Source organism: Diceros bicornis, chromosome 6, assembly GCF_020826845.1.
Source record: "Diceros bicornis minor isolate mBicDic1 chromosome 6, mDicBic1.mat.cur, whole genome shotgun sequence".
Taxonomy (NCBI): Eukaryota; Metazoa; Chordata; class Mammalia; order Perissodactyla; family Rhinocerotidae; genus Diceros; species Diceros bicornis.
In genome coordinates, this window is record NC_080745.1 from 24948998 (window position 1) to 25021086 (window position 72089).

A 72089-nucleotide genomic window follows, 5' to 3' on the forward strand; every position below is an offset into this window, starting at 1 on the left:
AAGCGGCATAATATACTGAAGATTCCAGGACCAAAAAGTTAAAGGATAACTTTTCCGGCAAAGATGGGAACCTGCAACTTTGGTTCTCTGAAGGAGTGGTGTCTTGGCAAAGGGCTGACACTGAGGACACGAGATTCCCAAGCACCCCCCTGCCTCCTGCTCTCAGGATGCCAGTCTCAAAGTCTGCCCTCCTTTCACCCCTGAAAAAAGAAAAGCTTGGAAAACAGATGGCAGGAAACAAAACAAACCCCGAATTCTTTCTCACTCCCTTGAGAAAGGTCCTTCTTCATGGGTATTTGTAACATCCCAGTGGAATGAAGGGGAAACACACACCCGTGTTCCCACCGACAGTGGCCTCCATAAGCATGGCCTGCAGACCCATTCTCCATCCCCCACAAAATGTGTCTCTAAGTTACTCAGTGGCTGCTGGGGTGCACCCAAGAAGTGGTTGTCCTGCCCTCGTGGGTTATTTGAACACGAGGGCTGGTGGGGCTTTTCCCAGACACCCATGGAGAACTGGAGCTGGGAGGCTAGTTGCCCGACAGCTTTGGGCGCCCCAGGTTTGTTGGCACCTCCAATCCTGTGTGCAGAGTGACCTGGAAAAGAAGGTAGGATAAGCAAGGGTGGGAGAGGCCGCCCGCGAACCCCAAGTGCTCAGAGAGCAAAGCAGCCACAAGCAACGCCCTCTGCTTGCTTAGGGGTTGCCATAGGCAGCAGCCCGAGCGAGGGCTTCTCTGTATTGCTGGGTCTGCTATTTATTATGTCGCTTAATCTCACTAACGTGAGGTCCACGAGTGTGCCTCGAGGAGCTGGTCTGTACCTCTTTCCTCATAGTAAGAACCACACAGCTGCCTGGGGTTCCCACTTTGCCCCAGCTGCCAGGAGCACAGCCAAGGCTGACACTCTGTTGCAGTAGGTGTCCTGGTTCTCATGGTTGTATATTTGTTTCTGCTTTCTTTCCATGGCGCTCTTTCCTTTCATACATTTGTTCTATTAACCCTATGGAATAACAGCCAATATTTCAGGCTATTTCAAAGCCCTTTTGCAAATGAGTGGAGGTACAACTCATTCAATAATTGATTGGTGTAGAACCATCAATATTCAGAGCCAATGGGCACCACAAAGCAGGACTCTGCCTCCACTCCCCCCCACCATACTCCTCAGGGGGAGGAGGACTCTGCTAGGAACAAAGAATGGAGCCTCCACATTTCTCTCCATCCCTCACTCTCACTGGGCTCCCATTTTGTCTCTGTCCGTTGGGGGCCTCTGGAGCCATCAGTACTCCCCTAGGACTGGGCCCAGCTTCATGTGGGAGCCAGGGAGGGGTGAGAGGGAGCAAGAGAAGTCTCACAGCACCCTAGGACTGGTCTCTCCCCAGCTCTCCTTTGTTATTTCTCCTCTTAGGGAAAGCCACATGAAGGCTTGACATTCCCCCACCTGAAGGCCCCAGCACATACCTGGCCAGCAGGGTCCCAGCTGGGCAGGGGGTACTGACTTTCCCCCTGATTGCTTAACGCCTCTATTGCAGCTTTCCTAGAGAATGGAATCACTGTTTCCTTCCCCACTCCATCCTCTTCCCCTCTCCCTTCCATTGCCTCTCCTCAAGCTGCCACCTTAGAGCCTCTGCTTGCTCCAAGTGAACAAGTAAGAATTTATCATGCCAGAGAGGACTGTCTCCAGGGAACACCCCAGGTGGGCTGGTAGGTAAGTTCTCTGCCTGGGCAGGGACTGCAGTCAGCTTCTTTATAGCCCACTTTGTCCAAGTGCCCTAGGCAGCGGGGGGAGCAGCCAGAGGGGCTCTGGCCCAGACGGGTGCACTGTACCTGCACGTTGCGGTTGAGGCTGAGAGCTGGCATGAAGACCCCGTCCACATGGCTGAAGGCTGTGGGGCCCTGCTGCTGCCCGTTGATGAAGAAGGTCAGAGTGTGCTTATTGAGGTCCAGCAGCACGCCGACAGTGGCCCCCTTGCACACACCGCCTTCCGTCCTGGGAAGAGAAGCCCCAGGAAGCCCCATCACCACACCTTGCCTGGGGTGTAGGTGATGGCTCAAGAGCATCACTTAAAGGATGCTGGGAACAACCTTACCTAAAAAACACAGCTCCCATGGTGGTGCAGGGAGCTATTCTTCTGGGCTTATGAGCCTTCTTTTGAAGTGCACTCACCTATTCAAGGGCCACACAAAAAGACCTTACCTTTCATGTAAGGTCCCTCACCCTACAGGAACCAGGTTATTCAGTCCCTTCTTTCCTGACAATGTCTGAGACCCGGACACCCAGGCAGTTAGGGTTTTGATGAGCGGGTCCCCCTTGAAAACGTGGAGCATGGAGCATGGGTAGGGAAGGCTTCTTTACCTGCCAAGGAAGAGCACTACTTTGGTGCCCTTTATAGTGTTAGCCTGGTGAGGATGTCGAGATGGAGAAAGAGGCAGACATCCAGGCCTCCAGGAGATTTTGAGAGGCCCAACCCTACTTCAAGTCATCTTCCTAGAAACATCCCAGGGACTCTTGAAAGGCAGCATATGGCAGAGAACAGGTACTGAATCTGGAATCACGTCCCCTATCTGAGTCACCATCTGATAGGTGACCAACAGTGGAGCCTTGAGAATGTAAATTGTGAAGCTCTTGATCAGTGTCAGTGAAACTGGTTTTGTGGTGGTGGGAATGCGTATCCACTGGGCGGGGAAGAATCTTTAAGGGAGCAGCTCTCTCTGGGGAGCCCTGGTTGACCTGCCCTCTCCAGGTGGGCTGAGTCCATCAGACTGTCCTTTCCCTTAGCGGAGGGTTGAGGTCTTCACCTTGACCAAGACTGTTCTGCTTTGCTCTGATAAGAAAACCATTTTTGTCCTTTCCTGATTGGGAGTGAGCTGGAGGCTGATGATGGGGCAGAGTGCATGGGAAAGTCGTGGAGAGGACTCAGTGGGCTGATTCGAAGGGTGTTTTTCCCAGAGAGTGTGTTTGGGCCCCAGAGCAGGATACTGCAGGCGGGAATAGGGAACCGGAACAGGGCCCTTGGTGCTATTTGGACACTGACCACAGGGTGGCGGTGGGGACTAGTCTGAGGCACAGGAATGTGATTCCCACCCAAGCGCAGCCTCCACCTGAGGTCAGCGCTGGTGGCACCACCCTGAGGCCTCTGCTCCCCTCTGCACCCCACCACCAGGCTCCCCACCACACACACAAAACCAGAGCTGGGACACTGAGTTAAACCCTGACAGCACCACTAATTAGCACTGGGACTTGGGCCACTGTTTCTACGCTTCAGTCTCAGAATCTGTAAAATGGTGATAACAATAGTACTTTTCTGAGGACTAAGCGAGATCATATAAGCTGGGTGCTTCCTACTGTCCCAGACACAAAGTAAGCGCTTAATAAATGCTCCCTGTTATTACTCCCACCAGCAGACAGTATATCTGGGTGCCAGTTTGGCTTAAGCAAGCAGAGATGGAGCTGGTGGGCCCAGACTCAGTGGCTTTGTAGTCTGTGAGCAGGGAGCAGGGCCTGGGCAACCTGCAGGGCCTGGGCAGCCTACAGCACTCTTGGACAGCCTGCAGCGCCCAGATAGCCTGTAGGGCCCAGGCAGAGGGGGCAGAAGGACAGAGCTGCCCACCCTTCCCCCAGGCCTCTGGAGATAGGGGTCACTGTCAGGGAAAAGGCAGGTGGGAGAGGTCCGGAAGCTTCCAGCTCCCTTGGGGATCCTCAGGCAAGTCCCTGCCCCAGACCAGGACCTCTGGGACCATTTGCAGGAACTGTAGGTGCACCCAGAGTACTGAGAGCCTCCAGAGCTGACTTTGCCCCGAGCTGGGGCCTAGTGAGATTGGCTCCTTGCCGCTCCTGGGGGGAAAGTGCCCTTAGCAGACCAGAAAGGAGACCCCACAGTGAGGAGGTGGCTTCAAGTGGGCACAACTCTCCATTTCTGGGTTCCTTGGCCAGTGCTGGTCTCAAGGATTTTCCGTGCCCGCCACTTCCTACACACAGGCCAGATGTGAGCACAGAATCCCTGGGGGGAGGAGGAAGAGAGCACTGAGCTATGATGGGAGGGTGGGGGGCCCACTGCCTTCTCTGTGTCTGAGGAGAGAGACCAAGGTGCCCACAAGTCCCTAGAGGGGCCCAGGCAGTGGGAGCATCTTCCCAGGACAGCCTTAGAGGGCGCGTCTTTCCCAGGATCTGAGTTTCCTGTGTCCACCCTGTAACACCACCCCCAAGGTGAAGCAGCGCTGGGGGTGCCCTTGACAGAGCCATCAGCAATGAGCACCCCAACAGTGCCTGCCCCTCTCGGGCCAGCCCTGCGGCCCTGCGGAGGGCACCGCCTAGGCTCAAAGCCCACGCGAGGCCGGGCAGCAGGAGGGGTCACTCCAGCTAAATGATGAGCCGTGGCAATGGCACCTGCTCCTTCTGTAGAGACCTGGTCTCAGCTGTGGGGGCACTGGCCCTGCAGTGACTCAAGCTCAGGCTGACGGTGTGTGAAGGAAGCGGAGCAGAGCCCGGAAGAGAGCCCAAGTTGAGAAGCCTGGCGAAACCTGGCCGTGTTGCCGAGAACCTGGAAATTGTTCGCTGGTGCTGTTCCCGTCTCTGTTGCATACTCTCAGTTGGCTGTAGGCAAACAGTCACTTCTACCTGGAAGCTGGACACCAAAGTGGCTGAAAACACCTCCCCCACATTCCTGATGCCCGAACTTGGGAACAGCAGAAGGGACACGGTCCCACAGGACCCTCATTCCCAAACACCCCACGTCCGAGGGGGTGGGGCCCACAGCGCACCTGTTGGTGTGGGAGTTGCAGTGCATGAACCAGCTGCGGTTGTTGTCCACGTACATGGCCCAGGCCTTGTCGTCCTTGCCCAGCATCATGTCCTTGACCACGCTGGCCCTGGCCACGCCGAAGGCGGGGTCTGGGTGGTTGTCGTACCGGTCCACATGCAGCTCCCAGTAGTGCACGCCCTTGGAGAACGCGGCCGTGCCCAGCACCACCCGGTCGTCATAGCTGCTACAGGTGGCCGTCTGGTTGTCATTGGATAAAATGATGTCCCGGTGCCCAGAGTTGGGGTCAAATGTGAACCAGGCCACTGGAAAGGAAGGAGGCAAGAGGAGAAGAGTCAGGGGATAGAATTCGCTAGCAGTCTCTTCCCCGGGCTCAGAGACAGACTCACTTGCATCTCTCAGAAAGTTGGCACCCACATCAGATGCTTTTCCCTGTATGATTCACATGCACACACTCACACACACACATGCACATGTACATTTCCTTATCTGTGTCCATCCAAGTTCCCCATCCCATGAACCCAACCTTGCTGAGGAAAACAGACATTCAGGCCTCAAAGCCCCAAATCTAAATGCACTTCATGGCATCTTGGTTTCTGAACCCTTCCACACACTGTTGTGAGTTAAAGAAGAAGTAGGTCTCCATGCCCCACCTCGTAGGTGGGAGATTTCAGACATAGAGAAGTGAAGTGATGTAACCAGAGTCACAAAGCTCCACTCTCTCGTTTCACAGCCCCCTGGGTGGCACACCCTCTTGCTCTCTGAAGCCCTCAGGTTGTGGGAAATGAGGCCCTTATTCTAAAATGATGACCACAGTGCACGAGGCAAGACCGGCCTGTCTCCAGGCAGCAGGGCTCCTGAGGGCAGAAAGCTAGTGAACTCCTTGCAGTTTATAAAAGGACTGCAGGCTGCACTGTTTTCAGGAAAGCATCCCCAGCTGTGCCATTGACAACAGCGTCTGCTCCTGTCCTCTCTCCTCTCTGTCCCTGGGAGACAATCCAGGCATGTCATGTTTTTCTCAGGGCAGTCAGAGGAGGTGCTGGGATAAAGGATGACAGTAAACACAGGACTGGCACCATCCTGGAACCCCAGCAGCTGGGGCTGGAGTGTGCCCGGTTCAGCAGGGCCGACTGTCTTCGGAATGTGTTCTTTATTTACATCATTGCTTTCCACTGAGGGCTCAGACAATCAAAATCTGATGGACTGTTGGTGTTCTCTTGTTGCCTGAAACCTGACAGGACACAGGCAGGTGTGTAAACCATCAGACCTGAGCTCTTGCACCGGGTATTCGAGGGGTAGGTTCCCGCTGCGAGGAAGTCTCCAACCTAGGGCCCGGCGTGTGCCTGCCTGGCCGCCATGCAGCCTTCTCTTCTCTGGGGCTGTCCTGCCCACTCCCAGTGGGACTTTAGTCTCCCTGAGCCTCTCAACTTCTAGTCTCCTTTCCCAGGTCCAACAAATGGGGCGAAGGAATGTCTCTTTCTTTGGTGGCTTGTGGGGAGGATGGTGTGGGCAAGGAGCCGGGTGCGAGCAGAGCAGGGCAGGGCTGGCGGGAGGTGTATATGCCTCACTGCCTGACTCATTGCCTCCACTCCCTCACTCTTCCATAAGCAGCTGTTAGTTTTTTCCCCGTCCAAGGGATGAAATGTGGGTTAGACTTGGGGCCCTATTTTCCTCCTTTAGCAGCTCATCCACAGCCTGAGCCTGCTCTCCCATGAGAGACCCCGTGCTCACCATCAGATGTCTGCAGGACGACAGTTTTACTATAGGGCCCGACGCCAGAGGAGTTGAACGCCTTGACTCTGGCGTTGTAGGTGCTGTTGAAATGAAGACCGTCAATGGTGCATAGGGTCTCCTTGCCGACATACACTTCCTAAAAGAGAGCCAAGACTGCTCATTAGACGCCTCTGTTATCTGGAAAATTTCTCTGAGCAAATGGTTCCTGGGCAACAAGTTAACATTAAAAGCACTGTCACCCCAATGGAGTTATTGAATAAGGACTATTTGGATGAAGAGCGGCAGGGTCACAGACCACGTCCACGGTGGGCAGGAACCCTCACTATTGGCTGACTGGCCTCTCTGCCTTCGAGGCTGTGAGGTATGACGGGGTCCTGGGGTGGGAGGGAGGGACCGCAGGTCTGCAGCCAGCTCAGATGCTGCCTGAGAGCATCCTGCTGAGGTCAGTCCTGTCAGACAGGACTCTGGAGCCCAGGGACACTGACTCTGCCAGGGGTTTGGAGGTGCAGAAGACCCCACTGCCTTCTTGGAGCAATAGAAGATTGTTGGTTTCCAATGGGAATTTAAGTTAGAAAACATGAGCTAAGTATCTAAATAAACAAAATAACCAATATTTTTAAAAGAAGAGTCATCACACATGATGGGAAAAAGTAGACAGAGGAAAGGCGTGACCAAGCACAGGGGGGTTCAAGTTGATTTAAGCTGAAACCACTTCTGGAGTGAGAAGGGTGCTCCACCCCCTCCCCAGCGTCTCCCCTCCTGAGGCTGGCATCTTCCACTCCTTGGCCCCCCCCGGAGCTGCTTTTTTCCTGGCCTGCTGAGAGGGTGAGACATTTCTGCATGGGACTCCAAAGATCCTCTTCTAGGGGTTTACTTCGTTCCCCATTCACTTCAAACCACCCTTGTCCTATTAACTCCCCTGAATGCATAGCACTACATCTCTCCTGTGTCATTGATTCTGCTGGGTTTGTCTAAAACATCTTTCTTGCTTGGTTGTTGAGGGGGGTTACACTTCACTTGTTATTCGAAGCTACTAATAATAAAGCAATGTGCCAGGCATTGTATGAGGCATCTTAATCCCCACACAACCCTGGGACGTTGTTATAATTTTTCATATTTTGTGCACAAGGAGACTCGGAGATGGTAGAGAACTTGCCCAAGATCTCAGTTAACCCAGTGAGAAGCCAGGATTTGAATCCAGGCCTGTCTGTATTCAAAGCCAATGCTTTTCCCACCATAACACACTGTTCCTCATAAATTCTAGCCATTGGATCTGGCTCTTATTAGTGTCATGTCTAAAAGGGGAGAGGCCATCTTTATTTGAGCTCTGTGGCTGCTTCCTTTAGTATCTCAAAACAGTCTTCTCTTTCTTCCCCTTTCAAAAACATGGGCTCTCTTCCTGGTTTCTGGTAAAGGAGCTCTTTCAGCTCCTAGTGCATTTGCACACCCGGAATGACTGAGGTTCTGGACCCAGTGAATGATCCACCATTCCTGGCTAAATCTACCTCATCTTCTCACTTCCCTAAATTGCCCATATTCACAAGGGACTCAGAAATTCCCAAGACAGCATGAGTTATTTCCCCACTCTTAATATCGTGTAGGGTATTCTTTCAAACAAAAAATGAAACGATATTTGCATAAATCCCTTTGAGATTAAAAAAAGGAATATTGACCCTGGACAAGATCTGTCAAACGGGTAACTCCCCAGGAGAAGAAATACCAGAATTGTGTACTGCAGTGATTTGTTAGAATGAGTCTTTATTCTTCTGGGGGCTAGAAAGGAGGAGCTCGAAGAAGACCCAGAGTTTGTGCTCCCTGGTGCTCTTGTCGACAAAACAACTTGACAGCAGCCCGCACTTCACTGAATCTCAGTGTAGACTCTACTAGGGGGTCTGGGTTGGCGTGGGGAGCTCTCAGGGTTTCTACCAGATGGGGACGTGGAAGAGGCATTTCTGGCTCATTCAGAGCCCTTATTGTCCCCGAGATATTTCATCACTGGGGATGTGAATGTAGAAGGTCACCACATTCCAACAGCCATTTTTCAAGTGTCTTCCACACGTGGAGCACATTGCCAGGTAAAATAATTAGTGAACCAGGCAAGGCAAGGTGTGACAGAACATTCAGGGAGTGGGGAGCTGCGTGAGGGGGAACATGTGGGAGGATGTCGAAGAATAGATATGACTGGATTGGTGGGGTGAACTGGGAAGCAGGTGCGTGCAGCTGACACCTTTTCTGAGCTCTACCTCAGCCTTAGACCTGTGTCAGTCTTCACAGAAAAGTCATCTCAAATTTTCTCTGTGGCCCCCACCTCTGCCTGCTGGGCTTGCCCACACCGAGCCCTCGGTAGGGAAGGCCCATCTCCTGCGAGCCCAGACCCACCAGCTCTCTGTCCTTGGGGCCGATGCCCTCTCTGGTGGCATCAGAGCTACGGGCAGCCCCACGGGCTAGTCCAAAGCCCGGGGCAACTCGAGCCACTCCCAGCCTCCGCATTAGAACACCCCCAAACAAGCAGCAGGGCCTCACCCGGAACTGCCCCCCGTCGCCATCGTCCAGCTCCAGGATGTAGCCGTCCACGGGGCTGTGGGTGAAGGGCGGCATCCTCCAGGCCAGCGTGACACTGTTGTTGCGAGTGCAGCACTTCTCTAGCTGCAGCAGGGGGCCGGGCGGCACTGTGACAGGGACTGGCAGGGTTTAGTGCACCACACCCTCTGCAGGGCCCGGGCACACCCATGCACCCCCTCCCCCATCCCTGGGACCCCTGACCCCGGGAAGGAAAGGGGGCAGAATTTTCTCACTGGCCACCCTGTGGTCACTCTCAGCCTCTCATATGCACACCTCAGCCCTGGGAGTCTCAGTGTCAAGGCAGGCTGGGGTGAGGGCAAGCGAAGTGAGGTGACCGTGTACTTCTCACCTCTAGAGGGTGTCCTGGAATCTGGGGGAGGCAGGAGAGGCATGGCAGATGCCTCCACCCCTCTGAGTCTGTAGCCCTAAGGAAGGGCTGTCCCCCTCCTCACCCACCCACTGAGAATCACTGGTTTTGACTCTCAGACCCGTGAGAAACTCATGAGTAATTCCCACAGAGCCGTATTCCGTGTGCCTCCTAGTCACAGCACAAGCCTATATGGACCCTCTCTGCGGGGCCAGCCTGCAGCTTACCCTGGGACTGGGGAGGTACTGGGGGGTGCAAAATGCAAAGACACATTTAAATCTTTGGCTGGGAGCTTTTTAAAGGCCCAGGGAACTAGATCCGGGAAGGAGAGGCAATCTCAGAGTTTCATATAGTCAACCCATGGAATCAGGGATTTGAATCAAATGTATCATAAGTTCTATTAAGGCCAGATTGGGAGAATGTTTTTATTTTCTAGTTGTGTTCAGGTTCAAGAGATTTTGGAAATAAATAGAGTCCACGTAACATTTATTAAAGGGAAAATTGCAACATTAGTTTTGCAAAAACTACAGATTTCAGTTTAGCTCCAAATATTAAGGCACTGTCTCCCAGATTTCAGCTGATGGTTTAGTTGGGTGCAGCCCCCGGCTTGCTTACGGATCTGGTCTCAGGGCTGACTGGGTGCAGCCTGATTCCCAGGTCTCAGTTTACTGTGTGTAAGAGTCCTCTCTCCTGCTTCCTCCGTGGGTTCCACTACCCCCAGCTTCTGGAACAGCTCCAAGCCTCCTCCTTCCACACAGCACCCTCCAGAGCCACCCCCCTTCCGCCCTCCCCCACCCCCATTCTGCCAGGCTCCTCCTGCTCCTCCGCACCACCTCTCAGTGACACCCAGGGCAGGCGGTGTTTCCAAACCTCATCCGAGGTGCAAATTGAGCGTAGGAGTGAGCATGGAGGTGTGCAAGAGACTTGCTTCTTCTTTAGTTTAAAAATGGCCACATATTGTGCACGTGAGGGTTTCCTGAGTTCACATATTCTGTAGGTTTGGCACTGAGTCCTTTGACATTTTGGTTTAAAAAACCAAACAGCTTTATTCCCTCTCCTGAATGTACCCTTGATGCCTCTGGAGAGGCAGCCTTTAGAACAAGTCTCTGGTTCTGGCCAGCACTTGCTAATTTTGTAACCTGGGACAACTTATGAAAACTTTACTTAACCCTTAGCCTGTGCCCCTCATGGCTCTCAGAACTCACCTCCTACCATCCTCTGCTTTGTTCAGTCTGCTCTCACCTCTGACCTCCTGGGAGCACAGAAAACTTATTCCTGCCTCAGGGCCTCGGCACTTGCCATCCCTCTGCCGCCTGGAATGTTCTTCCCCTATATTGCATCTCTCTCCTCCTCCTCGCCTCAAAATACCCCTCACACGTCCACCACTGTCCCTTTCTGGAAAAGCACCTTCCTATAGCACCAGCCACTGGACATTATGTTATAGCTTTGTTGGTATATTGTCTATTCCCTTCTCTAAAATGTCAACTCAATCTTGTGAGGGAGTTTGTAGCCTTGTTTATGTGTCCTGAGCACCTAGAATGGTGCCTGGCACATGGCTGACACTCAATAAGTGTCTCTAAGGAACAGATGAGCCTCTTTTACAAATGGGAAGACTCGGGCTCTGACTGGGGTGCTACAGGTCACCCAGCTAGTGGGTGGCCGAGCTGGGACTTGAACCCAAGGCTGTGACTTCGGCGTCCCTCCCCTCCCAGTCCATCTCATGCCACATATCACAAGCCTTCTGATGGCGCTAAGCTGCCCCTTCAGAGCGGATGCTTCTTCCAAAAGAAGCACTGACTGAACTGGGCCAACCACGGCTCACCCCTACATTTCATCTGAATGAAGTCCAGCTGGTGGATGGCCTGCAGCAGCGGCTCGCTGTCCAACGTCAGGTCAAACTCCGCTGACACTTTTGGCTCCAGGGCGCCTTTGACCCACTGCTCCTGAGACACCTGGACACGCTTGATCAGGGCGTCCGAGATCTTGAAGGGAGCACAGAGTTTAGGGTTTCGATTCGCAAAGGCAAAATCGTGAGGCAAGTGGTGAGGAGGAGATGAAATGGCCTCTGCCAGTTTGACACTGGGCGAGTAAAAAATGCATTATACTGTTTAAATCGTATTTTAATAGTGCAATCCTGTTAAATGTAAAGAAGCACTTGCTTGTTTAAAGAAATTAGGCTAAACTCTTTTGGGAAGCCAATGATACTTTTTTTTTTTTTTTTTTTTTTGTGAGGAGATCAGCCCTGAGCTAACATCCGCCAATCCTCCTCCTTTTTTGCTGAGGAAGACGGCCCTGGGCTAACATGGGTGCCCATCTTCCTCCACTTTATATGGGACGCCGCCACAGCATGGCTTACCAAGCAGTGCGTCGGTGCGCGCCCGGGATCCGAACCAGCGAACCCCGGGCCGCCGCAGCGGAGCGCGCGCACTTAACCGCTTGCGCCACCGGGCCGGCCCCCAATGATACTTTTTAAAATATACAAAAGCGTTCTTCATTCATTATACCTCTTTTGGAAATCTACTTTGCAAAGTGAAACATATGAGTAGTTGGTCCAGGGGCTGAAAAAAGCACTTCCCATAGCCCCAGAATTCTGAAGCTCACTGCCCCCGGGGTGTGTCCTTCAGGTCATTCTGCAGATTCTGTTCCAAACTCTCACTGCATCACACCCACAGCTCTGCTTTCCTTTGCTGGAAAGTCCTGCTCATTCAGACATTCGCACGTGTCCCTGTAGAGCCGTGATCCTGTGTACCCTTTTTGGTGACTAATCAAGGGAATTCATCATTTTCCCCACAGACAGAGGGCTGAGCTCCTGTCTGAATCACTGCCATGTTCCTGAGAGATGCTTGTGACCTCCAGTCAGCCTGGCTGCTGGAGGGGTGCCTCAGCAATGCTGCACTGGCTCTGCAGGCAGTGGTCATTTGTCCAAGCCTGCAGGACTCTGCACACTGAAGTAACGGACAGTGTAGATTCTGCTAACTCACTTCTTCCAGTGCAATCTTTCCAGCTGGTTTGGCAAAGACTGTCATTTCCCATTTGTGGGGAACATGTTGAATTGGGGTCTCTGGAAGTCAAAGCATAAATGCATGGCATTTTGGCCCTAGAGAGTATGACATTTGACCTCCTCATTTAATGATGACATAGAGCCAGGGTCACAGCTAGTGAGAGGCAAAGTCAAGATGAGAACCTAGGTCTTCCGGAATCACTGAGTAAAGGAGAACCTACTCAACTCCAATCCACTGGAAGGGACCTTCCTAAAACTTTGGCTAGTTTGAGGAGCGGTGGTGGAGTTAGAGGAAGAAAGCCAAGCTTGCATAGTGTCCTCTGGGAGTGGGCTCACCTGTAGGAACCCGGAGGGGTCGTTCTCCTTGATCACCTCCAGGCAGTATTCCATCAGCCCTGTTGACTGGCGCAGCTTCAATGTGCAGTGATTGATCTGGTCCCAAACCATCTGCGATGAAAAGAATCCCTAGTAACCATCTCATCAGAGAAGAGCAGCCAGGCTGCAGCGAGAGTCAGAGAAACAGCACAGAGAAAGCCCTGGAAGAGGCAGCACTGTCTAGACCAGCTTGCACCCTCTCCTCTCACTGCTCTGCTCCTGAGTTCCATGTGCCCTCCTTATTGGGGAATAAAATGAACCCACTTCCCAACAAGCGGGGCCACAACGAGCAAACTTCCTGACCTCTGGATAGAAAGCAGAGAAAGTACATAATCTGAAACTCTCCACATGACCGGTGACCAACTTCTGTCTCCTTGTTACTTGTTGGCAGTCATGGATAACTCGATGGGCTCAGCTGCTTTGTTTGTAAACCGTGGACCATCTCCCACACTCATTCCTTCTTCCTTTGAAAGTAATAATTCTGATTCAGTGGGAAATGTCTATAAAATAGATTGAGCGCCCCGGACAATGAAGCAGTCCTTCTTCAATGCCAAGTGTTCATGGGGCGCCTGTCTGGACCAGGAACCCAGTGTCATGTGAGGAGAACCACCCTCCCAGCCCATGGTGGATATTGGTTGTACTATTATTGCTGACTACTGAGTTCATGAGACATCAGAGAGACCCTGAAAAGGGGGGCAGAGCTGGAGACCTGAGCAGAGCAAGGCCTTGTCACTGTCACTGGTCACTTTTGCTCTGCAAGATGAGAACAGGAGGAGTCCGTTAGACAGAAAACAGGAACTCAGAGAAGATGGGAGAGGGTGGACTTCTCACTTGAAAACAGCAGAATTCAGGGCATCTGACTCTAGCTTTGGAGGGAGAGCACGGGTGTTGACTGGCTTTAGGGAAAGTCACATGAGTGTAAGTAAGCCCAAGGCAGCTTGCTCATCCCTTCCTTGCCTCATTCATTCATTCACTTAACTAATACTGACCCAGTGCCTACTGTGTGCTCCACTGCATGCTGGCTGCTGAGGCTGTGATGGGGACTGAGGGTGTCAGTCACCTGGGTACCTACCTTCAACTTGTGCTCCCTCTCTTTAGTAACCTTGGTGAGCAGCTTGGCTTTCTGCCGAGTCAAAGCGTCGACCAGCGCATCACACTGAGCAACCAGGCAGGCTTCATAGTCCAGTCCATTTTCCTGGGGGAAGCAGAGAGCTTTAGGGAAAAGACACGCTGAAATCTAGCAAGTGCTGGAGACAAAGAAGTATTTCAGAGAAGCTCGTGTTGGCGTTAGCCGTAAAGTTATTAAATTGGAAACAGCGTAAATATGAATTAGGGGAGGGGTACATGAATCACGGCACATCTATGTGATGGAATATTCCGTAGTCATTCAGACCTTGTTCAAAGAATTTTTAATGTCATGGGAAATGCTTATGAGACTGCTAGAAAGAAAAAAAAAAAGCAGACTACAAGTTGTGTACAGCATAATCTGATACATATTGTGTGTGTGTGTGTGTGTGTCTGAAGTAATGGAACATGTCAAAATGGTGAGGTGGTCACCTCAGGTGGTGAGATATTGGTGAACTTTTTCTTAGTTCTGTCTATTATTCTCTACTTTCCAAATTTTCTGTAACACATACTTTTGCTTTTTATAATCAGAAAACGGTAAAACAAACCAAACAGTGCTCTTGCTGTAGGATCTTTCTCAGTTCTAAAAAAGAATCCTTCTAGGTCTCTAAGATCAGCATGGATTCAGAACCCGTGGTATGGGCTGAATTGTGCCTCCTCCCATCCCCCAAATTCCTATGTTGACGTCCTAACCCCGGTACCTCAGAATGTGACTGTACTTGGATACAAGGTCTTTAAAAAGGTGATTAAGTTAAAATGAGGTCATTAGGGTGGGCCCTGATCTCATATGACTGGTGTCCTTGCAAGAGGAGATTAGGACATAGACACACATGGAGGGAAGACCATGTGAGGACACAGGGAGAAGACGGCCATCTACAAGCCAAGGAGAGAGGCTTCAGAAGGAACCAACCCTGCCGACACCTTGATCTTGAACTTCCAGCCTCCAGAACTGTGAGGAAACAAATTTCTGTGGTTTAAACCACTCAATCTGTGGTACTGTGTTATAACAGCCCCACCAAACTAATACATCTTGTGTCTCTGAAATATCAGAAACATGACTTAAAATGCCTTGTGGCTGAATTCTGCATTTTTTTTTTTAATTTTTATTTATTTTCCCCCAAAGCCCCAGTAGGTAGTTGTACATCATAGTTTCACATTCTTCTAGTTGCTGTATGTGGGACGCGGCCTCAGCATGGCCGGAGAAGCAGTGCGTCGGTGCGCGCCCGGGATCCGAACCCGGGCCGCCAGCAGCGGAGCGCGCGCACTTAACCGCTAAGCCACGGGGCCGGCCCCTGAATTCTGCATTTTAACTTATTAGGAAGGATGGCTTCTATTGGCTGATTCAGAATACATTGTCCTCAGTCCCTTTTCTCCATCCAGACACTGGAATGCCATACAGGTTCATCTTCTGTAGGAACAGTTCCTCTATGCATGCACAGTCATACGGAGCACACGAGTGTACTCTCCATACCCTACAGACAGAGCTCCTGTGGCCAGAGACTGTGCCTTATTGATCTGTCAGGCTCAGTACGTGACACAGCATGGGTGCTCAGTAAATACATTTCTTTAGGAAATAATGCATTTATATTTTGATACATTGATTACACGGGAACAAAAGCACCATGTACAGATACCGCATAGGACTACCTGGCCATGCAGAGTGCTGCAGTACATCTCTCTGGCTCTCTTTCTACAGCTCTCTCTAACTGAGTTCATGTGAAATCCCTTTCCCATATCAGGTGTCACCTGGGTGTCAATGGCTTGAGTGTGTGGTATCTGCAACATCTGAGGCTGTACAGTAGGACAAGCAAATCTTCTCGTGTTCATCATGGACAAGAAGCTTGCCAAGAGACTTTTTCTTTCTTCTTGATACTTCTCATACACTTCCTACACTGACTGGCCTCCCAACGATGGGGCTATGCTCACCTGGATCTGCTGCAGAATGTTCTTCAGCTGAACCAGAAATTCCTTTGCTTCTTTTGCCTTATCGGAAACTCCATTTAAGGCCTGAGACAGTTGGGCCTAAAAAGATATCACAGATTGAAAAGGAAAATTAGATGTCAAAGGCACACAGTTTGCACTTCATCATAAAGGCTTGTGTTTATTTATTTACTCATTTATTTTTTTGGTGAGGAAGATCAGCCCTGAGCTAACATCCGATGCCAATCCTCCTCTTCTTGCTAAGGAAGATTGGCCCTGGGCTAACATCTGTGCCCATCTTCCTCTACTTTATGTGGCATGCTGCCACAGCATGGCTTGACAAGCAGTGCTTTGGTGCGCGCCCGGGACCTGAACCTGCGAACCCCTGGCCACCACAGCGGAGCACGTGCACTTAACTGCTGCGCCACTGGGCCGGCCCCAAGGCTTGTGTTTATAAAAGGGGACAGAATGGATCCCACCCGTAAGCTGTCCTTATTTATGAAGAGACCACTATTGACTCATGGTCCCTACAACATATGCTTAATTTTCCAGCAATAGTTAATAAGTGTCGATTGACCTACACTCTTCTATCTGGACTCCAAAGCTGGATAGAGGTAAGGAGCATTCAGCTAGTTGGTTCAGGCTGACAGCCCTGCCTCTAATCTTTGCAGAACCCAGGACAAGAAGACAAATAGAGCCCTTGGCCCAGTCTGGCCCTCTCTCCTGCAGTTCTAACCCTCATCAGTAGGACCCTCAGACACTTAGGTATGGACATGCCAAGTCCCAGGCCAAGCTCCACCCACCCCACCCCTATGCAGTGGGGCCTAGGGGGGATGGGCAGAGAAGAGGCCTGCAGGCTCTGGAAATAGGCTGGAGCCATATTTAGGAGTGGGAATCCTAAGGTATCCTCTAGAAGGGGGATACAGGCTCCTGGTGGCCTCCTCTGAGCCCTACAGACTCCTCACCTTGTGGAGAGGGGTGTGGACAGAGGAGGCCCAGAGGGAGCCTCAGCTGCTGGGGCCCAAAGGTGGAACTGCAAGTTGGGATCAAATATATGGCCTTTAGCATCATTCTTCTTCTCAATGACATGTATATACACACAATTGAATTTGTCTTCAAAACCTAGCTATTGAGTAGACTGATGACTTTGATTTTTAACATGACTCTCATTTTTCAAATTAAAAAGCTGAGAATGGAGCAAAATGGGGCCAGAAAGGCCAGGGTCATACTCTGCCCCCCTCCCTTTCTTTAGGTCTCTGCTCAAATGTCACCTTGTCAGTGAGGCCTTTCCTGATGACCCTATAAAATAGCCCTCTCCCCTCCCCCTGCTTTATTCTTCTTCACAACATTCATTACCACCCGACATCACTTTTTTTTTTTTTAAACAGTTTCATTTATTTTTTTTTGTGAGGAAGGTCAGCCCTGAGCTAACATCCATGCTAATCCTCCTCTTTTATTGCTGAGGAAGACCAGCTCTGAGCTAACATCTATTGCCAATCCTCCTTTTTGTCCCCCCAAAGCCCCAGTAGATAGTTGTATGTCATAGCTGCACATCCTTTTAGTTGCTGTATGTGGGACGTGGCCTCAGCATGGCCAGAGAAGCGGTGCGACGGTGCGCGCCCGGGATCTAAACCTGGGCCGCCAACAGTGGAGTGCGTGCACTTAACCGCTAAGCCGCAGGCTGGCCCACCGACATCACTTTTTTACTGCCTGTCTCTCCGCCCTAGAATGAAGATCCCTAGAACAGGGACCTTGCCCGGTTTGTTCACATGAAGAGCACCTGGCACATGGTAGCATTAAATAAATATTTATTGAATGAATCAAAGAATGTGATTCTTTAGACCATACCCACGGTTCTCAAAGGTGTTCCCTGGACAAGCAGCATCAGCGTCACCTGGGAATTTGTTAGACATGAAAATTCTCTGGCCCCACCCCAGACCTACTGATCAGAAACTGGGGGTGAGGCCCAGGAGTCTGTCTTTTAACAAGCCCTCCAGGGGGTTCTGATGAGTTTTGAGATCCACTGGACTGTACAAACACAGCCTCAGCTGAAAATCTCTGAAGAAGATGGCAAACGAAGCCATGGAGTGGATGAGAAGACACAGGGAGATACGTGGAAAGAGAAGGAAGAGGCCTCAGACCCAGGGAGCACCAACATTCAAGGTGAAGACAAGTTAGGGTTTGGTTTCTATCCTGCCTAGAGAGAGCTGCGAGCCTCAGACTGTGGCTCAGCTAAGATGCAGCAACTTGGAGAAGCTTTTCCTTTCTCCGCTGGCTTCACCATCCCCCCACCCCAGCTGACATAGGCCCCTCCCCTCCATAGCTCTCCCAGGGTTTGCCACTCACTACTGCAATGATCTATGCGGGGAGACTATCCAATGGAACTTACGGGAATGACAGAAGTGTCCTATGTCTGCTCTGTTCAACATGGCAGCCATTAGCCTTATGTGGCTATTGAGCACTTAAAGGTGGCTAACGTAATGGAAGAGGTGGATTTTTAAATTTTATTTAGTTTAAGTTTTAACCATCACGTGTGGCCAGTGGCTACTGTTCTGGACAACACAGATTTTTGCACCCATCCTTAGAGGGGTATAGGTCCTAGGATCACTCAGCCCACCCCCAGATAACTGCACGTGGAAGGAGACTGAGATGTCAGCATCATTTATAAGCTCTTTAACAACAGGGATTTTCAAATTGAAGTTTATCAGTGTCCAGAAAAGAGTAGCACCTTCCTTCCTACCACAATCCCCCAAAGCATGGGGCCCACCAGGGCTACACCAGCTCCCTCCCCAGGGAGGGACCCGCCTCCCACTAACCTGTACAGTTGATGGTGGAGACTTTGTCTTTTGTCTGCATTTTTAGCCACTGGTGCTGGCACAAAGTAGTGGCTCAAAAACTACTCGCTAGCTGACTAAAAAGCAAACTAATTGCTCAACTAGAGGCATATGCTAAGATAGCACAGATCCTAGTAGATCCATCACCACTGCCACCAGCCTGTGCTGTGAGAAGCCCAGCGATGCCACGTTAGTGAGGGTCCTCTACCCTCCACCCACACTGAGAGCCAGCAAGGCTGCATCCCAAACCACCCCAGGGCCTGTTGACCTCCTTCCTGCTTGGCAAGTAGACCAAGAAGCTTGGCAAGGAGCCCAAGAACAGAGTGATATTGAAGGAGACCAGTGACCTTAGGCAAATACCAGGCTGAAAGGAAAATAATCTCACGGCTCAGTAGACACTGCTTCAAGGCCCACCAGACTTGCTGCCTGATCTTTCCCTCTGCTTCTCTCAATGCCCATCTGGAGAGGCCACCGAAGCGCAAACCATTTCACAGCCCAGCAGTGTGCTCATCTGCATGAGGGCTTCTGAGCCCTGGTCTGCTGGTCTCCATGGAAGAGCCCTGGACGGTGGCGTGAGGCTGGCCACCATGAAGGGATGTCCCCCACAAGCACACATTTGTACTTTTCTCAACTCCAGCAGCCGCCTGTGTGAAACGGCCACAAGTCACCTCTCCTTGCCCAGGTGACAGCATTGTGGAAATTGGGCCTGGTTATTCTGGTGGAAAAGGAGCAAAGGTTTGTGGGTGAAGATGGAAATCATTTCTCAAGCGACAAATGGTTTATTTATTGGCAGTGTATTGGGGGTTTGCAACATATTGTATTTTGCTTCAGTTTTTTGAGACATGGGAGTCTTCTTTTCCACAGGGACTATTTGGAGTGCTAGCAGAAGACACTGAAAATTGTCCCTTTCTCATCTGAGACAAGAACCTGCAATCTGAGAAATGAGAAAGGATAGTTTTGTTTCTGTGGAAGTTCATTATACCAAACTCTTGGAAGAAAAGGAAATATCCAGGCAGAAGGAAAATTTTTTTAAATCATTAAATGGATTTTAATTCGAATCAAAAAGCTGCATTTTATGTCTTCCTATTCCTTTAAAGTTAAAATTACATTCCTGAAGAGTCTCTGAGTTTAGATAGACAGCTTAAAAATATTTCCATGCTGAGTCAAACCAACTGCCTGCCTGGCCCAGAATCATGTCTTCACCAGTAGCCCTGAGGAGCAGCTTCTAGGTGCACAGGGCAGTTTTCTGCCCTACCCTCCCATTCTGGATGGTGTTATAGTGCATTATAATGCATTAAGCGTGAGAACTTTGGGCTAGTATGTTTCAAATCCTGTCACTCATTAGCTGTGTGACTTGGGAAGATACTTCATCTCTTTGTTCTATAGCGTCCTCCCTGAAGGATGGGAATGATAATAATAATCCCTCCCTCATAAGAGTTTCTTACTATTATGCTTAGTCATATAACCCAAGCACTCTTGAAATCCTTTGGGTGTATCATATATAAATTGTTATGGACTGAATGTTTGTGCCCCCCCAAATCCATATGTTGAAGCCCTAACCACCAATGTGATGGTATTTGGAGATGGGGCCTTTGGGAGGTAATTAGGTCATGAGGGTGGAGCTCCCATAGTGACATTAGGCCCGTATAAGAAGAGACATGAGGGAGATCTTGCTCTCGCTCTCCTTGCACACACATTGAGGAAAGGCCATGTGAGGACGCTGCAAGAAGGTGGCTGTCTGCAAGGCAGGAAGAGAGCCCTCACTAAGAACTGAGTTGGCCAGCACCTTGATCTTGGACTTCCAGCCTCCAGAAAGGGGAGAAATAAATCTCTGTTGTTTAAGCCACTCAGTCTTTGGTATTTTGTTACAGCAGCCTGAATGCACTAAGACATGAATTTATCCAAATTACCCAACTAGGACCTATTTATATTTTCAGTTCATACAGCCTCAGAGATAATTTACGTGTTTGCCACAGTCTCTGTGGAGAGGCCTCTAAGTTGCCTCTTTTTAAACTTGATCCTTGTTCTCTAACATCAGGATTATCCCACAGAAGTGCAGAAGGTTAGAGACCAAGGATCTAGACATGGTTCTGTCCAACCTCTCATTTTACACAACCAGAAACTGAGCTTCCAGTAAAATTTAACTGTAAAGGAGCACACAAAGGTATTAGCACATTACTATTCAAAGGTATAATGTACAAAAGTGCAGGTAGCATGCCTGACACACAGCAGATGGTCATTAAGTGTTTCTTTCTGTGAAAGTGCTTAAGATCATATAGCTAATTAGAGACTATTCTTGTTTAAATGTAAAAGGCCTAGAATCTAGGTGCTCCTCTCAAGGAAACTACTGTCCACAGGCTTGAAGTGGGAGGAGGAATAAGATCCATGTTATTATAATATCTAAGTGTTTGAATGTAGCTCACACCATCTACTAGTGTTTGGGGGACATTTTTCACAAGAGCTAGTGAATCCTTCCCTTTGGCACTATGGACCCCACTCCTAAACAAAAAAAGACAAGGCCCCCAGTAGAACTCTTAGCCCCCATCAATTGGAGTATAGGGCAGAGTTTGGGGTTCAATGCTGCCCAAATGCATTGGTGGGGGCAATGTTGAGCTACTCAATGAAGGTCACCACTTAAAGGTCACTCCAGAAAATTGAATCTTGCATATCCAAATAACCTCCTGACATTCTCTCTCAAACAGCTCTGACTGGGTCATTTCCCCACTCACCAGTGTGCTTCACGCCCCACTCACTCAGGGTCCAGCCCCATAGCTCCGTGTCCAAGGCTCTCCATGCTGCCACCTCTCCAGCCTCCCCTCCCAGCGCTGTCCACGTGGTTTCCACTCTTCGGTCAAACTGGACTTGGCCACCTCTGGGCTTTCCTCCTCCTGCCTTGGCTCCTGCAGTCCCCTCTGCCTCGTATGCTCTCCTGCTCCTGCTTTGCCTGCTGTTGCCTGTTAACATCCCATCCGTCAGCAAAGACCCTTCCCAAATGCTACCTCCTCCTGAAGCTTTTGCTACCCTCCCCAAGTGGAATATGCCCTTTGAACTCCTTCTAGCTCACTGTTTTGGGGACAGGTGGCCCAGGGGAGATACATCAGCTTTCCTATCCTGTTGGCCGAACCCAGTCCCCTGGTGCCCTGCAAGCTTGTCCTGTGCATCTCTGTGTGGGCAGCACAGCGCCTCACACCCTAGAATGTGCTCCGTAAATATCCATGTCAGTGAATCAACTTTGTTCTAGATTTTGTTTGACTAACACCCCCCTCCCCCACCAAGCTATTCAAGTCCCAATCCTCTCACACACTGGGCGTAATTAAAATGGCCATGTGGCCACCCTGAACCCACCGTTTCTATGGCACAGAGCCCCATATAGTACTGGGCACTGGCAGTCCGACCCTATCCTGTGGATTGAGACACTTGTCATGACTTCTGGATGTTAACTATTTCTAGTTAACTGCCACCACTGATCTGGCCCAAATGTAGTCATACTAGAGGGGACTTCTGAGGTCCTCCCACTCCCTGACTCTGGAAGACCAGAGGGCTCCTCCACCCAGTCTCACACTCTCCCTTCCTAAGCAGCCTGCCACAGCCAGAAATCCCTGCCCGTAGCAGCCCCTCTCTCCAGCTGGCAGGCAGCGGCTTTGTTTTCCAGTCTGCTCTGAACTCCAGCCACAGGCTCCAAGAGCCCAGTAACCAAAATAAATAACCTGCCCTAGTGGTCAGCCTAAATTGAGGCTCTGAGATGCATGGTCGGCGTTGGTTGCTCTTACTGTGGAAGCAGATGTGGTGACAGAGCTGGAGACTGGAAAGCAGAGCAGCACTCCACTCACCAGGGACAGCTCACAGGGATGGGAGACAGGCGAGACAGGCTCAGAGGTCCTGGGAGCAGGGAGAGGAGAGGACCCATGCCAGGTGCTGAGAGGGTGACTGAGACAGACCCCCATGAGGTAGATTCCCCAACCCCATAGGATTTCCCCTGCCATGTCGGTTCCCAGGATCCAGCCCCAACCCAAGAGGCCAGGTCATGGAGACTTTGCTCCGTGGTATGAAGAATTGATGGTAAGGGGCGAAGTGGACAGGGTGGGCCCTTGGGTAGAAGTCACTTAGGGAAAGATCAGATCAGTATTTGCTGTGAGGGGAGCACTGTTGGGTGGCAGGCCTCTTCCATGTTAGGCTGTGGGTCACAGGCTGAGGGGACCCCTCTCCCCCAAGAGGCAGACAGGGGCTTTGGCGGAAGCACTAGGATCCAAGGTGCCCAGGCAGCCTCTCTCTCTGGTGGATGTGACCCAGATTTGGGGGTCCTCTGAAGCAAAACAGTTCAGAGGATCAGCTCCTGTCCCACTGGCCCCCTGTGCTTCTGGCCACTGGGCCATAAGGAGGAGAAGTGGGCTTTGAATGGGGCTCTCCAGTGCAAATCCAGTGCTCTGTTCTGGGCATGGAAGCTGCCTCCAACCCCAGAACCTCTAGATGGAGGCCGCTGCCACGACTCTCCCAACACTGAAGAATTAGTGATCTGTGAAGACCCACCACCCCTTACTGCCCCCACCCAGGGTGGATGCAAAATAAAAGAATAGGGAGGATCTACCTTTCCTTGATTCCCCAGACTCATTCAATTCCCTTGTTGTGGGTTCTTGTGGTATACGGTTTCCTGCAGCTGCTGTAACAAATTACCATAAACGTAGTGGCCTAAAACAACACTGGTTGATTCTCTTACAGTTCTGGAGGCCAAAAGTCCAAGGTGAGTCTTATGAGGCTAACATCAAGGTGTTGGCAGGAATTTCGCTTAGGAAATTCCTAGAGTTTTAGGAGCTTTGTGCCAAGAACCAGGTTGAAGACCAAGTACATATTTTACCATAAATCACAGTATCCCACTGTTACACTGGGAGGGTGTGTGAGGCAAGAATAGAGAGGTGGGGGAGGAACATGCAGGCAGCTACACTCTGGGAGAGAAAACAAAAAAGAGGACTTGCTTTTATCTATGAAGGGCACTCCCAACGGTTCACTCTGCTGTCCCTAAAACTAGGCTCCCTGTCCCTCAGCCTAACCAGGTGCCCACCTCCACCTATCTCCACCAGGAAGCACCACCAGGAGCCCTCTGCTTATAGTCTGGTCCCTATGCCTCTCCCACACCGCCTCGTGCCGCTTAACGCCCCCTTCAGGAGACAGAAGAGATGGCGCGCACATTGAAAAGGGAGCTGAATATTAACCGAGAATTTGGCATCCTCACTAGGCACAGAGGAGAAGGTTGTGAAATAGGGTTACACGGACCATGTGGATTTCCCCTGCCTTTCCATCCTCCACTCAGTAATAAGGTATTGGTTTTTTAAATTTGCGGCTGATGAGAATCCCTAGAAAGAGTTAAAAATGTCCTAATGGTTTTTTTTTGTGTGTGTGTGTGAGGAAGATCAGCCCTGAGCTAACATCCGTGCTAATCCTCCTCTTTTTGCTGAGGAAGACCTGCTCTGAGCTAACATCTATTGCCAATCCTCCTCCTTTTTTTTCCCCCAAAGCCCCAGTAGGCAGTTGTATGTCATAGTTGCACATCCTTCTAGTTGCTGTATGTGGGACACCATCTCAGTATGGCCGGAGAAGCGGTGTGTCATTGCGCGCCCAGGATCTGAACCCCGGGCCGCCAGTAGCGGAGTGTTCACACTTAACCGCTAAGCCACGGGGCTGGCCCTGTCCTAATCTTTTGACAGAACAGCAATAATAAAAGAGAAATGTGGAGCACTCATTTAAGAAAATTAAAAGGCAAGGACTCCTGGATAAGCAGAGAAACGAATTTCCAGGCATCATCTTGAGAGAGGCGGGAGCACCATGAAGACACACTCACCTTCCACCCACGCGAGTGGCTTCCGCACTGTCCCATGGTAAATCCTACTCCCCACGCAGGGAGTCTGAGCCCAGTGTGGCAGGTCTCTTCTCTACATTGCATCTGCTTAAATGCTCCCTCCTGCCATGTAAGAGATGAGGACCCGGGACATGAACAACTAACACAGTGGTGACCTCCTGGCCTTGTCATTTGCCTGGGCAGCTTTTGAGTTTTCCAGTCTTTGGTTTATTTTCCACTCAAGATTCATATGCTCGTTAAGATTATATCCCCATCCGCTTGCTGATCAGGCAGACACGGATGTCATGAAACTATGTTGGTAGAACAGGCCTCTGTAGGAGGGTAGAAGCAATCCAGACGGCCGGAGCAACACCTTCTTATCATCCAAGCTTTTATCTCAAGCCTCTAGAGCACTGAGGTGGGAAAGGCTGCTTTGTATTTGCATGCAGTCAAGGTACTTTTCCTTCTCAACTCAAGTTTGCACTCTGGATCAGCTTCAAGGGGAGTGTTATGGGTTGAATCATATCTGCCCAAAAACATATGTTAGAGACCAAACTCTAGTACCTCAGAACATGACCTTATTTGGAGACGGGTCTTTACAGAGGTACTCAAGTTAAAATGAGGCCATTAGGGTGGACCCTAATGCAATATGACTGGTATCCTTATAAAAAGGGGAAATTTGGACACAGAGACAGACACTCACAGAGGGCAAATGCTATGTTAAGATTGGACTTATGCTGCTGCAAGCCAAGGAACTACCAGAAGCTAGGAGAGAGGCCTGGAACAGATGCTTCTCTAGAGCCTTCAGAGGGAGTATGGCCTTGTGACACTTTAATCTCAGAATTCTTGCCTCTGGAACTGTGAGAAAATAAATTTCTGTTGTTTTAAGCCATGCAGCCTGTGGTACTTCGTTACAGCAACCCCAACAAACTAATACTACCTGTCAGAGGTTCACAGAAGTCCTGCTTAAGCCAGAAACTGGGGAAAATCCTGATCTGTTCTGTGCTGCCTGGAAATGTGCTCCTCCTTCAGTAAGAAATTTTGTCTTGAGTGACGTCAGCATCATGGCGGAGTGAGCTTCCCCCATTGAACTCCCCCCACTAAGACACAACAAAAAGGACATTCGTATTCCAACAGAAGCTATTCACACAACACAAGGGACATCTGAGGCACTCAGGCAGCCATACACTTGAGGACTGAGGTCCTGGAATCTCCAGAGTAAGTGGAAGGAGGTAAGAGGAGCTCCCTTCCTTCCCCAAGGACCGCAACCCAGAGACTGAGACCACGTGGCTCTCAGAGGAAGGGGAGGGGTGGCTGGCCGCGTGAAAAATGGTGCTCTCCAGGACCCCTCACAGCCCAAGGGGATCCCCAACAGAGGGAGCAGAACTGTTGTGAGGGTAGTTTCAATAAGCTAGCCCATCAGGAGAGCAGAGAGCCACATGGAGTTGAGAAACATCTGAGATCTGGGAGGCGAAAGTAAGCGCCCCTCCCCCACCTGGACCACTGTACTGGCGCTTCAGCTCAGCCCCGTCCCCAGAGGCAGTGGCCCTCAGGTGCCTGGGCCCAACCAGCAGCGAGGTGAGCCTGCACCCCTGCACCAGAGGCAGCAGCAGCTTAGTCCCCACCACACCACAGCCCCAGCTGCTCCAGCTGCACCAAGCCACAGCCCCAGCTTCCCTGGCTCCACCTCTGCCATGGCCCCAGCTCCTTCAGCTGGACCATGCCCCACCCCCAGCTCCTTCAGCTTGACCACCCCCTCTCCACCCCCCCCCCCCCCGACTCCAGCTTCTTCAGCTTGGCCTGTGTGCAGGCTCTAGCTGACTTGGCACCAGCAACTTCGGCCCAGTGCACTCTAGTTCCAGCTTCTTTGGCCCAGCAGCACTTCATCGGCAGCTGCTACACCCCACCCGCACCTGAGCCCCAGCTGCTTTGGCCTATCTGTGCTCCAGTCCCAGCTGTTCCCACGCTCCAGCTCTAGCTGTTCCCATGCTTCCCCCCCAGCAGCCTCTGCTCAGCCACACTTCAGATCAGCAAGGGGCCGACAAGAGTGCCCGCAGATTGAGGTGGGACAGAATACACAGCCCTTGACCCCCACCCAGCGGCAGCAAGAGGAAACTGCGACCATATATTTTCACTATGAGGAAAAGTAAGTCAACACCGACAGGCACCATGCAAAAATATATTAAATCTCCAGACCAAAAGGAAAATGACAAGCACCCAGAAGTCAACACAGAAAGCACAGAATGTATAACCTTAATGAGAGAGAATTCAAAATAGCCATCACAAAAAAGCTTAATGAAATACAAGAAAACACAGACAGACAATTCAATGAAATCAGGAGTTTCTTCACAAAAGAGATTGAAACTATAAAAAAAAAACCAATCAGAAATCTTAGAGATGAAAAACACAATAGAGGAGACAAAGACAAATCTGGAAGCCTTAAGCATCAGAGCTGACAATACGGAGGAAATAATTAGCAATATTGAGGACAGCAATGCAGAAATGCTCCAGATGGAGGAGGAAAGAGAACTAAGACTAAAAAGAAATGAAGAAACTCTCCGAGAAATATCTGACTCAATTAGGAAATCCAACATAAGGATTATAGGTATTCCAGTGGGAGAAGAGAGGGAAAAAGGAGCAGAGAACTTGTTCAAAGAAATAATATCTGAGAACTTCCCAAACCTGGGGAAGGAGCTGGAAATACCAGTGAATAAAATCAATAGATGTCCTAAATATATCAACATGAAAAGACCCACTCCAAGGCATATAGTAGTAAAGCTGGCAAAAGTCAATCACAAAAAAAAAATATTAAGGGCAGCTAGACAAAAAAAAAAAAAAAAAAAAATACAAAGGATTTCCTATCAGGCTCTCAGTCGATTTCTCGACAGAAACTTTACAGGCTAGGAGAGAGTGGAACAATATATTCAAAATTCTGAAGGACAAAAACTTTCAGCCGAGAATATTCTCTCTAGCAAAAATATCATTCAGATATGATGGAGAAATAATAATTATCCTAGATAAACAAAAGCTAAGGGAGTTCATTGCCACAAGACCCCCACTACGAGAAGTGCTCAAGAAGGCCCTCATCCCTGAGGAAAAAAAGAGAAAGTGGATTCAAAGTTTTGAACAAGGAGGAAAACAGGTCGACAAAACCAGAAAAATTGCAGTCCTCTACCAAAATAGATTAGCAAACACTTAAATATAAAACCAAAGATCAAGGGAAGGTAAGCACCAAGCATAAATATAACCTCATCACGTTAAACACAAACTTGCAACACAAGAAGGAATAAGATGTGACAACAATAACTTAGAAGGGGAAGAGGAAAGGGATCGAATCGACTTAGTCTAAGGGAATAAGAGGCCATCAAAAAATGGACTATCACATCCACGAGATTTTTTATACAAACCTCATGGTAACCACTAACCAAATAATCAGAACAGAATCACACACAATAAAGAAAGAGAAAACTAAGAGAACCCCCATACAGAACTACCAAACTAAATTGGTAGTTTGAAACACACAGGATGAGAAACAAAAGAAATGCAAAAGAACCAAAAAAGAACAATAAAATAACAACAACAAGCCCCCATATATCAATAATTACCCTAAATGTAAATGGACTGAACTCTCCAATCAAAAGACACAGAGTGGTAGGATGGATTAAAAAACAAGACCCAACAATATGCTTCCTCCAGGAAACACATCTCAACTCTAAAGACAAACACAGGCTCAGAGTGAAAGGATTGAAGACAATACTCCAAGCTAATGGCAAACAAAAGAAAGCAGGTTTTGCCATACTTATATCAGACAAAGTTGACTTCAAGATAAAACAGGTAATGAGAGACAGAGGGGCAATATATAATGATAAAAGGGACACTCCACTAAGAAGACATATCAATTTTAAATATATATGCACCCAATACAGGAGCACCAAGGTATATAAAGCAACTATTAACAAACCTAAAAGGAGATATTAACAACAACACAATAATAGTAGGGGATCTTAACACTCCACTCTCATCGATGGACAGATCGTCCAGACAGAAAATAAATAGAGAAATAATGGACCTAAATGAAAAACTAGATGAGATGGACTTAATAGACATATACAGAGCACTCCATCCAAACACAGCAGATTACATATCCTTCTCAAGCGCTCATGGAACATTCTCAAGAATAGACCATATGTTGGGAAACAAGGCATGCTTATATAAATTTAAGAAGATTGAAATCATAACAAGCATCTTTTCAGACCATAATGCCATGAAATTAGAAATCAACTGCAAGGAAAAAACAGGGAAAGTGACAAAGCTGTGGAGACTCAACAACATGCTACTAAACCACCAATGGATCATTGATGAAATTAAAGGAGAAATCAAAGCATATCTAGAGACAAATAAAAATGAAAATACACCGTACCAACTCATATGGGATGCAGCAAAAGCAGTCCTGAGAGGGAAATTCATAGCAATACAGGCCCACCTTAACAAACAAGAAAAAGCCCAATAAACAACCTCAAACTATGCCTAAAAGAATTAGAAAAAGAAGAACAAACAAAGCCTAAAGTCAGCAGAAGGAGGGAAATAATAAAAATCAGAGCAGAAATAAATGAAATTGAAATTTAAAAAACAGTAGAAAGGATCGATGAAACAAAGAGCTGCTTCTTTGAGAAGATAAACAAAATTGACAAACCCTTAGCCAGACTCACCAAGAAAAAAAGAGAGAAGGTTCAAATAAATAAAATTAGAAATGAAAAAGGAGAAATTACAACAGATACCACAGAAATGCAAAAGATTATAAGAGAATACTACGAAAAACTGTATGCCAACAAATTGGACAATCTAGAAGAAATGGATAAATTCCTAGACTCATACAACCTCCCAAAAGTGAATCAAGAAGAAATAGAGAACCTGAATAGACCAATCACAAGTAAAGAGATTGAAACAGTAATCAAAAACCTCCCAAAAAAATAAAAGTCCAGGACCAGATGGCTTCTCTGGAGAATTTTACCAAACATTCAAGGAAGACTTAATACCTACCCTTCTCAAACTATTCCAAAAAATAGAGGAAGATGGAACACTTCCCAACACATTCTATGAGGCCAACATCACCCTGATACCAAAGCCAGGAAAAACAATACTAAGAAGGAAAACTACAGACTAATATCCCTGATGAACATAGATGCAAAAATCCTCAACAAAATATTGGCAAACTGAATACAGCAATACATTAAAGAGATCATACACCATGATCAAGTGGGATTTATACCAGGGACACAGGGATGGTTATCATCCACAAATCAATCAATGTGATACACCACATTAACAAAACGAGGAATAAAAACAATATGATCATCTCAATAGATGCAGAGAAGGCTTTTGACAAGATCCAACATCCATTTATGATAAAAACTCGCAACAAGATGGGTATAGAAGGAAAGTACCTTAACATAATAAAGGCCATATATGACAAACCCACAGCCAACATCATACTCAATGGGGAAAAACTGAAAGCCATCCCTCTGAAAACAGGGACAAGATAAGTGTGCCCACTCTCGCCACTCTTATTCAACACAGTACTGGAGGTTCTGGCCAGAGCAATTAGGCAAGAAAAAGGAATAAAAGGAATCCAAATAGGCAACAAAGAAGTGAAACTCTCACTGTTTGCAGATGACATGATCTTATATATAGAAAACCCTAAATAATCCATTAGAAAACTATTAGAAATAATCAACAACTACAGCCAAGTGGCAGGGTACAAAATCAACTTACAGAAATCAGTTGCATTTCCATAAATCAACAATGAACTAACAGAAAGAGAACTCAAGAAGACAATCCCATTTACAATTGTAACAAAAAGAATAAAATATCTAGGAGTAAATTTAACCAAGCAAGTGAAAGACCTATACGATGAAAACTATAAGACATTACTGAGTGAAATCAATGATGACATAAAGAAATGGAAAAAGATTCCATGCACTTGGATTGGAAGAATAAACATAGTTAAAATGTCCATACTACCTAAAGCAATCTACAGATTCAATGCAATCCCAATCAGAATCCCAAGGACATTCTTCACAGAAATAGAACAAAGAATACTAACATTCATATGGGGCAACAAAAGACCCCGTACAGCTAAAGCAATCCTGAAAAAGAAGAACAAGGCTGGAGGCATCACAATCCCTGACTTCAAAACCTACTACCAAGTGATAGTAATTAAAATAGCATGGTACTGGTACAAAAACAGACACACAGATCAATGGAACAGAATTGAAAGTCCAGAAATAAAACCTCATATCTATGAGCAGCTAATCTTTGACAAAGGAGCTAAGTGGAGAAGTGGAGAAAGGAAAGTCTCTTCAATAAATGGTTCTGGGTAAACTGAACAGCCACATACAAAAGAATGAAAGTAGACCACCTTCTTTCGCCATACACAAAAATTAACTCAAAATGGATCAAAGACCTGAAGGTGAGACTTGAAACTATAAAACTCCTGGAGGAAAATATAGGTAGTACACTACTCGCCACCAGCCATAAAGGGATCTTTTTGAACTCCATGTCTACTCAGACAAGGGAAACAAAAGAAAAAATAAACAAGTGGGACTTCATCAGATTAAAGAGCTTCTACAAGGCAAATGAAACCAGGATCAAAATGAATAGGGAACCCACCAGCCGGGAAAAAATATTTGCAAACCATATATCTGACAAGGGATTAATCTCCATAATATATAAAGAACTCACACAACTAAACAACAAAGAAACAAACAACCCAATCAAAAAATGGGCAGAGGAAATGAACAGACACTTCTCCAAAGAAGATATATAGATGGCCAATAGGCACATGAAAAGATGCTCGACATCACTAGTCATCAGGGAAATGCAAATCAAAACCACACTAAGATATCACCTTAACACCCGTCAGAACGGCTATAATCACCAAGACAAAAAGCAACAAATGCTGGAGAGGCTGTGGAGAAATGGGAACCCTAATCCACTGCTGGTGGGAATGAAAACCGGTGCAGCCTCTATGGAAAACAGTATGGAGATTCCTCAAAAAATTAAAAATAGAAATATCTTATGATCCAGCTATGGGGTATCTATGCAATGAACCTGAAATCAACAATCCAAAGAGGCTTATGCACCCCTATGTTCATCACAGAATTATTCACTATACCCAAGACATGGAAGCAACCCAAGTGTCCCTCGACTGATGATTGGATAAAGAAGATGTGGTATATATACACCATGGAATACTACTCAGCCATAAAAAAGACAAAATCGTCCCATTTGCAACAACATGGATGGACCTGGAGGGTATTATGTTAAGTGAAATAAGCCAGAAAGAGAAAGATAAACAGTGCATGATTTCACTCATATGCAGAAGATAAACCAACACACAGACAGATAGAACTGTTTGGTGGTTACCAGGGGCTAGGCGGGTGGGGACTGGGCACAAGGGGTGGAGAGATGCACTCATATGGTGACTGATAAACAATAATGTACAACAAAAATTTCACAATAAAAAAAAAAAAAGAGGAGCCGGCCCCGTGGCTTAGTGGTTAAGTGCGCGCGCTCCGCTGCTGGCGGCCCGGGTTCAGATCCCGGGCGCGCACCGACGCACCGCTTCTCCGGCCATGCTGAGGCCGCGTCCCACATACAGCAACTAGAGGGATGTGCAGCTATGACATGCAACTGTCTACTGGGGCTTTGGGGGGAAAAATAAATAAATAAAATCTTTAAAAAAAAAAAATTTTGTCATTGTCAGAATGTCTCTCCTTCTGGCCCTTGGGGCTCAAGGTCATCTCTCCTGTGGCTCATGCAGAACAAAATTGGAATTCCTCAGCCTGACTATCAAGACCTTCATCCATTCACTGGTTTATTCATTCAACAAACATCTTTTGGCTGCCAACAGACGAGGAAGGCATGTGATGTGCTCAGGAGGATGAGCACCTTCTCCCTCTCTGGGGTAATCTGCACCCCAAGCACCTACCTTCCAGCAGATCCACTCCCTCTCACTTCTCCGCTGCTTTGTGAGCCTTTGTCCCAGCTGTCACTTCCACTTAAATGTCCATCTGGAGTGCTAGCTCAGCTTGCCCAAGTTCAGCTCACATTCCCCCTCTTCCGTGAAGTCTGCCTAGACTCCACGAGTGTGGGGTCCCTGCTCCTCTGTGCTCTCTTGGCCTCTTGCTTACCCCCAATTCTGGCCCTTATTACCGTCTGTCTTGTGGTCTAGCTATTTGTCTACTTGCCTGTGCCCCTCACTGGACCAGGACTTTCAGAGTGAGAAGTTAGTTCATCCTTGTGTCCCCACCACAGTGCCTGCACAGAGCAGGTGCTCAATAGTGTTTCCTGAATTGACTGAATTCAGTGCCTTGTGCTCTGGTGCAGCAGAAAAGCAGAAAAGAGTCTTGGCCCCCTTGGCTGGGGGTCTCAGGGGCGCAGCCGTAGACAGCATCTGGTTCTAAGGGCTCCCACGCCTTGTTCCTGTCATGGCCCCACCTCCGCAGCCTGCCCTGTCACTCATCCCAAAGGGGCCTGCCCTGGTGGGAGCTCCTGAGCTCACCCATTTGGGTGATTTAGATTCTCCTCCACTTCGGATGAGAAAAAATAGAGCCAGACATTCTCCTGACTTTCCTTCCTTTTCTTTCCTCAGACCCCTCCAAAGTAGGTAGCGAATGGAAGGTGGCCCAGGGGATGGGGAAGCTCTTTTCTCACAGAGAGGTTTCAGATAAAGGACGTGTGAATCCTGACAACAGTGGAGAGTGGCCAGGAATGGATGCAGTGTAACTACATGTTGGTGGCTGGACTCAGAATTTCCCGCCGACAGACATTTTCCACCGAGCCAGTCACTCAGGCACTGGTGGACCACAGGTGGTGGCTGAGGTGCTCTGCTCACTAGAAGCCCAGGTCACGGCTCAGCTTCACACTAACTCGGGCCCTGAGAGCAGACCAGCCGACCCACCGTCCCCTGACCTGCTGGCCATGTGATCTGAAGCACTGCCGAGTGGTCACCCGGTGACCCTAGAACTGGACTTTGGAGTCAGGGCCTGAATTCAAACCCTAGTTTTATGTGACCAAGTTTCTTACCTTCTCTGAGCCTTTGTGTCCTCACCTGTGAAATAGGGGTAATGATACATACCCCAAAGGGCTGTCTCAAGGTTTAAATGAGAGAATGCATGGAAAGCCCTGGGTTCAGAGGCCGGCCCTCTCCTGATGGTGGTTCTAAGTGTAACAAGACCCCAGAGAGGGCTTCTCCAGGCGGCTGCAGGGACTGCTGTTTGCCCGCTGCTGACCATCCAGTCATCCTTCATAACGGTATCCCAATTTTGCTTCGAGAAATTTCCTTTTCCCCTCTGGGTATAGTCTACAGGCCCAATACCACTGCCTTCACCCCAACAAGGGGCAGGCATAGGCCCTGACCTAGGCCATTGGGAGGCCAGCTCCTTGGAATTTAAAATTGAGCAAAAGGACAAAGAGACCTAGAAATATGGGCATTAGTTTCATAGTTCCCTGGCCAGACTCCTGCTATGAGATGATTCCTGTAGATCCTCCTTCTTAGCACTGGGGAGAGCCTTTGGAACCAGAATGCCTGGTTTGAATGCCGGCTCACATACTCTGTGACCTTGGGTGAATCATTTAAGCTCTCCCTGCCCCTGTTTTCCTCAACCATGAAAAGAGGGATAATGGCAGTAGGGATCTTGTCGTGTCATTGTGGGATTAAGTGAGTTAGTACAAGTGATGTGCTGAGGACAGAACCTGGCACACACACAGTGCGGTATGTGTGTCACTGTTGTTATAATTTCAAACCTGGCTCTCAAATCTCCCACTGATTCTGCGAGTGCTTAGAAAAAAGAGTTCTCGTGAGCTCCTGCCCCCAGGCATGCAGGGGGAGCAGTGCAGCTTATCAACAGGGGTCTCCAAGCTACCAATATTGATATGTCAGAGCCACCAACCCAACTTCCTTGGCAAGGACTTAATGCTGAGGTCAAAAATAGGAAGAGGCAGGCCTGATGGGCGATCTCACCAGGAACTGGCCTCTGATCCTTAGATATACCCGTGGGCACACAGTTGCTTCTCATTCTGATAAGGGGGTCAGTTAGTGCCAAATGACCCTCAAGAGCACAACATGTGCAGGAACCAGACCCAGAATAATTGGAAAATTCATGCCCCCCGAGACTTGGGTTTGTCAGTTCCTGTCGAAGTTAACAGGCAAGGGCAGCAGCTGGTACCACCTTCAAGACCCAAACTGCCTTAGCACGACCTGTCAGGTTTCTCCACGCCTGGATGCCTTTGCACTTGCTGTTCATCTGCCTGATGTGCCCTTCCCCTTGCTTGGCCAGCGCCCACAGTCATCATTCAAAACCCAGCTCAAGTATCCCTCCCTCATGCTGTCTTGCCTCCTCTTCCCTCCTGAGTCTGGTGAGATGCTCCTTTTCTGGGCCCTGTGCCACCTCACACCTCATTATATTGTACTCTCATCATGCATTTACTTTTTCTTCTGCTAAGTTGCTTGGTCTTAGAAGATGGAGACCCTATTTGCTTTATCTTTGTATGAGCTACTAGTGTATAGTCAGTAAGTATTTGTTGAATAAGTGAATTAGTTAATATTTTGTTGGACAACATGACAGGGAAGTTTACAAAATGAACCAAGGATCAGAAGCAAGGACAAGAGTTCTATTTTATCTTTGCTTTTGACATGCAATATGAGATTAGAATGGTCATGCAATTCCACTTCTTACACTTCAGGGGAACTTACTATAACAAAGGATTATATGGCCCTCATTTGTCACTAACCGTGTAGAGATATTATAAAGAGAACATGTTCGTGAGGTATACTGAATATCTCAAACTATCACTTTTAAGCTTGCTCGGGAAGTGCTAGATTTATATTTCTACAATGGCAGAATAAATGGATTTTAAGCAAAATGAAACTATTCAGAAAAATGTTCAGGATAGAGAAAAGAAGCTCAAAGGACACCCAAGTAATCAAAAAGATAGTCTTTAGTCACCTCTGGACAGCATGCCCTATTCCAGGACTTATATGCGTGGCAGGGAACGCCTCTCTCTCTATAATTCAGGGGATCATGGAAAAAAGTTTAAAAAAATTTTTTAAATCAAGTCTAAAAGGAAATCTAAACGCGGATCTAGTAGAGGACACTGCTAGAATTAAAAAGTGTTTCCTCATTCTTCTGCAACCAAAGGAAAAGATAGAAATATTTTGACCAATAGCCATGGCAAAGCTCAGAAGAGAGAAGCAAAATAGTGAAAGGAAAAGAACATGGTTGTATCAGAGAGCTTAAGCTACTTATGCTGCAGTAACAAACACCCTCCACAACTCAGAAACTTCCAACAATGAAGATTTACTTCTTGTTCACATTGAATGTCCACTGCAGGTCACCTGTAGCTCTATTTCATGTCCCCTTCATTTCAGGATCCAGGGTGAAGGAGCATCCCACATTTGAGACATCCTAGCCTCATAGCAGAGGAAAAGGAGCTACAGCTGAAACACACACTGGCTCTTAAAGCTTCTTCTGGGAGGTGGCACACATCATTTCCACTCTCATTTCACTGGCCCAAGTAAGTTACACTGTCCAGCCTTATATCAATGGGGCAAGAAGTACAACTCTCTCACAAGGAGAGCAGAAAATATTTTGAACAAATAATAAAATCTAGCAGCATGGTCTCTGGAGTCAGGTAAATTTTGTCTTTCCTTTACTAGCCGTGTGCTCTTGGGCAAGTTCTGACTCACCTATGGAATCTATATATTGGGGATTATAGTACCTACTTCCTAGTTGTGACAAAATCAAATAACATATTACAACAGGTGCCTTTTTTTCTTCCTTCCCCTAGCTCATCCAACCCTCCTTCTACGATTGCCTTCTTCCTCCCCCTCCATGCTGCCTACATCCAAGCGACAGATTTTACAGGAGCATGTTTGACAGAGGGGGCAGGAAAGGAAGACGGGCACATCGTTTCTCAGACAAGATCCAGGCTTCACATATTCAGTGAGAGGAAAGAAATAAATCCCTCAAGTGTTTTACTGTTTGTATAGGACTTTATCCTTAAGGGAATAATAGGATAAGCATGCAAAGATGTATATGTACAATAATGGTCATTGCATTTTTAAAAACAGTAAAAATTTGTACAGAATCTAAATGTTCAGGAATAGTGATTAAATAAATGATTCTTTATCCACATAACTGAATACTCAGCATCCATTAAAATGGCAACGTATTTCTATATTTATTGACATAGAACAATCTCCATGATAGATTATTCAGTGGAAAGGAAACCATTATACCAAAAAGCACATCTAAGAAGAGCTCATTAACAACTTTATTAAAAAATTATATATATATATACTTAAATAAGTGGCTCATATATGTATATAACCACCATTAAGGTAATTATATAATCACTATTGAGGTAATTATATATTATAATATATATATATAACCACCCTTACAACTCTTATTATGTGTGTGATCAGGTGATTTTTCATATTTTTATTTGCATCTTCTCTGTATTGTCTGACATTTTTTTTTTAACAATGAGCATTATTCTTTTTTTTTTTTGTGTGAGGAAGATCAGCCCTGAGCTAACATCCATGCCAATCCTCCTGTTTTTGCTGAGGAAGACTGGCCCTAGACTAACATCTGTGCCCATCTTCCTCCACTTTATATGGGACGCTGCCACAGCATGGCCTGACAAGCGGTGCGTCAGTGCACGCTGGGGATCCAAACCCAGGCCGCCACCAGAGGAGCGTGCACACTTAACAGCTACGCCACGGGGCCGGCCCCTGAGCATTATTCTTTTACAGTCAGAAAGAAACAGTAAAACTATTTTCATTAAAAAAACTTATAATGTACTAAGATCTTGAAATCTCCATCCTTGAGCAGCTAAGCTATTTTACAACTGAAAACTAACCGCCACATTGCTCTTTCCTCAAATGCCCTCTGACTCAGGACATTTAAACAGCAGAACAACATCCGGATGCAACAATAATATTTCTTATTGTAACCTTGGGTGGTTAATATTTTCAACACAATTACTTGTGGTGATTATCACGAGGGTTCAGCGGAAAGTCGCAAGGATGAAAGACTCCCTTTGAAACTTCCCATCTCTCCTCCATCTCTTCTCCAACTCTTTGCCCAGAGTCTCCAGGGCCCTGCAGTCATCCAGCACTGCCCACCTAACAGCCCACAGCCCCTCCCCCACCTCAAAACCTTCATTCTCCCCAACTCACAGCTGGAATTGAAACTCCCGCATCCCTTAGTGAGCCTAGTGTCTGCGAGTGTCAGGAAGAAAGCAATTCAATCTGGCTGAGTATTTTCACAGAGTATGAGGAAACAATTGGCTTAACCTGCCTGCGTTAGTAACTCTTCATTGTCTTTCAATTGCCAGCTCTTTTCTTGTTTCATTTCCCCACCCAGATTAACAATTAATGTTATTGTGCGCTATGAGTTGAACCGTGCCCCACAAAAATTCATATGTTGCGGTCCTAATCCTCAGTACCTCAGAATGTGACTTACTTGGAGATAGGGTGTTGCAGACATAATTATTTAGGATGAGGTCATAGTGGAGTATGGTGGCCCCCTATCCAATATGACTGATGTCCTTATAAAAAGGAGAAATTGGGACACAGACACACACACAGGGAGAAGGCCATGTGAAAACTGGAGTTATGCAGCCACAAGCCAAGGACCCACCCGAAACTAGAGAGAGGTCTGGAATGGAAACTTTCCTAGAGCCTTCAGAGGGAATGTGGCCCTGCTGACACCTTGATCTCAGACTTCTGGCCTCCAGAACTGTGAGAGAATAAATTTTGGTTGTTTTAATTCACCCAGTTTGTGATAACTTGTTATGGCAGTCCTAGCAAAACTAATACATCATGTATGGTCGTTTTTTCTATTCTAATACATGTTCTTTCACATATATTCCCTAAATGGAATCATATTAAACATGCTTTTTCTCCACATCATAAATATAGGGGTTGGGTTCTATGGAGAAGAGGGGAAGCGGGCCAAGTTCCTTGTACCTTAAGGAAAGAAGTCAGGGACTACAATGAACTGAGTGCCTCGCAGGTGTGACAGGTACCTTTAACTACTTCACATCTCACTTCACACAGCCTTTCAAGTGTGAGGAAACTGAGGCTGAGAGACACTAAGAAAGTTATCCAATGACGTAGCTCCAAACCGAATCCAGATCTTTTAATGTCAATTCACATCCTTCCCATTATATCAGCCTGTGATAGACCAGAAGCTTGGTCCAGGCAGTCCGGGGATAGATCTCTCTAGCACCCATTCAATACTATGCACGCGGTGAAATGGCTTTACCAAAGGGCCAGTTACAATTAGGGCAAATGCTGCTTCTCAACCCTCCCACAAGAGGGCTCTTGTGCACAACCTCCGACCCCGACACAATCCCTCTTCTTTCACTCTGTGCTCAGCCTTGACATTCCCAGTGATAATCATGATGATGATAATAGCGGCTTTCTTTTATTGAGCACTCGCTATGTGGTGCGCACCGCCTGAAGTTCTTAAAATGCATTATCTCCTTTAATACTAGGTCACTCCATGGCAAGTGGCAGTTTTAGGATTGTTATCTCTAAAACAAATTTTCTTATTCCATCATTCTACTGCCTCTGTAGCACTAAAGATTTCAGTAATGTCAGTCTAGTAAACTTATACTGAATCTATTCTCTGGACAAGACATAGCAGTGCTAACATCTGGGACTAGTCACATCAATATTTCCAGTTAGCTTCTGCTATCCCAAGAGATCAGCTGACTGTTTTTGATACCACTACCACATATAATGAGTGTGGATGGCTCTTTTCAATAAGGGGCCTAGAAAAATGTGTGATTCCTCCTCCTCTTGTTTTCCATACTGTTCCCTAGAATGTCCCCTTCTTCATGAATCACTCTGTTCCATGATTCACCATGAAGTTAATAGGTACTACATTGGAACAGTCATTTATGCCATTGATTTTAGAATACATTTTGGTGTTTAGTTACCATTAATTTATTAAAAGAATGTTTCTTGTGGCCTACTGGGTGTCACCTGCTCTGCTGGCTACTGGGACTACAAAGATAAACAAGACACAGTCCTTGCTGCCAAGACGTTCAAAGTACAGTGTTATAAGCGTGTGATGTATAAAGTTAGTTAAATAAAGAAAGAGACCTTGTAAGTCTCTGTTAGCTACAAGACACCATCGATAGCTGTAAATAAGAAAAGTCTAATTGAGTGGGATTTTGTTTTTAAATCTGTCTGGAGTGTTAGAATGAGTGTCCATGGAGACTCTGAGAAGATCCAGTTGGCAAAAAAGTAAAATTAAAAGAAAAGTAAAAGGCCAGAGACCAGAGACTAATTCAAATCATGCTCCAATGATACCAAACAAGCCTGGGATAAGATGTCAGGTGCGTGAAGCCCCTGGTCAGAATCCTGACTTTGCCAAGGTACAAAGTCCATTCACTGAGAAAAGCCAGGTGAGGTTCTTTATCACCTGGTAACCAAAACTGCTTCTTCATTTAGGATCAGGCTCCAGTCACTGATAACCATAATGGAATAGTTTCTGTGACAATCTCATCATGTCTGATGAGAATGGGTCTTGAGTTTTCTTTCCATTGTCAAATTACAGAAAAGAACATTTGTCTTTTTGTTTGGACACCTCCTTCCTTTTCAACTTTCCAAATCCTTCCAATCCTTTGAAATCTAACTCAACTCTCATCTCCTCTATGCAGCCTTCCCTAATGTCCGCTGCCCTCTGTGCTCATTTACACTTAGGGTTCGTGCCGTACACTTTTAGCACCAATTATTTGTGCTCTGTATTGTTCTGTATTTCTTGTGCATAAGTGGAAGGACAAGCCCTCCTGCCCATGTAATGACCAATCTAAAGTCAACTTCTTAATCAACCTCTTTTCAAGTCTCTTTCACTGCTACCTTCCTCCTGTGAGTCTCTTCTCATGCAGCTTCCTCACTTTCTTTTTTGCCCCTTCCCTCCCCACCTCTATCGCCTTAACTTAGCAAAGCAAATTGAGATGCTCAAAAGGTTTTTGCTGCCAGGTCTTACTGGCGAACAGGGTAAATATAACAACCTGGGAAAATGATGAAAATTTACAAGAATCTTCAAAAGGATTATAGCCAGGCTATTCCTGTTCTTCCTTGAAATTTAAATGAAACTAAAATTTAATCTTTCTTAGCCTCTCAAGCTAGATGTCCCCTTAAATGTGGCTTCTGGAATCCATTTATCCCATCATTCTTTCACGACTCTTTCCAGATCCAATATGTTTTCTGTAAGTCTCAGATGCTAAATGATAGGTAATTCACATTCCCTTGTTTTTATCAGAAATGGCGTCCTATTTCTCAATGTCCCTCTACTTCATGTGAATATATGTTAATCCCTGGCACTTTACTAGCAGACAATAAGCTGCTTGAAAGTAGGAACTAGGTTTTAAACATCTTTCTTAACACCTTATCCCATACTATACATTTAAGTTTCTTTTTTCTTTCCTGACTAATAACACTTGTACTCACCATTCATGCCCTCTGCTCAAACATCATCTTCTCTTCAACTCCCCCTCACTACTCTTCTCCCCCTTCCCTTTCCAAATCTCCAGGCAGAATTAACTGCCTTCTCCTCTCTCTTCCCTCATCATCTTATTCACATTCCACATATGGCACTTACTCCACTTTTTTATATTAGTTGTACAGACATGAGGTTGATTGTAAAATTGTTCTCCTCTGGTCAGCTGTGAGCTCTCTTGGGACCTGTTTTTTATGTATCCACTGCCCCCAGCACAGCCCGTGGATTACAGTAGGTGCCAAATGAATGTATACCCAACGGCGTATTTTGTTTGAATAATACAAAGATCCATGAGATGATGTTCACTCATCATGTGCCAGAGTAGACACAAATGGACTCAGGAATGAAAGCCACCTTAACTATACAGCTTTAACGCATACTTTACTCATACTTTACACCATAGACATTCCATCATCATCATCATCATCATCATCATCATTATGACACCTAGCAAACCCCAAAGGAGCAAGAAACCTGATAGATGACAGCACAAATCCTGCTTGTTTTACCCAGATGGCCCTGAGGCCTGTGTACTCTGAGTGAAGCAAGAAGTTTTGAGAACCAGAGGAGCCTGGAGAAGTTCCCATGATGTACACGAGGCAGAAATCACTTGAGGAACTATTTGAATTTTGATTTAATCCTCTTGTTGGAAGATATTTTTTCATGGGTCTCATGTTTCTGCAAGTCTCGCTAGTGAGGCACTGATTGATTGCTCTTTGTTCTGGACTATCTTTCCAAGGATGTTTGTATAGACAACAACCTTGGAAGCTAGAGATGCTGTCTCTCTCTGGAGCAAATTGCCCCAAGCTACCTGCCCTTTGTAAAAGATTTGTGTTCCCTAAGCTCAGGGTTCCTCTCCTGTAATGCAACCTGCAGTGTGTGCAGGTGTCGTCTGCCCTTCATGTCGCCCTATGGGAATTGGAGCTCAGGGAACTGGCACAAATATGCTGACACTCTGACTACTGCTATTGCTGTGAGTAATGCAGTGTTCTTCATCTCTGACCCGGGAGTCTCAGGTCTTCTGCACACATCCATGAAACTGTGGCAGGTGAATTTTCTATCTTATATATAGGCTAAAATCTCAACCTCTCATGGTTCCTGACACCCCCAGCAGAGTCTTCTGGCCTTTAGTGTGCCCTGACTTCCCCCTCTGTGGATCTTCCTATTCCCGATAAGCTATAGATGTGGAACCCTGCTGGATAGGCAGAGCTATGTAGAGGACAAACATACATCAGTGATAAGCTGCAATTACTTGCCAAGGAAACCAGTTTGAGAGGGAATAATCATGCCCTCCAAACAAGCTGATGGTATGTAGCGATGTTCCCACGAAGGACGTGAAATAGGATGAATGATCCTGCTGTCTAAAGCAGGCATAGTCATTTTGGAGTTTCTTTATTGTCTGAGACTGAAAGGGAGCAGTCACATGTTCCAGTGACTGGGAAGGTCCCTGTTCCTTGATCGGAACATTTTCAAGCAGCATTCAGTTTTTATATCAGTCACTGAGCACCGCTCAGAAGCAGGGGACTATCTTAATGCAATTTTCCAGAGCTTTCTTGTTCTCTATGGTTTTATTCAAGCAGGCCACTTGTTTGCTTATTTATTAATCTACTTATTTCAAAAGGGTTGCAAGGGTCTATAGAATTCAAGAGTGCATAACTTAAAAGAAAGAAAAACAAGGATGGGGACATAAAATGGAGCCAGAAATAAGGCTCAAAACTTATAACAATTACATCTAATACAGATGCACCAAATATTTGGCTCTAAGCATTTTAGCAGCCAAAGAGAAAAGTGAAACCCGACCAGTTACACAATCTAAAGTGTCTATTAGATTAAAAAAGGGAAACCTTTGCAACCCAGAAGTTGGTTTGAAGAAGGGACATGACAGCCACTGCAGGAAAGCACAAAGCCCACTGGGACCCTTCTCCTCTCCAGAACAAAAACCTTAAGCCACTAGGGATAAGCAGTAAATCCTGTCCCTCTCCACCACCACCCCAAGCAACCCCACATGGCTGAAGGAAGGGAAAAAGAAAAAAACCCTATCTTCCTAGGGGAGATGCAGAAAACAGTCATGGGTCCAGACCATTTGAGGCTTCCTACTGCTGGGGAGGGAGCAGGACAACTGAGAAGATGCAGAGGAAAGCTGGAAAGGGACTTGTCAGTTGACCCAACATAGCTTAGGAAAGAATCAATGAACTTGAAGAGAGGTCAATAGAAATTACAGATACTATAACATAAAGAGACAAGAAGAATGATTAAACAAAAAAGAACAGAGCACCCAAGAGCTGTGAGACAATATCAAACAATCTAACATATGTGTAACTGGAATCCCAGAAGGATGAGAGAGAGAGAAAAGAGCAAATGAATTATCTGAAGAAATAATAGATGAAACTTTTCCAAAAATAATAAAAGATATCAAACCCCAAGTCCAAGATGCTCAGAGAACCCCAAGCAGGATATGAATGTATAAACTTCTTTCCATTTCTCCTACCTCTCTTCTAATTCAAGTCCCCATATTTATAACGCAAATGACTCCAGTAGCCTCTAATTGGTCTTCTCGCCTCCACCCTTGACCCCTTACCACATATTTTCCAAACAGCAGTAAGAATGATCTTTCAAAAGATAAACATCGCTCCCCAGTTTAAAGCCCTCTAGCCATCTCCCACTGCATTCACAATAAAATCCAACCTATTCCCTGCCTGCCAAGCCTCGTGTTCTCCAGAACCTGCCTATGTCTCTGCTCCTGCCATTTATTCATCTTTTTCATTACACTCCAAATACGTTGGCCCATTTCTGTTCTTCATACATGTTGGGCGTCTTCCATCTCTGGTTCTTGGTTCTTGCTTTCCTCATGAAACAAGCTGCCTTCAGAACAGTGCAGAGCTGGTTATTTCTCATCCAGTCTTCAAGTCTTGCTTTTCAATCTTCCCCCCAAAGAAGTCTGCCTAAGTACTTTTTATGATATTATTTTACTTCCATCTTAGTACTTATAACTATCAGAAATTATCCAATTAATTATTGTTTTGTGCACTTGTTGATTTTCTTTCTTTTGTGAGTAGATTTATGCTCTCCCAGGAGGGAAGAGAATACGTCCTTCTGTGGCCTCAGTGCCTAGAATGGTGCCTGTATGATATAGACTTTCAAGATTTACTTGTTGATTGAATAAGTAACTAGGTGAATTGAAGAATAAATATTCATTAGAGGCACAAGCTCAGAAAAAGGACTTAATGGTCAAGACGCATCATCAGCTTTTAAGTTATCCATGGTAAGTACTAGAGATTACTTCTAGTTATGTGGGTACACAGCTCATCTGCTAGGTAAGCCAACCATATGGCAACACATATTTTATGGAGTGACGCTAAGCCACAGTTCTCCATTTGAAGAGGCCTGTCATTTCTGATCATTCATATTTTATTAGTTTCCTGGCTTTGTAGATATCACCCAGAATCCAACTATAAACAAGGATCAGGAGATTAGATAAGTACAATTATTGCCTAAACTTCCTAACCCAATCTTGAGCTAATTTTTGTAAACTATGCAATGTCTGGTCAGATTTTTCAAGTGACATGTGATCAAGGCCCAGCCCCTTCTGGAAGGTATCAATATTCCTGTCTGACATATCTGTCATTTAGACCCCTCCAAACTCCTGAGCTCATAGTCCCACCTCACCTATCTCTGTCCCTTGTGGATCCTTCCCTTCTCTCTCTTCCCGCCAAACCTCTTCTCCCCTCTGTAGCCACGTGGAAAATAAAGAAGCAGTGCTATTTGATATCTTAGATTCCCTCCAGCCCTCAAACTCTTTTATCCTATTTGTTCTCAACAGGATGCTTTATCTCCTCCTCACCCTTTTATTTCTATTTTCTGCTGCCCTATTGCAGTTGGATGAAAGTGGGATTGTGCCCCTACTCTGTTCCTACTTTTTAGAGTAGGTGTCAGCTAACCCTTTATTTCTTCCATTCATAATGACTCTTTAGATGATGCCGTATGCATCTCTTTTTGTTCAGATACACCCATAGGATTCTGTTACAATTTTATAGTTAATCAAAATGTACAATGAGGATATTTAAAGGATCATCTTTTTACAAAATAATTTCATAACTTGCAGTGTGCCTGCAGCAAGCTCCTTCACTTCTAGTTCCTCATCTGCAAAATGAGGAGGCTGGAATTTATGATCTCTGTTAGGAAACAGCCTGCCCTGGGAAGGAAAAATAAAAAAATCTCACACAGTTTTTGCTGTTCAAGAGGAAATTCCAAGCAGGCACGAGTGAAGTCCCAAGAGCTCCCTCCTGGTGCCTGTCTATATTCTCTCCTGCTCCTTTAGGTTTCACAGTTTGGATAGTTCCAATCTCCACCACTCCCTGGGCAGGCCCTTCAAAACCGGCTGAAGAGTGAGTAAAGCACTCTCTTTGCTTCTTTACAGAACAACTAAGACACAAACCAAAAGGAAATCCACTGATACAAACAGTAAATACTGCTGTTCAATCCCAGGAAAGCAGCAAAGAGCATTTGTCTGGAATTCCCTTCTCCTGAGACACTTGCTCTAGCCCAGGAGGGCTCAGACAGCTTTGCACATCCCTCCACCCCTCAGCAATTCCTGCCTGTCTCTGGCCCAAACAGTCTTTGAGCACCATATTGTCTTCCAGCACCCAGAATTTGCTGAACTTAAAGATTCTGTTTGGTGCACAGAGTGATTAAGTAAGACTGTCTGGTTCAAACCTCTCAGGCCCCCTAGAGTCCACTTACGATTATCAGCTTTGGGCCAGAGGGGCCACTACTTCTCAGATGACTTCACAGTTAGAATGATGAGCCCAGTGCCCTGGACCCCAAAAAGCATTCCCATCAGAGTTTCTGGAACTTTAATGTACATACAAATCAATGAAGGAATCTTGCTACAATTCAAACCCTGAGACAGTAAAACTGTGGAGGGTCTCAAGATTCTGCATTTCTGACAAGCTCCCAGGAGCTGCTGCTTCTGGTCAGCAGACCACACTTTGAGTCACAAGGTCCTAGTCTAGAGGTTAGCACATTTTTTTCATAAACGACCAGATGGTAAATATTTTGTGCTTTGCAGGCCACAGATCTCTGTTGCAACTACTCAATTCTTCCAAAAGCAACTGTACCCAAAAGCAGCCATAGGTCATATGCTAACAAATGAGCATGGCTGTGTTTCAGTAAAACTTCATTTACAGAAACAGGTGGTGGGCCACAGTTTGTAGATCCTTTCCCTAGTCTGTGTCAGAGATTAGGAGATTCATCTCCTCTAGAACACTTTATGTTGTTGACATCCACAGGTAGGGTCCCATCACCATGAATGTCTACCCACATAAAGGCCCTCCCACTGCAGGCTAAAAATATAATCCTTAGCCATGGAGAGACCCCCACAGCATACAGTATGAAATATATTCATCAATAGTAACAAGGGGGGTTGTCCTTTCACAATCTTTAAGGTCTTCCTCAATTCAAAACCCCTATATTTCTACAAATAGTCTTCAAAGAGAAGATAAAAGCAATTCAAGTTTATGGATTCTTACCTTCTTCGCTCAAACCCACTTTTTGTTTTCCAGAGGTGTGGAGTGATGAAGGAAGCATGTATTTCAAAGGTTATAACATACGAGTTCTTTCCAAAGGTTGTTCTGGAATTACTGACCTGCTTGGAATTAAATCCAAGCATGAGGTAGGGCTACAGCCCAGGTGGCTTTGAAGACAGTGGTGACATTAGACATGCAGCCTCTAATGATGAGAGTCAGCTCATGTACCCAGGGGTCTAAGCAGATTAGCCATTGGTTCCTAGCCAGCCTGGGGCAGATGGAACAGAAGCCAGCCTACGCACTTCATTTTCCAGAACTTCAGAGTTGGTGAAAGAGTCAACTTCTCAAAACTCCAGGCTTTCACTCAGATTGTGCATATTCCCATGCCATGTGCTCTGAGGGCCCTGGCAGAATTCGGTTCAGTAAACTCGGCTTAGAATTAGCAGCTAGTATGCAGCAATCAGCCAGACGGTTGTAGACTTCAGACTTCCCAGAAGATTTCTGCCAAGCATGTCTCTTGCCTAACTGTTTTTCCCCACCCAAACACACCCAAAAGCGCTTTAGATGGGCCCAAAGGCTTAGTCTTTTAATGGGCCTTAAAATCAAGAGGGGATACTTGGGCAATAACTGTGCAGATCAAACCAATTATTAACGGAAGGCAGATCCCTAACTAGTAGCTAAAATACATAAAAATTGAGATACTTGTGATCCTCTTTTTAAAAATAGTTCTAACAACAATGTAATGAAAATAGCAAACAATAATTAATAGAAACAAGACAACCCACCTATTGTTTCCTCCCACGGACCCTGTCTACCTGAATTTTTTTTTTTTTGTAAGGAAGATCAGCCCTGAGCTAACATTCTTTCCCAATCTTCCTCTTTTGCTGAGGAAGATTAGCCCTGAGCTATCATCCGTGCCCATCTGCCTCTATTTTGTATATGGGATGCCGCCACAGCATGGCTTGATGAGTGGTGCGCATAGGTCTGCGCCAAGGATTCGAACCTGAGAACCCTGGCTGCCCAAGTGGAGTGAACAAACTTAACCACTATGCCACAGGGCTGGCCCCCTACATGAACTTTTTTATTAATTACATAATTTTGCTGTTGGGAGAAAAAATAGGTATAAACTTTATGGAAGGCAATTTGGCAACATTTATGAGATTTCTTAAAGCCAGATATCCTCTGATATAGCAACTCCATATTTAGAAATTTAACCTAAGGAAATAATTAAGAGTATAGGCATAGATTTAACTAGAAAAATGTTTACAACAGCAAAAGACTGAAAACAGCCTACAATCCAGCATTAGGCATTGATCAAATAAAATAGTAAACCCTTATGATGGAATGGCATGCAGCCATCAAAAATTATGTACATTAATTGGCAGGAAAGATATGTATATTGTATTATTAAAGAAAAAAAGACAGTCACAAAACAAACATACAATAGAAAACTAGAAGAAAAAACTCTAAAATGTTAGAAATCCTTTTCTCTGCAAATTGGAATTTGGGGATGATATTTAATTTCTACATCTGTAATTCTAATTCTTAACAATGAGCATTTATTACCTGTGTTATAAAGTAATACAAATATTCAAATAAGTATACTTATGACCCTAGTACAGGTATGATTATGCATTCTGCCTTTGTCATTTATGTGTTATCTCTTTTAATGGAGAGAGTCTTTCTTCTGAGCCTTTAAAGGCTAGAAGTCCTTCCTTATCTCTTTTACAAAATAAGGTAGGACCGGGGTGCCAAGAAGTTAAGTGCCCTTTAGCAGAGCCTCTAGACGAAGGAGTAACCCGAAGTCCCATTTCTCCAGAGATTTCCAGGTCTCACCGTCTCCTTTGCTCTTCTGAAGTGCTGACTCATTGTAAACAGTAATCCTGGGGTATCAGTGAGATTTTGTTTTAATATTCTTCTATTTTCCAGGGTTCTCAAAAGACTTCTGAAGAAGGGCCTCTCCAGCATTCCACACCTCAGTTCAGGAATCAACTTCTACCCATTTTAATTCAGGGTCGACTATCTGCACCCAACAGGAGTTACAGACGTTGTTGACATTCTGTGACATGTCACACTAGGGAAGAGATACAGCCCATAGTCACCGTTTCCCTGGCTTTGAGATTCCCTGGATTATGGAATTAGAATTCCATAATCAATAGGCAAAAGGACAAAAGCTCTTGTGGAAATCTTCCCTTCCCTGCCCTATCTTACACAACACTTAGTTTCCTCATATCAGAAGTTCTTTGAAATAATTAATCCTCTTCCAGGAGAATAATCTAAAAGTGTGTTTAGCCAAGACCTAAAGTTTTTACACTGTTTTTTTGTGTGTGTGTGTGTGTGAGGAAGATCAGCCCTGAGCTAACATACATGTTAATCCTCCTCTTTTTGCTGAGGAAGACCGGCTCTAAGCTAACATCCACTGCCAATCCTCCTCCTTTTTTTCCCCAAAGCCCCACTAGATAGTTGTATGTCATAGTTGCACATCCTTTTAGTTGCTGTATGTGGGACGCGGCCTCAGCATGGCTGGAGAAGCGGTGCGTCGGTGCACACCCAGGATCCGAACCCAGGCCACCAGTAGCGGAGCGTGAGCACTTAACCACTAAGCCATGGGGCCGGCCCCATTTTTACACTGTTTTTAAAAGGTGATAATGAATCTTGTTTTAAAATAGAGTTCAGTGTCACTTATATGTCTCTTTACCTAAGAATCACTAATTAGATGGCAAGCTCGGGTCACTCGAGAGAGGAATTAAAGCAAGGCTTTGATGAAGGCTTCTCCAGTCACAGGAATGTGAGGGAAACGCTCCCATCCCAATGCTAGTTCTGGTAGTGCCACAAGGCTACCTTATGTCTTCTGGGATTCTTAGACGATAACAACAAAAAAATCCAAAGACTTTAAGTTTTACTAAAGAGCTTAACTGCCATGATGGGAGTGTGAAATTGAGTGTTCTAGTTTATCTTTCAAAAGTAGCCACCCTCACAGCTCACAATGATAGTCTAGGAGCCTGCCCACAAAGATAGGCCAACGCTGGACCAGGGCTCCCTCTCTTATCTTTTCTTTTGATCTTCAGCCCCTAATTGAGATGCTCATAATAAGCACTCAATAATTTCCCTTTCTGTAGAAAAATAGCACCTGCTGAAAGAGAACAGCAGAACTTTTATTCCTTCTTGAAAACGGGTTTTCACAAGAGTATCTCAAAGCATTCCTTCTGAATTTAGGAAGACATCTTAGTTCCCTGAAGCAGCACTAAATATAAAATTGAGACACTCAATTATGCATAGTTGTGTTTCCCACAGATAACTGTCCTACTATATTGAGCATAACTTTGCATTATTGGTTGAGGATAGATGTGTTATAAAACTGCAATTGACACCAAGTCAAAGATGACCAACCATTTTCCCAGTATGATCTTGGTTCTTGGAACCACAGCTCATTATCCAACTCACTTTTCCTGCTAAGACGCTTAATCTCTTTTAAGATTGCAAACTCTCATCTCAACTCATTGTGTCTTTTCATTAAGTCTAAAGATTTAGGTGGCAACACTCAGAATTAGATCTAGCATTCTAGCTGTGAAATTTAACAGCTCATGAACTCTGAATGTGAATCAATACCTCTCGTCTTGGTAACTGATCACAGTCTCTGTACAAAAGATTTCTTTATTTGTAAAATGATATCTCTTCAGTTGAAAGATGAAATTAGCAAGGCAGCTACAATTACTGTGCAGCAACATGCCACAAAATATCATGTGACTGATAACTAACTCAAGGCAGACATTCCCATTTAGCTCAAAGCTATTTTAGGACTCAACATAAACAATAGGAAAAGTTACCAGCTCATGTTTCCTCCAGATAACCAAGTCACTGAGGTCAAATAAGCACTCTTTGCTGCTGCCCTGTAGCTTTCTGCAAGTCTAGTGGTTTTAAGTATCAGGAATATAAAAACAATAAATAACATATACTGGTACTGTGCTAGAGGCTAAACATACAGTATTATACTTACTCCTAACAATAATTATCTGAGTTACATGTTACTATTCAGTGGGTTCACAGTTGTGCCTCAACGCTTACAGTGAGTGAATTACAAGCCCTGAAATTTGGACCCAGGACTATGTAACTGTACAGCAGGGTTTCTGTACAGAGGCACTATTGATATTTGGGGCTGGATAATTGTTTTGGGGAGTTGTCTTGTGCACTTTAGCAGCCTCCTTGGCCTCTACTCACTAGATGCCAGTAGTACTCTTTAGGCATGACAACCAAAAATATCTCCAGACATTGCCAAATGTCTTGGAGGGGGAGCAAAAATTGTCCCCAAATGAGAACCACTGCTCTAGAATTAGGGATTTGACTCCAGGTCACCCTTCATCTGACCTATTATGCAAATTTCCCTCTCCAAGGTGGATTTCTAAAGTGTTCCCCATTTGTTTTCTTTTATAATTCTTTATTTGTAAATCTTAAATTACAATAATAACATGCACATTGTAGCAGATGAAATTATATAGTAACTATATATAATAAACCTATAATGGAATGGTTGGTCCTTTCTTCTCCTCTCATCTATGCTCCCCTTTTTGTGCATCTCCAGCTAGATGACACAAGATAACCACAGCAAATTGTTTTGTTTTCCTGTGTCTTTCCTCCTCAATCAGAATACATATTTCCTTTTGGGTGATTTGGAGACCTCGTGCCTCTTTGCAGAGCGAGAGTTTATTGGAAAGAGGACACTGACTGATAGGTGTCTAAATTTGCAGATGCACTTGGGGTCCTTGAACAAGGGACTCTAACTGTGTCAGGCCTGACTCATTGACTTAGGGCGCCAGTGTGTCCAGTTGCTCAGCTTGGACTTTGGGTAGAAAATTATGGTGAATGTTTGTTAGAACTGACCCCACTTTTGCGTTGGGGCCTGATCAAGGGCCTGACTCAATTTTGGGGACTTCTTTCTTTCTCCTAGGACACACTGGCAGCTGCAAATTCATGCCAGTTGCCTTTAGAGGCTGTTCCATTTCCACTTGGGAGGTGGCACCCCCAGGCAAATCCCTAGGGAAGAAGGCTTGTGGCAGTCTCCAGATAAAATTGTGCCTGGTGGTCTTACTAAGAGCTTACTCTGCAATCCCACCACACTCCCACTGCTACAGTGGCAGAGTCCCAGTAAGAGAAGGTCTCTGGGGGGAAATGATGCTTTGTTCTTAAAAGGGCACACACCCAAATTCTCAAATAAGGTCTATGAGGTCCATATCTTCACTCTAGGCTGAGAGGCATTCTAGGGGTAGAAAGGCTGGAGACTAGTTGAGAGAGTAGGAAAATTTTTTCTCTGGAAGCTGATAGGAGTTCTGCTCTGGAGAAATAGTGTATCCCTTCACGGAGGGCTGGGATAGAATCCTTCTGCCTTCAGAGAAGATTAATGAAATGTGGGAAGCCATCAGACATTTTCCTGCAGGCAGGTAGGTGTAATGCTTGCACTTAAAAAAAATCTTTTTAGAGGGAGGAAGCGGACCATGGACGCCATAAATCTGGAGGCGCCTTCAAGGTAATGTATTAGTTAACTTTGGGAGTGAAAGAGCCCTGCTTCTGCATTCTAGGTGCCGTTAGTGTAGATTCATAAAATCTCAGAGGGGAGGGGACCTCCTATGTCATCTTACCATGCCCTTCCCATCCCCAACACCCAGCTCAGAGTACCTGGAATTCATTTAAGTGTTTGTCAAATGACTCATGAATGAATGAATGAATGAGATAATTCCTGCTTGATACTCTGGCCCGCCCTCTGCCAGGTCTCCAGGGAAGAGGTCAAGAACCCTTCTCCTCGCACCCTCTTCCTTGCACCCGTGCCCCTGCGCCCTGCCTAGCGGGCGCTCACCTTGTGCTGTTTCCACATGGCCCCCAGCGGCTTCACCTCGTGCTTGCCGTGCCGGCCCTCCTCCAGGCACAGATAGCACACCGGGGTTCGGCAGGTCACGCAGTACATGCTGTAGTTCTCCATTTCGTGCTCAGGGCACGTAGGGTACTTGCGGGCCGCGCTGCCCCCAGCCGCTCCGGCCCCGGAGCCCCCCGGGCTCTTGCAGCTGCCTCCTCCGCTGGAGGCGCCCGGGGCAGCGCCTGGGGACGCAGAGGAGGCCTCGACGGGCGCGGGCGGCGGCGGCGGCTGCACCAGGCGATGCTTAGCGAACGGTCCTCGGGATGGATGGCACTTGAGCTGGCAGGCAGTGCAGTAGAGCACGTCGCACTGCTCGCAGAGCGTGGCGGCCGGCTCGGGCGGAGTGCGGTCGCACAACTGGCAGATGGCCACTGCCACAGCTGCGGACGCCCCCTGCACAGCCCCGCGGCCCTGCTGGTACCGCTGCACGATGGCTTCGAGCAGCCGGTTGCGCTGGAAGCCGCGCAGCCCGCGGTGGTCCAGGGAGGCGCTGCGGTGGCACTGCGGGCACGTGATGGAGCTTGAGGAGGACGAGGACAACGAAGAGCAGGCGGCACCCCGGGCCGCAGCAGCCGAGGAGCCGGGCGGCGCGGGCACCATGGGCAGCACGCGAACTCCGTTGGGGGACTTGAGGCTCGGGGTGTAGGAGCCATAACCGCTGTCTGTCTCACTGTATAAGCTCAGCTTGTCCGCGTGGTCTCCACCACCTCCCGCACCGCCGCCCAGGCCGCCAGCTGTGCTCGCGCCCCCGCCGCTGCAGGCCGGGCCAGCCGCCCCATCATGGTCCAGAGGGGGCGCGGCGGCGGCACCCGCGGGCGGCCCCGAGCCCCGGGAGTGCAGGAGCGGCTGAGGCAGGTGCTGCTCACCATCCGGGGTCTGCACCGCTATGGTACGAGCGCAAGGCAGGCAGACATTGTGGGAACAGGGCAAGATGATGGGCTCCCGAAAGAGGGAGCCGCACACGGGGCACTTCAGCTCCTCCTCCATCGTGGCGCGGGCAGATCGAGATGCTCAGGGCAGGGAGTGGAATGGCCCAAGCTCCGGAGACCGGCGGAGAACAAGCTTGGTTAGCACCGGTGAGACTGGAGGCGGGGGCATCACACAAGCATGACTACTTCACACCCCGGGGGCACGCCCCTCTCTCTGTCCTGGGGCCACCGCCCTTAAGACGATTGGGGGCAAGAGAAGAGAGGGGGTCCTCACCTCCTGCCTGCGAGGCTCCAGCACTAGTGGCTTCACTGCGGCAAGAGTCCGGAGCCGATCCGCTGCCCTCGCGGTGGCCTGCGAAGCGCTCTAGGTGATGAATCAGCACTAGTGCCGCCGCCGACTGCAGCGCGCGTCTCCTCTCCACATCAGGACCAGCGGCCGGGCTGCGGTTCTCTAGCTCTCCTGTTTCAATCCCTGGGCTCCAGCGGGCAGCTGCCCAAGGGCCCCCTTTTGCTGCTGCCCCGCCCCCAATCGGGACAATCGGTAGGTGAGAAGGCAGGTGAGCAGGCCGTTTGGCCGAGGGTCTGGGTTCAGCACCACGAGGCGGCGGACAGCGCCCGGGAGCCGAGGGTGGAGCCCGAGCTCCTTGCGCCGGGACCGAGAGGCCGCCACCTGCCGGGTCACTGCGCCCGTGACTATCTCGGCGGGGCCCGGCCGGCCCGCAGACCTTCGCTCGTCTCCTTCCCTGGCGGCTGCTGCTGCGGGCCGAATGCGCCCTGGAGCTTTCTCTCCGCTGCCACGATTGACCTGCTTCTCTAGTTCGCAGCTGCTGCTCCTGCGGCGTCTCTGACCTTGGCCGCGCGACGCTGCAGCCGGCAGGCGGAGGGTGAGCTCCCGGCTGGCTCGGGAATCCCCTCCCCGCCTCCTTCCCGCCGCCGCCGCCTCCTCCCTGCGCGGCGAGCTGAAGAGTTGTAATTTCCAGAGCAGAGAGTAGTTGAGGGCGGGGGAAGAGGAGGCGTCAGCTCAGCGAATAACGGCTCGTCTCTTACTGCTAGGGGAGTCAAGGGGCAATTTAAAGGGTTTCGCAGAGAGGATCATTGTTAATAACAATCTATTATTTCGATGGAGATTGCGTCTTGAATTAGTACAATGCTGTGCCCCACCCCGCCCCTGCCATCATCTCCTATGCCCACTCCCTGCCCCCACCCACCACCATAAAAGGATGAAAACAGGGACCTAAAAGCCGGTTGTTTACAAATGGATAGGTAGCATGGTTTGACAGTCACTTTCTAAATCTATGATAGAGCGAAAAGCGCAAGTCACAAAATGTCGGATAGCCTGAAGTCAAAGGTTGATGTTTTATTTATGGATTGAACCACAAGCCATTTTGTCTCTTCTTTTCAACCAAGAGCGCTCAGCCGCGGTCGACGTCAGTCGTCTGTGCAGACTGAGTGAGGACACGAGATGGGATTTATAAAATGGGACTCCCTGGCGAAAGCGAGAATGTGGCACTTTGGGCCCCGTGGCCCTCGGAACCGAGCACCCGGGACCCAGCCCTACCCTGCTGCGGATGGGCAGTGCGGGGCGGGCAGGAAGTCAGCGAGCAGGGATGTTAGTTTTATGAATGGGAAAATCTCCACATTCTGCAACGCCAGCCACGAGCTGCGGGAACAGCCTCCCACCCGCTGCCCCGGCTGTTTCGTCTGCTCGGCTCTTCTCTGTCCGCCGCCGAGGGAAGGACAGCGGCGGGAGGCGAGGGCACGGTGGGTGAGAGGGGATGGGCAGAGGAAGGGCTCTGCCTACGGAAGTTTCACGCTGGCATGAAATAGATACAAATTAGGAAATCGTTCCTTTAAAAACGACATGAATATTGAAGTCGCGCCTCCCTCTGTTCTCAGGTTCCCCAGTTCATACTCCAAACAAAGACAAGAGGCGCCGCCGCGCAAGGCGTGGAGCCCCAGCGTCTGTCAGTCACCGGTGATGGAGCGGCGCCGGCTGGCGGGTCACGGCAGGAGAAAGCGGCAGCCCTGGTTATGGTGTGGTGCCTAAGGGACAGGACCGCTTGCAAGGGGACCGCTGGGGGAGGGGCGTGGCCGTGCACTCCTGACAGTAGTTAGGACCGCCCAGAACCTTGGAGGTCAGGGCTCCCGGGTGGGAATCTCGGCTCCTTTGCTAACCAGTCGCCGCACCCTAAGCAGCTTGCTTATGCTTTGCCAGTCTCCGATCCTGCTTCTGTCAAAGGAGTATCACAATAATACTCACGTGTGAGAACTAAATGAAGTAAATACAGATAGCAAATCCCACTTTCTGCTTTAAAATCCCATGACTCCTCAGTTCAGTTTTGCCCACTGTTGAGTAGCCTGCTTCCAGTTTGTGTAAGGTTGAAGAGCAGGCCGACCTAGGGCCAGATAGAGCACCACACAGAGTTAGGAGACCTGACTCTACTTCTCAGCTACAGGGAGCTTAGAGCAATTATTTAACCAAGCATCAGTATCCCCAGGTGGGAGATGGTGACAACCCAGTCCTAATCTGCCTTCTACAGATAAAGCCACAATGAGCTGGATCCTGCCTGCAATGCTTTGATAAGCCTTCAGGAAAGTGACTACAGTATTGCTACACTGCCATATCAGAAATCCTGGGGCATGGTTATAGGTAGGTCTGTGACTGAATGCACTTAAAGATGCATTTCTTGTGATTCTAGCAGTGTCGTCATTCACCCCAGCCCAGGCCAGCCTCCTGGTGACAAGGAGAGTAATAACCTCTTATGGTTCTACCGTGAACAGGCTTGCCCACGACCAGTGGTCATATGCCTGAGATCCACTCTGTTTTGTGATTTTCAGAGCAAGTTGCTTGGGGTGGGGATGGGGGGGGGGTGTCCTGGAGGAGTATGTAGATCTTTCCCTGTACAGAAGGACCTACGATTCCAGCAACTCTGTCACTCAGGCTGAGCATGATTTTGTTTCCCATGGGGAGGAAGCTCATCTAACACATCAGAATTCTACACTTATGCATTTCTCCCATGCCCTCCATCCCCACCACCCCAATCCCATGACCTAAATCAGCTTAGCCTTGTGCTGCACTGCTGCTAAATCATTGCTCGTTTGGGGGATTGGCATCCTACAGCTGCTTTCTATAAGCTGAGGTTACATAGTCAGCTTCAATACTTTGTTGTATATAACCATAATTACTAACAATTGTCAACATCATCTATAAAAAGCCCTCTTTCTGTCCCAACAGTGCCATGAACCATATGTATATAAAAAAGTCATTTTATTTCTTTGATCTTCAGGTTTTTTCTATTATAAAATTTAAGGATAGAATTCATTGAACTTCAGCTTTTCTTTTGGTTCTAAAAGGCTCTGCATATCAGTTGTTACATATGACATATCCCACTTAATAAAAATGACTCTCACGAAGAAATTCGATCCCAAGATTAAATGAAATTTTCATTCTTTTCAAGTCACTAGTATATTATTAAAGGCTGGGCCATGCAGAGAGTGAGGCAAGTAATAATATTTGCATTGTAGAACTTGACAGTGTGTCCTAGTCTGTTTGGGCTGCTATAACAAAAATATCATAGACTGGGTGGCTTAAACAACAGAATTTACTTCTTACAGTTCTAGAGGCTGGGAAGTCTATGATCAAGGCACCGGCAGATCTAGGGTCTGGTGAGGGCACCCTTCCTCCTTTGCAGATGGCTGCCTTCTCATTGTATCCTTGTATGGAGAGCGGGAGATAAGAGCAAGCTCTTATGTCTCTTCTTATAAGGGTCTAATCCCACTCATGAGGGCTCCATCCTCATGAGCTAATTACATCCTAAGGGTGCCCTCTCCTAAAACTACTACACTGAGGGTTAGGATTTCAATATATGAATTGGGGGAGGGGACATAAAACATTCAGTCCATAGCACAGTGTGAAATTATATTCTCACATATAATCTCATTTAATCCTCACAATGACCCTGGGAGGTACACACCACCACATTTCCTCAATCTTTTGATATACATATTTTTACATTTTAATGTTGCTGAAATCAGGAAGTAGACTACAATTGACAGATACTTCTCCTCTCCCCACCCTTACCTTGAAAATTTCATATTAAATCTATGGTGTATTTTACAATCACTTAGAATCATGGAAACATTTTACTATTTTCATTTTACAGACAAGGAAACTAAGATGAGAAAACTCAAGGTCTTGCAATTTGTAGTGGGGAACCTAGAACTGGTCTGACTTTGAGTTCAAAACATTTTCCTTTAAGCCACAGTTGCCAATGGGAACTTCACTCCCAGCTTTGAGTTACTGCTGGACAGTAGAGGCGATCTCAGGAAAGCACACTTGCCAGCTCTCTGTCCTCACCCAGGGCTGTTGAACATGCAATTCTCTCTGCTTTCTCAGGCTACCTCCACCTTCTCGGTCGGGTGCACTTCTAATGTGTTTCCTGGAAGCACCCTGTGTTATTCCTCTGTAGCCCTATCATTGTCTGTCATTTTTGTTTATGTATCTCTCTCCTCTAGACAAGATGCTCCTCAAAGATTGGAATCACGTGTGTCTTGTTCCCCATGTTGTGTTTCCTCCACCATTGCCTGGATCCTACTAAGTTATCCATCATTGTGGACCAACTAACTGGCTGTAGGTTCAAGAGGATCCATCCCCATAACCTGCCCTGAAAAGCATAGCTCTGGTGGAAATAATTTTTTTTCCTGCAGAAGACATCAATTTGCACATGGAAATTTTCTCTTTTTAATTCTCAAGTTCAAATAGATTATTTTGTTTTGTTCTTTGTGGTGTGTGTGTGTGCGTGTGCACGCATACATGCATCTTCTCATAACATCCTTTACTTACTCTTGATCTTCTTAGTGCTTAACCTTATTATTTCTGCTTGGTTCTCTCTCTCGGTCCTCTCCATCTCTATTCTAAACTACTTATGAATCTCAGAAAGATGGCCTCATATTTAATTTCTGGTCATGAACGTAAGTCCCTCTAGTGTCATCCTAGTTACTCCGTTTTCCATGGCCCTTTTTCTTTTAAAGGAGAAGCATGTGGACACATCTGAACAGTACATCAGTAATTAAAACTCCACAATGCACTGTCATCAAGGCAGAGAAAAACACTCTGTCATGAGTTACTTTGTGCTCTAGAATGGTTTTTATGCTTAAGTGTCTCAGAGACACTCAAGAGGCAGGATAATGTTACCTCTCCTCCCAAAAGAGCACAAATAAGCTAAATAATTTACTCCAGCTAACACAGCAAATTACAAGTAAAACAATCAATCTGCTTTGTCCTTTGAATTTCAAGTATGAAGTAGAATGGAATTTAAGCTTTATCAGCTAAAAATAGGTGCTATAATCTCAAGCACAAGAATCTCTGAATCAAATTTTTTAATGAAAGCTTATGATATTTTCCTTTGAAGTTACTTTTTTGTTTGTTTGTTTTTTACAGTGTTGGAGGATTCAGGAAATTTAATAAAAATCTACAGCCCAGAAACCATATGGTCTTAAGTAGTTTACATTAAACTAGAAGAAAGTGGCCACATCCACCTCTATGCACAGTGCACCAAGCCTTCTTTGTGGCAAAGCTAATGAGGAATAATTATCACTAGCAACATAAAGCATCCTCTCCAGAGTATACAATGGGCTTCTTTTCCAGGAGATAGATTCTATAAAGGAATCTTAAAATCCAGCCACTTTCCCCTTCAAACAGCCTTGATGGGTGCTTAACAATCTTCTGTTTTAACTTTTTGAATACCAAATAATGACTGGTCCCCTCTAATTCTGAGACTCTTCTTCTCCACAGATTGGGAGACCTGCTTGGAAAGCCTGCCCTTCTCTCACTGCATCCTTTGCAAGTAATAGGGTTTAAAATCAAATCTCAGAAGAAGCAAATCGATTCCAATTTATAAGATGCTTTATATCTCAGGGTATCTTTATGATGCATGGAAACTAATATTATTACCACAAAAGCAATTTGGGCTTCAAATACTTCCCCGTGGTTACAAACTTCAGCCATGAGCATTTTAATAGTTCTTTACATTTTTATGGCACCCTTTCGTATATATATTACCTAATGTGATCCTGACAGCAACACAGACTGGACTGGGAGATGGTGAAAGTGAAGGACTGGCCCCGACCCACATAGTAGGTTCTCATGAGCCATGCTGGTACAACTTGATCCCAAACCTAGGCACAATTATTTAGTCTAAAGGTGGGCACCTGACCAGGCTAAACCAATCAGAATTTCTTCCTGAAATGTAGAATTGGAATCCAGAGAAAGAATCTGGATGGGCCTCTATCACCAAAGTTAGGGAACTGTTTTGGTCCTAGAAAAAGCAAAAGAAATGGAGAGTGAAGAATAAAGCAGAAATGCAGAGACAGAGAAGAGAGAGGGCCTTTTGAGGGTCCCACAACCTTGCATGTTTCTGAGATTCAACTACACTCCTGCCCTTGGGTTCCATAAAACACCCCTCTACCCTTATGATATTATGATACCCTTATTTTCCTTTCAGAAAAGATAAGCGTTCAGGAAGAAAAGATTGGGTTGACCCATCTGCCTATTCAAATAATTAAGGTAATGCCCTTGTTTAGTTAGATACTTTATCCTCTCTTTCTGGATGCTGAAATTTTTCTGCTCTCAACCTGTTTCTATTGGATTCTGGCCTTGACTGTTCGTTAGTTTTGCTCTTTTCATTCCTGAATGCTGTTTTCTACCCATAGCTTCATCTTTTCAGACTGTTAAGCTTCACCTTCCTCTTTACACTCATCCTAACCACCACCTCTTATGGGCCATTGACTTTCCTTTGTTGGACTCCATGTTTCCTCTCCTTGACTGCAGCAGAAGCCATGGCTCCATGATGTTCTTATTCTCTCCGCTCAATATTCTCTTAGACTGGAAATCAACGGGATGTAATAATGTACTTGGTAGTGCCTATAAGTCCAACAGCCTCCCATATTAAAACAAACCCTCAAGGTTTGTAAAATGTAAAGTGCTATACATGAGATAACAAGTTTGTTACTTGGTGGGAATAAGAGAGATCAGAGAAAAGGTTGTGGAATATTGTGTGGAGGTGCTTCCAAACTCTGATAGTTTTATTTGCCCATCTCCCCTGCAAGGATATACCACCAAGGGGAAAGAACACATAGGCCACCAGGTAGGGCATCTTCTCTATGGCAAAGTGCTCAAAACCATGTCACTATCCAATTCACATGGTAGGTTCTTTTGTAACTTACCATGTTCACGAGACTCTTCTTGTAACTATACTATGTTCACATGGTAGGTAAATTTGTAACCATGGGGAAGTATTTGAAGTGCAAATTGCTTTTGTGGTAATAATATTAGTTTCCATGCATTATATAGATACCCTGGGATATAAAGAGTCTTATAAATTGGAATCAATTTGCTTCATCTGAGATTTGATACTAAACCCATTCTATGATACAGAAGTCACTACACACTAAGTGGGCTCTAGTTTCTTAACATCCATCATATTTGACATATTTCTAGGTGAGGATCCCTCAGGTTTTGGTAGAAATTTGACAAACCTCCTGGGTTCTAAGGCAGAAGGAGGGTAGGAAGGTGGGCTTTGGACCTGGACTGCATGGGGTGGACTCCTGGATCCAGCTGGGAAAATCTTGGCAAGATGCTTAACCTCTCAGAAACTCAGATTCCTCAGCTATAAAGTGGAGATAATAGCAGTATACACCTCAAAGACTTGGGACAACTTGGTGAAATAACATATACAAAACGCTTAGAAAAGTAGGTGATATGTAGTGCTCACTGAACAGTAGGTATTACTGCTCATTCATTTTTCTGCCCCCCAACACATGCCATATGGTTGACTCTAAAATGATATTAGTAAATTAGTAAACTGCAAGTAGACTATTTTTGCTGAAATATTGGACTTTATTTGAGTTTAGTGGGGAAAGTGAGTCATTTATCTTGCGTGAGTGATAAGAGAAGATGGGAGAACTTTCAGAACCAACCTGTCAGGAAATGGGTGTGACACCTAGGAAAAATACAATTTCTGCTCCAAAGGAGCTTAATATCTAAGACAGATATAGTGAGAGCAAAGAAAACATAGAAGTAATGAACTTGCTAAAAATAGAGAACAAGAGTTTTTAAAAACAAAGGAAACAAAGAGAGACTTTTAAATCTTTACACTATGCACAGATTAAGGGTTAAGAGAATTGATTTTAAAGCTTTTAGTAAAACAATGCTAGGGGCCAGCCTGGTGACACAGCGGTTAAGTGAGCGCACTCCGCTGCGGTGGCCTGGGGTTCGCTGGTTTGGACCACGGGCATGCACCGATGCACTGCTTGTCAAGCCATGCTGTAGTGGCATCCCATAAAAAGTAGAGGAAGATGGGCACAGATGTTAGCCTAGGGCCAATCTTCCTCAGCAAAAAGAGGAGGATTGGCACTGGATGTTAGCTCAGAGCTGATCTTCCTCACACACAAAAAAATAAAAATAAAAAATAAAAAAATTATTAAAAAAATGCTAAATAAAGAAATTATGACCAAATAATACTTGTACATCTTATATATATATGTAACTAGATAGTATTTTGACATAATATATAATAATATACTTCTTTCAACAAATTTTTATTTTCAATCATTTTTCCGTATCTCAAGATACTCTTATTGAAATTCTGTACCCATTGCAAAGGGATGATTGTTGTAATAGAACCAGAGAGAAAGATGAGAGTCAGATCTTGGCTTGTGACTCCCAAATAAGGCTTTTCAACTCATGGCAAAGACAATATTTTAAGAGAAAAAAATAATTTTCAAATTTTGAGTATAAAAGAATTCTGAGCTCCAAATAACTCAGTACACATAATTTATGCCATAAATATTTTAGAAGACTCTAAGATCGGTTAGAATCAGTTTTTCCTGCCTCAGAAAAAAACAAAAACCAATCAAACAAAACACTCCTTAGGAGAAGAGGAGAGTCAGAAGGAGAGCTAGAGAACTGAGGAATTGTATGTCACCAGGCCTTGCAGATCCCTGTCCTCATACTGGCCCTGTGGGAAGGGGTAAGCGATAACAGACACTTCGTGTGGGTCAGGGGATCTGAAAGCAGAGGGAATCAGAGCTTTAATTTCTGGGAGTAGACTGAAAGGCTGCAAGCTTCGTGCAGGGCCCAGATGGTGAAAAGGCAGCAGAGCTGAAATAGCCGTATGTTGTGTCCAGACAGACGGGACAAGGTGGCCCAGCTGAGTCCCTGCACTCCCCACAAGTGATTAGAACACTGTAATTTCATGTAACTGTTAATATGATTGAGGTTAAATCTTCCATCTTGCTATTTGTCCCATCTGCTCTTTGATCTTTTTACCTCTTTTCCTGTCTTCTTTTGAATTGAGAATTTTTAAAAGGATTCCATTTACCTCCACTATTGACTTAGTTATTCCACTTAATTTATTTTTAGTGTTGCCCTAGTGTTTATAATATACACCTTTAAGTTAGCACAGTCTGTCCTGTTCTCTCTGTTTTCCTCCTGCAACTCCAATTACATGTGTGTTAGATCATTTGACTTTGTCCCTCAGCTCTTAGAGCCATGTCACCCACTTCTAGACTCTTTGGTAAGCTGGACCACTTGTTCACATGAAGATGGAGTGAATGAGAATGAGAGGAGCAGGGTTGCAGGATTTGACCATAAGCACCTGAATGTTTTTTGTGTGTCTCTTATGGCTCAGATCTAGCCCAGAAAACTGACAAACCTAAAGCAGCCTTGTAGTCAGAATCTACAAGAACCATATGACCAGAAGCTAGACTGGGAACAAGATATCTCAGCAGATGCCAATGTGTGTGAGGATGACAGCTCCACGAGGCTAGATGCTTAGTGTCCCTGCACAGACACATACTTCCTCAATGGAAAGCCCTCCAGAACTCAAGTTAAGCCCAGGTAGGAGAGGAGGGAGGGGAGGGGAGGGTGTTTGCCTGGAAATGACTGAGAGAACACTTAATTGGCAGATAATAGATTTCCATTATCCAGCAGAACGGTGGCTGAACTAGAAACTGAATTCACTTATAGAGACAATTAAAATATTATGTTTCTTGTTCCTCTAAGTTTTTGGCATGAGATTCATCCCCAATTCATATATTCCTCAATTTAATTATCACAACAACCTTGTAAAGTGGGATTATGACGCCCCGCTTTATAGATGAGAATGTAAGGGATGGGAAACGTTAAGTAACTGCTCAAGTGTGCTTGGCTATGAAGTGGTGGGACTGAAATTTAACCCACATTTTCTGATTTCCTATCATCATTCATTTGAAAATGTTTGCTCACTGGCCATTTGTCAGGCATCCTTAGTGAAGAAGACAGATATGATTCCTATCTTCATAGAACTTCCAGGTCAAGTAGAGGAGACAGCAATTTAAAATGTATAACACATATCAGCTGGGTCATTCTTGCCCCTTGAAATCTAGATATTTTGGCTCAAATTGGTGATTCTACATCTTTTGAAAGCCCAAACTGCTTTACAGAGTTTGTAAGAACTCACAGTGTGCTGACATTCTCAATGTCATCTCTGACTATGGCCATCTGCTACAACACAAGTCATTTCTGTTCTTTATCCATGTCAAATTGAACATGACACCCAGCTCTTCTTGAGTTTCCTAAATGCCTGCTCCACTCTCTCTCCAACTATGAGCTAATAGTTTGACTCAAGAGTTGAGTCCTTTGAACCTGTGCTTTGCTGGTGTGACTGAACTTCTACTCTGAACTTTTGTCCTGCCAAAATGGGTCAAATCCTGCAACCCTGCTCCTCTCATTCTCATTCACTCCATCTTCACGTGAACAAGTGGTCCAGCTTACCAAAGAGTCTAGAAGTGGGTGACATGGCTGTAAGAGCTGTGGGACAAAGTCAAATGATCTAACACACATGTAATTGGAGTTGCAGGAGGAAAACAGAGAGAACAGGACAGACTGTGCTAACTTAAAGGTGTATATTATAAACACTAGGGCAATCACTAAAAATAAAATAAAGTGGAATAACTAAGTCAATAGTGGAGGTAAATGGAATCCTTTTAAAAATTCTCAATTCAAAAGAAGACAGGAAAAGAGGTAAAAAGATCAAAGAGCAGATGGGACAAATAGCAAGATGGAAGATTTAACCTCAATCATACTAACAGTTACATGAACACAGTGTTCTAATCACTTCAATTAAAAGGCAAAGACTGGATTAAATAAAGCAAGAAAGCTACTTTAAATTTAACAACATACAATGAGGTGAAATGTATAAGTACGTAAAAAGATATACTATGTAAATGCTAATCAAAAGAAAGCTACAGACCAAGTACATTCAGAGAGAGAAACATTAGCAGAAATAAAGAGAAATATTATTTGATTAGAAAGAGGTAAATTCAAGAAAACATAGCAATTCTAAATGTGTAGACAGAATGTATCAACCAAGCTTCAAAATAAATGAAGAAAAAAATGGAAAGAATTGGGGCTGGCCTGGTGGCATAGTGGTTAAATTTGCATGTTCCACTTCGGCAGCCTGGGGTTCACCATTTTGGATCTTGGGCGCAGACCTGTGCACCACTCATCAAGCCATGCTGAGGTGGCGTCCCACATAGAGCAGCTAGAAGGATGTACAACTATGACATACAAATATCTACTGGGGCTTTGGGGAGAAAAAGGGAAAAAAGGAGGAAGATTGGCAACAGATGTTAGCTCAGGGACAGTCTTCCTTCAAAAAAAAAAAAAAACTCCACCCACAAAGTTAAAAAAAAATGGAAAGAATTGAAAAAGAAATAGTCAAATCTACAGTTGTAATTGGAAACTTCAACACTTCCCCCCAATAGATAAAGCAAGTAGACAAAAAATCAGTAAGGATATAGATGACTGGAACACCACTATTAACCAACTTGATCTAATTGACATTTATAAAACACTCCCTCCAATATCAGCAGAATACGTTCTTTTCAAGTGCACATAAAAAATTTGCCAAAAGGGGCCAGCTCAGTGGCATAGTGTTAAGTTTGCAGGCTCTGCTTCAGTGGCCTGGGGTTCATGGTTTCGGATCCCGGGCACAGACCTATGCACCACTCATCAAGCCATCCTGTGGTGGCATCCCACATAGAAAAAGTAGAGGAATATTGGCACGGATGTTAGCTCAGGGACAGTCTTCCTCAAGCAAAAAGAGGAAAATTGGCAACAGATGTTAGCTCAGGGTCAATCGTCCTCACCAAAAAAACCCACAAAAGTTTGCCAAAATAGTCCATATTCTGGGCTACAAAAAAACTCAATAAATTTAAAAGAATTCTCATCATAAAAACTGTTCTCTGACCACAATCAAATTAATTTAGAAATCAATAATAGAAAGATCTCTGGAAAATTCCCAAACACTTGGAAACTAAATAACACACTTATAAAAATTCCATGGGCTCAGAGAAAAATCAAAAGGGAAATTTGTAAGTATTTTGAACTGAATGGAAATAAAAATACAACATATCAAAACTGTGGGATGCAACTTAGAGAGAAAGCAGTGATTAGAGGAAAATTTATAGCACCAAATGGCTGTATCAGCAAAGAAGAAATATCTTAATCAATGACCTAAGCTTCCACCTTAAGAAACTAGAAATAGAAGAGCAAATTATACCCTAAGTAAGCAGAAAAAAGAAAATAATGAAGATCAAAGCAGAAGTCAGTGAAATAGAAAACAGAAAAATAACAGAGGAAATTGCTAAATTCAAAAGTTGGTTAAGATCAATAAAACTGATAAACTCCTAGCAAGACTGATCAGCAAAAGAGAGAAGAAACAAATTACCAAAATCAGGAATTAGAGAGGGGACATCACTATAGTTCCCTACTTATTAAAAAAAAAATAATAAGAGATTATCATGAAAAATGTTATGCCAATAAATTTTATCACTTAGATGAAATGGATAAATTTCTTAAAACACATAAACTAGACATAAATAAATTAGACAAAATTTAAGATCCACACATGATTAAAAGCTCTCAGCAAATGAAGAATAGCAGGAACTTCCTTAACCTGATAAGGTGCATTTATGGAAAATCTACAGCTAACAGGATACTTAATGGTGAAAAACTAAATGCTTTCGCCTTAAGCTCAAGAGCTAGGGAAGGAATATCTTTTACCACTTCCATTCAATATTTTACTGTGGTCCCAGTCAGTGCAATAAGACAGGAAAAAGAAATTAAAGGACTGCAGATTAAAAAGAAAAAGTAAAACTTTCTTTATTTGCACGTGAATGATCATTGACATAGAAAATTCCAGGGAATCTACTGAAAAGCTATTAGAACTAATAAGTGGGTTTAGCAATGTTGCAAAGGTCAAGATAAAAAAATTAATTGTATTTCTATATGTTAACAATGAATAATTGGACATAAATTTAAATACTATTATATAAGCATCAAAAAATTAAATATTTAGGGAAAATGTTAGCAAAATATGTGGAAGACCTATACACTGAAAACTATAAAACATTGGTAGAAATTAAAGAAGACGTAAATAAATGGAGAGATACACCATGTTCATGGATTAGAAAACTAAATATTAAGATATCATTTCTCCCCAAATTAGTCTATAGGTTCAGTGCAATCCCAGTCAAAACCTCTGGAGGTTTTTTTCATAGAAATTAACAAGCTGATTCTAAAATTAATATGGAAATGCAAAAGATTTAGAATAGCCACAAGGATTTTGAAAAAGAACAAAATTTTGAAAAACTCACACTACATAATTTCAGGACTTATAAAACTATGGTAAACAAGCCAAAGAATATAGGTTAAAAATAGATATATAGATAAATGGAACAGAATAGACTCACACATATGTGGTCAAGTGATTTTTTACAAAGACACAAAGGCAATTCAATGGAGAAAGGATACTCTTTTACTAAGTGGTTCTGGAACAATTGGATATTCATATGCAAAAAACAAACCCTTACCATTACCTTGCATCATATACAATAAATTAATTTAATTTAATTTTATTTTTTTAGTGAATTTTTTTTTTTTTTTTGGTGAGGGAAATCAACCCTGAGCTAACATCCGTGCTAATCCTCCTCTTTTTGCTGAGGAAGACCGGCTCTGAGCTAACATCTATTGCCAATCTTCCTCCTTTTTTTCTTCCCCAAAGCCCCAGTAGGTAGCTGTATGTCATAGTTGCATATCCTTCTAGTTGCTGTATGTGGGACGCGGCCGCAGCATGGCCGGAGAAGTGGTGCATCGGTGCGCGCGCGGGATCTGAACCCCGGCCGCCAGTAGCGGAGCGCATGCACTTAACCGCTAAGCCACGGGGCCGGCCCCCAATAAATTAATTTTAAATTGATCATAAACTTAAATACAAGCGCTACTGTGATAAAACTATTAGAAGAAAAGCTTTGTTACCTTTAGTTAAGTGAAGACTTTTTAGATATGACAGAAAAAGCACAAACCATAAAAAAAAGTTGATAAATTGGGCTTCATCAACATTAAAAATTTCTGCTCTTCAACCAAAGCTGCTCTTCCTTAACAGCTTAAGGAAATGAAAAGACAAGCCACAGACTTGAAGAAAATATTTGCAAAATGTATAGCTGATAGAGGATTTGTATCTAGAATATTCCAATAAAAATGAGCAAACTATTTGCATAGATCCTTCACCAAGGATTTGCCATACACAGATGGCAAATAAGCACATGAAAAGATGCTCAACAGCATTAGTCATTAGGGAAATGCAAATTAAAATCTCATGAGATACTACTGCATACTCAGATGAATGGTTAAAACTTAAAAGTCTGACAATATGAAGTGTTGATAAGGACGTGGGACAACTGAAACCCTCATACATTTCTGATGAGAATGCAAAATGGAACAGCCACTGTGGAAAACAATTTGGCAGTTTCTCATAAGTTAAACACAAATATATCATACGATCCACACTTAGATATTTACCAAGAGAAATAAAAATATATGTCTATACAAAGACCTCTATGCAAATATTCAGAGCAGCTTTATTCATAATTGCCAATGAGTGAAAACAATCCAACACATCAACAAATGAATAGATAAATTCTGATACATAAATACAACGGAATATTGCTCAGCAATAAAAGAATGAACTACTGATACATGCAACACACAGATGAATCTCAAAAGCATTATGTTACGTGAAATGTCAGACACAAAAGGCTATATACTCTATATTCCCTTTATATGAAATTCTAGAAAAAGCAAAAAATGATAGGAACAGAAAACAGGTAGTTCAGAGACTGGGGATTGAGGAAAAGAATTGAATGCACAGGGCACAGGGAAGTTTTGGAGTGATGGGAATATTCTATAAGTTGATTGTGACGGTGGTTGCATGGCTGAATAAACTTGTCAAAACTCATTGAGCTGACCACTTAAAAGTGGATTTATTTTATGTAAGTTATACCTATATTAATTTTCTATTGCTGTAACAAATCACCACAAACTTAGCAGCTTAAAACACTCATTGAGCTCACAGTCCTATAAGTCAGAAGTCCCGTGTGCTGTGGCTGGGTTCTCAGTTCAGGAAATCACAAGGCTGAAACCAAGTGGTCAGCAAGGCTGAGTTCTTGTCTAGATGTTCTGGAGAAAAATCTGCTTCCAAGTTCATTCCTGTCATTGACAGAATTCAGTTCTTTGCGACTATAGGACTGAGGTCACCATTTCCTCGCTGGCTGTCACCTGGGTCAGCCCTTGGTTCCTAGAGGCCATCTGTACTCTATGCCACATGGCCCTCTCCATCTTCAAGCCAGCAATGTCATGTCAAATGTCTGACTTTCTCCTCTGCGACCGGCCAGAGAAAACTCTCTGCCTTAAAGGGCTCATGTGAAAAGGTCAGGCCCACCTGGATAATCACCCTCTTTTAAGGTCAACTGTGCCATATAACAACCTGCTTACGGGAGTAAAATCCTCTACATACACAGGGCTGGGGGTTATGCAGGGCATATACACAGGGCTAGGGGGCAGGAATTCCTGGGGGCCATCATAGAATTCTGCCTGCCACAATACTTGGATAAATCTTTCTTTAAAAATTAAATTTCCTGTAATTATACATTTAAAATGTTGCCTTTCAGAAAGGACAAAATTATTTAAATTTGGGACTGTCCCAGAAAATCTGGGATATATTGTTGCCATATGAGCTAGTTATTTTCCTGCTACATATGTTAGGATAGGGCAGAGGAGAACCAGGCTAACATATTTTGAATGCCTACCATGTGCCAGACACATGCTCCACATTTTACATAAATAAAACATCAAAGGGCCTCTGATTCAAAGAATATGATGGGAGTAGGGGTAGAGGGGGTTGGAAGGCCGACGCAATTTCCAACGCACAGAGTTGAGAGAGTGGAAATATCAGGATGCGAAGCTGGGTCATTCTGGAATTCTGTCCCCAGTAAGGCAGAAAAGAAAAGAACCCAAATGAAGGGATGAGAGTAATAAAACCATAGGGAGCCCCATCTAGGTGTCTCAGGGGGCAGAGTTTCCCAGCTGGTGTCTCAAATGGGTTACAAGTGTCAGGGGCCAGAGGAAGCCAGAGCAGCCTCCTCTGTTTACCCATGTGAGCTATACCAATGTCATAGTTTTTAAAATGTGCTATCAGGTATAAAAGTTTGAGAAGTGCTGGTCTGGGGTACAAGACAAGGCTCCTGCAAAAGGGAGATAGAGCACAAAGGACCTAGGCAGAACAGAATCATGCCTCGTAAGGAAGGGTTCCGGGGTGGGGATTTGTCCTTCAACCCCACAGAAGTGCTTGGTACATCTTTTCTAAGCTATACAGCTGCAGAAAGATATGGGATTTAGGCGTTGGAGGACCAAGGGCTATTGATATGCTCCCCTGCTGCAGACCACAGAGGAAGGAACAGGACAAGGCCTGTGACGAGACTGGGGAGCAGGTTGAATGGTGGGCTGCCTGCTGCTGCTGCTGCCTGGCTTGACTGTCCGAAGGCCCCCACAGGTGTCAGCACTAATGCCTCAGCCTACACAAAGAGCCCTGCCCCGTCCTGAGCTAAGTCAGCCGAGGTGAGGTGCCAGGGTGGAACAGGTAAGGATTCTGGAGTGAGGCACACCTGAGATCCCTTCCCAACTCCATGACTTACCAGCTTTGAGCCCCTAGGCAAACTACGAAACTTTTCTGAGTATCAGTGTCCACATCTGTAGAATGGGACTGCTGGTAGTGCTTATCTCATAGGTTGTTGTGAGCATGACATGAAGTTGCTGTCTGCCACAATACTTGGTGAGTGGTGGGCACTCAGTAAATGGGAGCCTGGATACACCTGATGGAGAGGTCTGGTCTTATTATGGCCTGGGGTATGGCACCCTTTGGAAATGGGGGAGACCATGTACCTGTCCTCTGCTGGGTTGACCCACTCTGTGTATCTGGACCTGACCTCAGTCTCTAATTCCCTGTCCAGCTTTTGCTTGCTCCCTTTCCTCTTTCCTTGGGGTTGTCCTTGTGGACACTTACTGGTGTTCTTCTTCCAATAAGACCATCACTCAGAACCAAAAGGATGCTGCACCTTGACCTTGCTCCATGGCTGGTTTATATCCCTTAGTTCCAGGGCTGGACTTTTCCATACCTGCTGGGACTCTTGGTACTCTGCTGGCGGCTGTACTTTTGGAAGCCTTTTCTATACAGGAGTAGCTCCCCCAGCCCTGGTTTCTTTCCCTCCCTCTCCATCCTGCACTGCCAGATCTCAGAATGGTTTAGTCCATCTGAATGCTGAGAGCTGAGGGCTGAGACGCAAGTGAAGGAAACACCAACATGCATACGTACCAACAGGTCCCTTCTCACCCTGGAGAGAGAGAGCATGCTGGAAAGGAGCACTGGGTGATGAAGAAGGCAGGGAAGAGGCTTCCCAGGGGTGGACAGGAAGGGGAGGCACATTCCAGGTAGAGCAGCTCAGCCCAGGTGCCCTGGAGGACAGGGAAAGGTTGGGTTGGTGTGTGTAGAGACACCCACCCCAGAGAGCCGCTTATGACTTGTACCTCGTCTTGCCCCTCCCCACAAAGCTGCCCTGTCCCTAGTTACTGCTTTGCTGAGAAACATTCCTTCCCCTAGGCTTTTCCATATCACAAAGTTGCACCATCAATCACCATGTACTTAATTGAAAACCCAGGACTCACCTTGGCTTCCTCACCTTTCTCTCACATCCCAATTCACCACCAAGTCCTGTTGGTTCTCCGAGTTTTTACATTGATACAATTTTACACTGATCTCTGATCAGCCCACTCACACCCAGCCTCACCCCTCTAGTCCAGGCTACCATCATCTCTCCCCAGAACTATTCCCATACGCTCCTGACTGCTCTCCCTTATTTCCCCCTTGCCTCCTTAATCCCTTCTCCATTCAGCAGCTATCTTAATTTAAAACACACGCAGACATAGACACACTCACACTTTGTATCACTCTTCTCACTGCTTAAAATCCTTCTATTGCTTCCCCTGCTCTTCCAGTAAATTTCCACTTCTCATTAGGGCCACGCGTCCTATGAGGACACAGCCCTTGCTGACTCGCAGACGTCATCTCTTTGCTCATCGGCTCCAGCCCCTCTCCTGGCTGTTTCCAGAACACCGCAAGCTCTTTCCTACCTCCAGCCCTTGCACCTCAGGTCCTGGCTGCTGGGAATGCAGCCCCACACCCACCCGGCTCCTAGAGAGCCTTCTCTGACC

General features: G+C 45.7%; 1 protein-coding gene across 10 annotated transcripts; it reads right to left on the reverse strand.

Moving 5' to 3' along the window:
- Positions 1–469: 469 nt before the first annotated feature.
- Positions 470–53504, reverse strand: TRIM67 (tripartite motif containing 67). 10 transcript variants are annotated; one of them, XM_058543036.1, is made up of 12 exons: positions 53365–53504; positions 52708–53256; positions 52461–52620; positions 15847–15942; positions 13868–13990; positions 12757–12867; positions 11248–11401; positions 9014–9159; positions 6488–6626; positions 4758–5061; positions 1824–1986; positions 470–596 (listed from the first exon to the last, which is right to left on the reverse strand). In XM_058543036.1, exons 1-12 carry the CDS (start codon positions 53502–53504, stop codon positions 531–533), a joined length of 2151 nt encoding a protein of 716 aa, XP_058399019.1. In that variant the 3' UTR covers positions 470–530. The 10 variants fall into 10 exon arrangements, with proteins under 10 accessions (XP_058399019.1, XP_058399020.1, XP_058399018.1 ...); XM_058543037.1 differs by having other exon boundaries at positions 4812–5061; positions 9014–9171; XM_058543035.1 differs by having other exon boundaries at positions 9014–9171.
- Between the last annotated feature and the right edge of the window lie 18585 nt (positions 53505–72089).

Excerpts from the sequence above, each read along its gene's own strand:
- TRIM67 (XM_058543032.1), bottom strand. The coding sequence starts at position 53,504 with ATGGAGGAGGAGCTGAAGTGCCCCGTGTGCGGCTCCCTCTTTCGGGAG. Across the intron at positions 13,991-15,846 it reads ACATTCTGCAGCAGATCCAG|GAAAATGGACTGGACTATGA; the intron begins GTGAGCATAGCC and ends TGCTTCCCCCAG. Across the intron at positions 597-1,823 it reads GCCTCAACCGCAACGTGCAG|GTCACTCTGCACACAGGATT; the intron begins GTACAGTGCACC and ends CTTCTTTTCCAG.